Genomic DNA, 72,089 nt, shown 5'->3' on the forward strand with positions numbered 1-72,089 from the left:
AAGGCCACTCCACCCTTTCCTGAGAGACTAACAGTAACCACACAATCTGACCCAGAGGAGAATGAGCTTCTGGGAGAACTCAAACAGTTGTGTGTGAAAATACCACTTCTCCAAGCCATCAAAGATGTATCGATATACAACAAATTGGTCAAGGAAAAGTGTTTCAGGCACCCAGGAAGGCGAAAAAGAGATGCCTCAACCATCAATGTCATCGGACAACTGTCTGATCTTATGTTGGGACAAGTAATCTTTCCAAAGTATTTGGATCCTGGGAGTCCTGTAGTTGATGTCCACATCAATGGCACCATCATACCCCACACTTTGATTGATTTAGGGGCTACCATTAATTTGATGACCAGGGATACCATGCTCAAACTCAACCTTTAGGGTTCCTTGAGAAAGACCTCCATGGTCCTACAATTGGCAGATTGCTCCACCGTGACTCCCGAAGGGATTGTGGAGGATGTCTTGGTCTCTGTTGACTCTTGGGAGTATCTTGCAGACTTCTTGGTTCTTCAACCAAAGGCAAAAGTTACTGGATACCCCTTATTTTGGGAAGGCCTTGGTTAGCCACTGCGGATGCTTACATAAGCTACCGGGCAGGAAACATGACCATCAAAAATGGTCCTATGTCCAAGAAGCTAGTCCTATACCCTCCTGCCCAACCTCTATTACAGCATGACTTACCCCTTTGGTTGGAAGAAGGAGAAGAGGATGAGGTGTACTTTGCACCCTTGTGAACCTTGGACAGCACCAGGGGAGGTCCTCAAATCGAGGATGATTTGATTGAGACCTTGATTCAGAATCCTCCTCCCAGTACATTGTCCTTAGAGAAATTGGTGGAAGATACTCAAGCCAGCACCTTAGTGGACCTTTGGGTGACCGATCCAATCTCCCCCAGAGTCAAAAATGTGGAATTTGGCCCCGAGAGAACATTAAAGATCAGCTCCTCCCTATCGCCTTCCCAGGAAAAGGAGCTGTGTAGTCTGTTGGCCAGCCACCTAGATGCTTTTGCTTAGAGCTATAGGGAAATGAAAGGGGTCCATCCTTCGGTCTGTACCCATCACATCTACATCAAAGAAGATTGTAAACCTATCAGACAACCTCAGAGGAGAATGAATCCAGCCCTTAAGGACATCGTCAAAGAAGAATTGCAAAAACTGTTGGATGCAAGATTCATCTACCCCATCTCGGATAGCGAGTGGGTGTCCCCTCTAGTGTTGGTACCCAAGAAAAATGGAAAGTGGAGAATCTATGTGGACTACTGAGAACTGAACAAAGCCACCAAAAAAGACCACTTTCCTTTGCCTTTCATAGATCAAGTGTTGGATGGACTGGCGGGGAAGAAGTTCTTCTCTTTCCTGGATGGGTTCAGTGGGTATAACCAGATCCAAATCAGCCCGGAAGACCAGGATAAGACCACCTTCACTTGTCCTTGGGGTACCTTTGCTTACCGAGTTCTTCACTTTGGGCTATGCAACGCTCTTGCCACTTTCCAAAGAGCAGTGTTGAGCATGTTTTCTGTGCTGGTCCATGATTCGGTGGAAATCTATATGGACGACTTCACTCCTTATGGGTCCAACTTCCAGGAAGCATTGTCCAATTTGGGAAAAGTTCTAACCAAGTGCATTGAGATGAACCTGTCCCTTAGTCCCGAAAAATGTGAATTCTTGATGACTGAAGGAACCGTGCTAGGACATACCCTTTCTCGCCAAGGATTGCAGGTGGATCCTAATAAAATTGCTCTCATCAAAAAGGTTCCACATCCTCGGAAGGTAAGAGATGTTCAGAGTTTCTTAGGCTTAGCTGGATATTATCGAAGATTTATTAAATACTTCAGTAAGCTAGCCTCGCCACTGTTTGGCCTCTTGGGAAAAGATGTTGAGTTCAATTGGACGGACGACTGTCAAAGGGCTCTGAATGAATTAAAGGACAAGTTGGTGTCCGCCCTGATATTGAGAGGTCCAAACTGGGCCCTACCTTTCCACATCCACACTGATGCCTCGAACAAAGCCATAGGGGCAGCCTTAGGACAGGTTGAACAAAAGCTCCCATATGCCATATACTTTGTCAACAAAAACTTATACAAGGCAGAACTGAATTATATTGTAATAGAAAAGGAGTTCTTGGCCGTGGTCCATGCCCTCAACAAGTTCTGACACTACATCACTGGCTATCAAACATTTGTACATACTGATCATGCTGCAATTAGATATTTAATGAATAAACTAGATGTGAATGCTTGTATTATTAGATGGTTACTTCTGTTGCAACAGTTTGATTTGACTATCATTGACAAACCAGGTAAAGAAAATGTTGTTGCTGACTTCTTGTCTAGACTGGATTTGCCTGCAGGTGAAGATGGAACAATGGACGACCAACTGCCAGATGAACATCTGTTTGCTATCTCAGTACTCTCTCCATGGTTTGCTGACATAGCAAACTATCTGGTCTCAGCACAGTTCCCTCCGCATCTATCTTCAAAAGAGAAAAACAGAATTGTGAGGAAGAGTGCCTCATTCACTGGGATCGGGGGCAACCTGTTCAAACTTGGCCCTGATCAGATCTTAAGGCGTTGTGTAAGGGAGGAGGAAGTCTTTGACATCCTCCTAACCTATCATGATGGGCCTTGTGGAGGACATTTTGCAGCCAAGAGGACTGCCTTCAAAATTCTACAGGCAAGCTATTATTGGCCCACACTTCATCAGGATGTCAAGAGATATATCAGCCAATGTGACTGATGCCAAAGGATGGGGAAGCTGACCCCAAGGGATGAAATGCCTCTCCAACCTCAAGTGACTCTTGAACCATTTGAGAAGTGGGGTATGGATTTTGTGGGTCCTATTAACCCACCTTCAAGGCAAAGGTCTTACATCATTGTGTGCACAGAGTATCTGACAAAGTGGGCGAAAACCAAGGCAATCAAAGCAACGACAGAAGAAAAGGTGGCTGAGTTTTTAAGAGAAAACATCTTCTACAAATTTGGCTACCCAAGAGAGTTAGTCACTGATCAAGGAAGCCAGTTCACCTCCAACTTAATTGAAGACTTGCTTGCTCATCACAAGATCAAGCATAGGACTTCCACCCCCTATCATCCTCAAGCAAATGGGTAGGTGGAAGTCACCAATAGAGCATTAGAAGGGATTCTGACTAAGGTGGTGAGCAGCAACAGAAAGGATTGGGCAGATCGCCTGGTTGAAGCCACTTGGGCTTACAACACCACATGGAAGACCACAACTGGCTTCACACCTTATGAATTGGTCTATGGGAAGAGAGCTTTGCTGTCAATTGAGTTCGAGTACAACACATTGAGGATGGCAGCTCAGCTGGACCTAGATCTCAGTCATGCCCAACAAGAAAGGTTATTGCAGTTGAATGGGCTAGATGAACAACGAATGCAGGCCCTTCTCCACTCAGAAGTGGTTCAACTTCAGAGGAAGATATGGCATGACTAGCACCTCAATGACAAGCAATTCCAGCCGGGAGATTGGGCGCTGTTGTATGATTCTAGACATAAGGATTTTAAAGGGAAGTTGAGGACAAGATGGCTAGGACCATATGCAGTGGAAAAGTGTAATGACAATGGGTTTGTTCTCATTCGGACCATTGATGAGGAAGCCATCCCCATGCTCGTCAATGGGCATCGACTAAAGATCTACAGGAAACCTCTTTCGAGGCAAGAATTCATCAGAACTTTGGAGAAATCAGTGTTGGCCATAGAGAAGGGTTCTGCCTCTGTTTTGGGCATACCTTGATATTAAAAAAAAAAAAAAATAAATAAAATATCCTTGGGTGAAAACCTTTCTGAGGCTCCCAAGGCAGATGGTAGGGGTGAAAACCTCATTGAGGCGCCCCTGCTGTCTCTCTGAAAAATTGAAAAAAGACCCTTGGTGAAAACCTCTCTGAGTCGCCCAAGGCAGATAGTAGGGGTGAAAACCTCATTGAGGTGCCCCTGTTGTCTTCTAAAAAAAAAAAAAAGAGAGAGAGAAAAAAAAAAGAAAAAAAAAGGGAAAAGAAAAAGGAAACCAGAAAAAGAAGGAGGCTGAAACAGAAAAACAGGCTCAATCTTTGGAAATTAATGCAGGTTGCAGGTGTTCCATGCAAAAAGGAGGCCTCTCACCTCAAGGACCAGGGTCCCTACCATGCCACTAGGTGGCCTCACTAGCACTCCCTCTGGAAACACTCACCTCTTCCAAGGTTTGGGCACAATCTGATCATAGTTTAGCCTTCTACAGGAAGCTACAGGAAGTTCTGTATTTCTACAGGAAACATCCTGTAGAATCTTTGGACGGGCCAGGACCAATTATGCTGAATAATTTGAAGCTCGAAGTCCAATAAGGAGGCATGCAACCAATTTTTTTCCTCCATCCCTCACTACTGTCGCCTCCTTTCACCACCATTGTTGCCACATGATTGAAATACCTGCACAAGTCATAACAGAACGTTGGGCTCTCAGAAGAAATATTTTGTAGGAAATAAAGCATGTAAGGGCTCAATGTTCTACCTGTCAAGGAAAGCTGAAGACCCTGCACCTGTGAACGTGACTCCATTATTTTGGAATGCACCCTAGGGGGAGAAACGACTACAAGATGTCCTACAGGAATCCTGTAGCGGTTGATCCGGCTAGAGCACACACCACGAAGGAACCTGCAACTCTTGAAGCCGGCACATGCACCATCCACAGCCAGGAAACCGGTCTCGTAACCAGCAACAGCCAATGAAAAAGAGCTTCCGTGCCTATGCACGAAGCAACAGCAAGCGGATCCAGCACCTCTCGTCCTGAAGCATGAGAAAAAACCACGTTCGCGGCCGCACAGGTAAGTGCCTCACCCTGTTTCATCAAATTACATAGGCAATGCTCTGAAATGTGTGTAATTATGGAAATGAATGGATTGAACGAGTCGGGTAGCCAGTCACCTGGCCACCACGACCAACTCAATGGCGTCGTCGTATCCGAAAGGCTTTGGTTGTGTCAGCAAGACAGGAAATGGACACGTGGGAAGCGTCCAGTCAGAGAGAAGCTATGATCTAACAGGAAGTGGCAGCGGTAGATACGTAGGAAGGATTCGGTGGTCAGGCATACATGCAGCGGAATGATAGCAGGTGACATCGGCCAACGGGCCGAGGGGACAGCTCACCCCTGCGCCACGAATTCTGCAGAAATTCAAATCCGCCAGCTAAATCACGTATGGCACACTGCACTCATTTATTCTCAACCGTTTTGCAGCCGAGTACGCATCCTAAGTTCTCTGAAGATTGTTGCTCCGAGTGCTCGGCCCATTCCAACGTTCTGTTGCTGCACAGAAGGCCCAGGACCACTGAAGCGCTCCCCAGAATCCATGCATGACCTCTACAGGAAGCTGCGTTATGGGAAGCTACGCTACAGGAAGTTGCGCTACAGGAAGCTCAACACTACGAAGGAATTGGGACTGTTCATGTCGAAAGGTGGCAATTTTGGAATGAGGTAAGCCTGAACATAATTCTCCCATGCAATTGATTCGAAAGGTGGTGAATTCGACGTGTTCAAGGGGTAGGAAACCGTGAATTACAGTCTGTGCATGAATTTACAAGCGTTTTCTTGTTGATGCATGAGAATTGTCGCCGTAGTTTGTATGCGGGAGTTTCTCCAAGGTTAAATTTATAATTCAGCCACTGTTAAGGCTCACCCGTAGGAAGTTGGGAACTTTATATATTGTGTGCGTAATAGAGACATAGCTCTGCGCTCTGTCTAAGGAAATCTCCAAAGATCCACTTCTATATACAAGCAGGCAAGCTCAGGCCAGCAAAGCAAGTTTCTACCATGTCGGGAGGGTTCATTAGAAAAGAGCCCATAGACTCAAAGAAGTTACGGGAAACCCTTGAGGTCGTGGACCTATTTTCTCGTGCACGATGGATGTCATTCTGTGGCAAGCTTCAAGGTCATGATGACGAGGTCGCAGAAGAATTCCTGCGACCCCTGAAGCCAAAATCAAAGACATTGGCCATTGTCAATTTCCGAGGACTGACCCTCAAACTCACCCCACTGTTCATTAGCAAAGTAACTGGTCTACCAATGGGGTTACCTTGGGATAAGGAGGAGAGAAAACTGGGTCAGAAAGCTAAGAAGGAATTCTTTTTGCCAGAGGAGAAATTCGTGGAAGACAAGAATGGAGTTCGAAGAACCAGCCTACAGCCATTCTGGAGTGAGGTCAGCCTCCAGATTATGAAGTATATCACGTGCGAAGGGTGGTTCAGCATTGTGTATGGATGCCATCTCCAGTTGCTGACAGAACTCAGGCATAAAATGGACCTACCCTCAGAGAAAAAGTTGAGCATTCCTTACTTCCTCCTGTAGTCCATGACTGAGTGTGCCACCAAATTGAGAGAGGGAATGCCTGACCAGATAGCCCATCATGGGCTCATTAAACTCCACATGGAAGATGCACTCTACACATACACCGTCCCTCTCTCCTGGGAAACTTTTCAAAATCTGACTAAGGATGATGACATCCGAATTTTGTCTAAGGAGCTCTCCTCCTCCAACAGTGAGGAGAAGGAACACACTCTAGCAGAGAAGAAAGAGACAGGCCATTAAACTCTGGCCAAAACACCAAAGGGAGAACAGAAAGGAAAACAGGAGAGAAATCAAGATGCCAAAACAGAGCGTGCCAAAACCACACTAACACCCAGGGAGAAAAGACTACAGAGCAGGGTGGAAAGGACTAAAAAAGTCCACGTCAGTGAAGGCACCCCTAGGGCAGCCTCAGCAAAGTTAAAAGAAAAAGCACCCTCAGCCAAACAGGCTAAAACGGTGCCTTCTGTTTCTACAGGAAAGTTAAAACTGGCTTCTACAGGAAGCCAGAAATCAGCCACTACAGGGCTTTCTACAAGAAGTCCTGAGAAAGGAAAACAAAAGGAGAAAAAGGCTGAAATTCTTTCTAGGGAGGCAACAGCTGTGCTGGCCACCCTAAGTACCTCTCCCCAGCCAAAAGGAAAATGAAAGAGGGAGACTCCCCTATATTTCAAAGCGAGGATAAGTGTAAGAATTAAATCCGGCAGGCCCCGGCCTCCATCCAAAGACCCAATTACCATTAAAGACACCCCTACCTCACCAAAGGAGAAGTCCCCCTCCGAGGTATCAGTCACTTATGAGTGGGGGAGCCCGAAGACAACTACCTGGAGGGAGAGAATGGAATGATTAGCCTAAAAAACCTCTCTACAGGGTGCTGAAGTGGTTCTAAAGGAAACATTGGCCAGGCTCAAGGAAACTCAAAGAATGGACGGGGGGGAGCCACATCACCACAAAGGGAAGAGGAGGTAGAACACATTATGGAACCTAGCTCCCAGCCTAGCTTGAACTCTTATTATAACTTTTTGGAGGCTGGAAAAATCATTCCACAGAAATTCACAGTACCGCTTTTCTTTGCATTAGAGGAAGAAAGAGTGAGAACCCACACATGGATGAGGATAGCTAAATCTAAAGGAGTAGCAGATATAGGCCCCTTGGAGGAGCAACTCAAGGAGGCAAGAAGAGAATTGGCTATGGCAAAACATGTGGGAAACTACCAGCGAGTATTTCTACAGGAAGAGAATGAGAAGCTCAAACTGCAGCTACAAGAACAGAGGAAAGAAAAGGGCACAGAATCAGAGGACACTACAGCAGAACCTCAAGGCAAGGAAGGAATGCAAGCTGGTGTTGAGGAGCTAAACCAGCAACTACAAGAAAGGGAATTTCTAGCAAACACAGAGATACAAGCTCTCAAACAGCAGCTGCAAGAAAAAGAGGCACAACTGGCCTGCATGGCCAGTTGGGCTATAATTGCTTTGCAATGTAGGCAGCCGGCCAAATCCTATGGCCTATACCTCAGGGAACAGTGGCTGTAATTCCAAATTAATACATTGGCACATAGGGTTACCTCCCAAATACAAAATCCTCAACAGTTCACAGATTTATGTAACAATAGTTTAGTAGAGGACAAGGCCAAGAAATCAGAGTTCTACCTTCATAATTTGATACTTCCAAATGAAACCTCATGGGACCCCAACACAGTAGTAGGGGATATGCAACTGATGGCAATGACTTCATGGCTAAACCACGAAGAAAAGAGAGCGGCAGAGGTCAAAAAGGGTCATGAACCGAGAACTCCATGAACCACTGATGATTAGACCAGAGCCACGGGACCCCACAACATTGATATCAGCCCACCATCACCTAACAAAAAACCCTCATGCTTTACTGGAATACATGGATCGGCAGGCTCAAGCAATAGCCCACTTCGAGGATATGGAGCGGTTGTTAGGAGACAATGGTGTTCATGCTTGCACTTGTCGGTGGAACACACTATCCCACAGCCTCAAAATAAGAGAATATCACACTCCAACTAGACTGCGGGAGGCCTTGGCATGGGTGCCTCTCTACAAGAAATCTCTACAAACCCTCTAGGCCAGCTGGATTGGCCTCAAGCTAAGTCCACCTCTACTTTTGGGATTATTAGAAGGAAGAACAGAAGAAGAAGAACATCAGCAGCGGGAAGAGGTGGAAAGGAAGGCCGGATTCCATGACAATGAGGAGGAGACTACTTCAGAAGCATGGGATGTGAGAGTGGCGATTAAAGCAATGAAAGATGAGGAGTTGGACTAGTTGCTCAGGGATGAGCAATCATTTTAGCAGGGGGTGATGATGAGCCCCAAATTTGGTAACATTTTGGGCTCATTTGGCCTAATTATCCTTGTTCAATCCTTCGTTTTTCATAACTTATGCATTATTTTTCAGTATGTTTATGTCATTTGTACGGATAAGGGTAGACACTCGTCCTTGGTGGATAACACATGCTTATTTCAAGTTTTTGGACATATGTTGGAGAAAAACCGTGCAGACATGGGCTAGAAGGCAGCCAAGCTTGGGTTGAGGAATTGTAGGGGGATGTCTATGGCATTAAATAGCCCTCCTTTGGATCTTCACCCCTAACTCCGAGCTCCAAAGGCCACCAAAACCAGATCTAGAAGGCAGCCAAACGGATTTTTGGAAGGAGCTGTTCACTCACAGTTTGGGCAGCTAAGTCCCATAGATTTAGGAAGCCAGCCAAGACCTCGTGGTGTATAAATGTTACAGCCTTAGCCTTTGAAAAAGACTTTTGGAAAATTCTTGCATGTTCTGCACTACAGTGCTGTTAGCTATTTGCTGTTCTGTTGTAGCCATTGTTGGCATAACTCTTGACTTATGAATATTTTTTTGATAATGAGAAGCAGTCAAATTTGGTATCAGCTCTGAGTTTTATATAGGAGCCATAGCTCTCAGGGTTGGGTCCAACTTGAGAGCCTAGGGTCTCCTTCTTTGTATTGTTATCTTTTCTTTAAGCATTGTAATTTTCCTTTTATGCATTTGGAACGAGTTTCTGTTGAGCAAAGATTTAGCTGTGTTGGTTGATAAATAGAATTGCTTCAGATGTGTAGAGTAGGTTGGTAGAATAATAACAGGTAAAGCTCCACGGAAAAAGGGTTGACAACCCTCTCAGTTCCACCTCTCCCTCATTGGATCAGGGGCTGGAATTGCAGAGACAGTGCTGCCCAACAAAAACACTAGTTGCTTGTCCATGCAATCTTTGGTGTAATGTTTTCATTTGTAGGAGTTAATCATGCCTTCAGGTCTTTTGAAATGTTCTTTTCTTAAGTGTTGTACATGGTCCTCTTTATGAATAAAGTTGTTGTTCATTGGTTTCATCGACAGTTAGATTAGATTAGCTCAGATTTCGATTGTGTGCAGGACTTCGTTGATTCAGTTAAGTGAACACCGTGCGGGGCATCTCCATCTCTCTCTCATTCACTCAAGCTTCGTCCAGGCCAGCTGCTCCATCTCCTAATTCAGTTCCTCGTCTCATAACTGCCTTTCTACCCACGTAACCCTACCTTCTTGCTCCTCCATTGTCTCAGCCTTCCTTAAGCCAAGCCAGCTTTCACACCCTCTCACCACCCCAACCATCAGTCCTTAGGTCATCTCAAGCCCCTACCCTACCTCCCTATCCATTCATGCACCTTACCTCACTCACCCATTCTCCAAAATCCACTTTCAAAACATCCTGTAGAAATTCTGAACATCCTGTAGAAATTCCTGAAACATCCTGTAGAACCCTTGCAGACTTCCTGTAGAACCTCACAAACAAGGTTTTTTGGCAACCAAACTTTGTGAGACTCTCTGGAAGAGTGTTAGGGACTCCTTAGGCCCTCTCTGTACCATCCCAACCTTTTCCAAGCATTTCTCCTCCTTGATCCATCCCTGCACAGTGAAAAGCCAGTTAAAAGCACATGCATGATAATTCTAATAACTTAGTCAAAAATACAAAAAGATGTTTTCTTCAGCTAGAGGCAGTGTAGACACGTGTATTTTACCTTCATAGAAGTAATGGCATCTCTTTTCATAGTTTGCAGTCTCTCTTTTGCATCAGTAGGACTAGTTGGTAGAATTAGGGTTTGCTATGGTTTGCGCTTATCCTTCAGTTTTCAATCTCCTTTCGCAAATAGATTAGTTCCTCTGAGTTAACTTCCATCCATCAGCTAAAAATCTTCTTCTAAGAGCTAATAGAAGTTGGCTTAAGCCCCTAGCAGACTTGTGCCAGCTGACCAAGTGACAGCTGCGGCAAAAGCTAGTATTTGTGCATACAGCACCGTCGCTTCCAAGTTTGTTACAAACTTCCGGGTTGATAAGAGTAAAGAAGGGAGTCCCAGGAGTTGCAGCAATATTGCTACAATATTGAAGCCCACCACCATACCTGATAGGTTTTAGCTTCTTACCTTCACCTTGCATCCTGTCCTTGCTAATATACAGCCATACTTGGTCTCCAACTTGAAAACTATGCTCCATCTGATGCTTATCATACCTAGCCTTGTACTTGGTCTGGCTCTTTTCCAACTGTTCCTGTACTGCCTAGTGGATCTCCTGGATCTGTTCAATGAACCTATTTGCTTTGTCCACATCACTGTGTCCATCAACCATGGTATCTTTACCAAAGACGAAATCCAAAGGAGACCTTGGTATGAAACCAAAACATGTCTCAAAAGGATATCTCTAGGTAGAAGAGTGTTTGGCTCTATTGTAAGCATGTTGCGCATAGCACAAGTGCTCATCCCAAAGCTTAGGATGATTGCTGCAATATCCTCTGAATAACTGGATCACTGTCGTGTTAACTACTTCTATCTAGCCATCTGTTTGTGGATGAAAAGTTGTGCTTTTCTTTAATTTGGTGTCCATTAGTTCCCACAGACTTGATCAAAACTTCCCCACAAATCGGGTGTCCCAATCAGATACAATTGAAGTGGGTAATCCAAAATGAACCCATACATGTTCAAAGAATAATTTTGCAGTTTGTTCAGCTGTAATCTGTTTACTACAGGGTATCAAAATACACATTTTGCTGAACCTATCCACAACAACATATAGATAATTATGACCTTTCATAGATTTAGGCAGTCCCCCAACAAAATCCATTGAAATACTTTCCCAAGGGTGAGAAGGAACTGGTAATGGAGTGTATAAGCCTAGTTTTCTATTACTGGGCTTGCTTTTAGCACACATAGTACATCCCTTTACATATCTAGAAACTGTCTCGTTCATTTTCGGCCAATAGCAGAACCTTTGCAGCTGTGCAACTGTTTTACTTACCCAAAAGTGACCTGATATCAGAGAAGTGTGTGCTTCCCTAATTATCTTTACTCTCTCAGTTTGTGGAATGCAGAGTTTCCCACAATGATATAAGAGTCGGTCCTTCACATGATAGTCCAATTCTTCTACTCTTTTGCCTTGACTCAAAGTTACATATACATCTTTAAAGTCCATGTCTTGAGCATACTGTTCTATGTAGCTGTCATGTAGCACAGAATTATGCTTAAGTATGGTAGATGCATTTATAATAGGTCTAGATAACATGTTTGCAACCTTGTTATGTATGCCCTTTTTATATCTGATGACTAAATGAAACTATTGTAGAAAACCCATCCATCTATAATGTCTTGACTATTGCAACTTATTTTGGGAGTGTAGATATTGAAGTGGTTGATGATCAGTATGTATTAATGTTTCTTTGCCATTAAGTAATGTTTCCACTTTTTCACACTCTGAACTAATGCATACAATTCTTTATCATAGGTAGGATAGTTAATTACTGCAGGATTAAAAGTCTCAGAATGATAACATATGGGTTTACCGTGCTGTGTCAACATTGCTCCCATGGCATAGTCACTGGCATCAGTTTGGATCTCAAATGGTCTTTGTAGATCTGGCAGTGCTAGTACAGGCGCTGTATTAATTTTTTCTTTCAAGTTGTCGAAGGCTTTCTGCTATTTGCCTCCCCACTGAAACACCTTGTTCAATCCTGTTAAAGCATGTAAGGGAGCTGCAATTGAGGAAAAATTTGAAATGAACTTCCTCCAATATTGTGCTGGTCCTAAGAAGCTTCTCACTTCTGTAGCAGATTTGGGTTTAGGCCAGTTTACAATGACTGCCACTTTAAAGGGATCTATTTTCAATTCACCTCCTCCTACTATATGACCGAAATAATTTAGAGAGGTTTTTCCAAATTCACATTTGGAGAGTTTAATAGAAATTTTTTCTCTTTTCAAAACATCTAATGTCTGCTTAACATGCTTTAAATGTTCTTCCCAAGTTTTACTAAAAATTAGAATATCATCCAGATACACAATAACAAAATCATCAAGAAAAGGTATGAGTAAATCATTCATTAATCTCATGAAAGTAGTAGGGGCATTGGTCAAGCCAAAAGGCATAACCAGCCATTCATACAATCCCTGCTTTGTTTTGAAAGCAGTCTTCCATGCATCTTGCTCTGCAACTCTGACTTGATGGTATCCACTGTGCAAATCCAGCTTGGTGAAATAAACAACTTCCTTCAATTGATCTAAAAGATCATCTATGAGAGGAAGGGGATAACGATTCTTGATTGTTATCTTATTTAGTGCTTGGTAATCAATGCACATTCTCCACGAGCCATCTTTCTTTCTCACCAAAACGATTGGTGATCCACATGGTGATGTGCTAGGCCTGATGAACCCCTTTTCGAGAAACTCCTGCACCTACTTCTTGATTTCAGCATTCTCTAAAGCAGATAACCTGTACATCCCAATGTTAGGCAAAGGAACATCTTGCTGCAAAATAATATCATGTACTATTCCCTTTTTGGGTGGCAGACCTTGAGGTTCTTGAAACAAGACATCATACTCTGAAACAATCATTTCTATATCAGTCTGCTGATCAGAATTACAGCCCTCAAATACTTTGGTTTTATCAGATTTCTTTTCCTTTACAACCATTAGTAAGAACTGTTTTCATGTATTTATCATTCTTTTCATCTGCCGTGAGTTTATGAGAGTGTAATTATTCTTGAGCTTATGAGCTCTTACAAAATATTCGATTCCATCTTTGACAAGTAGATACTTGTTCTCAGCTCTATAGAAGATAGCCTTTCTATCATACAAGTAAGGACTTCCTAAAACAATTCCACATATATCTAAAGGAATTACATCTAACTCAACCTCATCTACAAATCTTGACCCAAAAGAAAACTTTAGTTTGCACTGTCTAGTCACTTGTAGTTGTGCTTTATCATTCAACCATCCTAATGGGTATGGTTTCTTGTGAGGTGTAGTTGCTATTCCCAATTTCTTTGCAATTGCTTCAGAAATCAAATTTACTTGTGAGCCACTATCAAACAAAGTATCAATCTTTTGATTTTTGGAAACAAATTGAATATGAAAAAGCTCACGTCTTTTTCTCTCATATGCTTCATCAATAACAGATTGAGCAGAATTACTAGTAGATGCTTTATAATTCTTACCTTTCATACCTGTGGTTGCAATGATTGTTTCATCTTCCGAGTCTGACCCAAATCTTTCTGAATAGTTGCAGCAGCTTTCTTCTTCTTCCCTCAGACTTCTTAGGTCTTAGCTCTGGATGCAGAATCCAATAGTGCTCATCATCATGCCCCTCCTTTTTACAGTGAGTGCATGAAGCTTTGCCTTTTTGTGCAGTGTTTGCCTTCCTTTATTTCCACTTCTGCTTTCTTTTCTCCTTGCTCTTGCTTACAGTGGGTTGGGATGATCCCCGAACTTTTGGATTTCCATTCTTTCCTCTAGCTTCTAGATGAGTAGCTTGTACAGATACCTCATCTAGACTAGTGGGATTAAACATGAGGATGGTATGCCTCATGTAGTTGTGTATACCACCAATGTACTTCAAAAGAGTGTCTGGTGAGTCTAATGGAACACCCAACATCAATGCTCTCTTTCTGAACTCTTGAGTATACCCTTATACACTTTGCCCTTTCAACTGCCAAAGAGTTTTCCAACTCATCATGGCTTGTTGCATGTAGGCCAATGGATAGAACTGCTTTTTGATTGCAGTAACAAAGTCACTCCAGACAGAGATGGTCTTACCATGCTTCCTCACATCAGCTTGGGTTCTGCCTTCCCACCAAACCAAGGCAGTGCCTCCTAGGTGTAGGCTTGCCAGCTGAATCTTACTCTTGTCTAAGTCTATATTTTGTACTCTACAATACACATCAATTTGTCTTATCCAGTTGTCCAACTTTTCCACATTCAACTCTCCATCATATATAGGCAAGTCAAATTTAACATCTAACTTAATCAAAGATTCCTTTTTATTATGCACAGGGCTACTAGGAGGTGTAGGGAAGCTTTCTTCTTTTCCCTTCCCTTTGGAGTGGTCATGGGAATGAGATTCATCTTCTTCTTTATTTTGCTTAGAGCCTGATGAATCTTCATCCTTATGCTTTTTAAAGTGCTTATACATTTCTTCTACCATAGACTTCATAGTTAGGAAACTTTCTAGAAATTGAGGGTCTAGCCCTATAGAACCTTCTTCTGACATTGTCTTTCGGGAATAGACTCTCCCATTTTCAGGATTAGTTTCCACCAATTCTCCTTCTCCTAGTTTGAGCTTTGATCTAGTGAGCATTCACAGCTAGACCAACACAAGCTTGTCTAACCTTACAACCTAGAGCTCTGATACCACTTGATCTGATATTCACCCTATGAGTGACATCAATTAAGATTTATTAAACAACAGGTATTACAGACTCATGTGATAGTGTGTGTTCTGTGTTATTTAAGCAATGGATCGATCAGACTGCCAATACACAGACATGTCAAATGGAAAAGGCAGCAGAGAAATGTAGTAATCTCACAAAGATACAAACAATTTTTAATAAGGAGTTCACCCTAATCTCCAGGGCTACATCTCCGGTCCAGCTTCAATGGTGGCCTTATTTTATTGTGTCTTCAAGAAGAAAAATTACATTACAGGGACTCAATATGAGTTCTCCTGAAGCAGGTTTGCTTGGCAGGGTGGTTCTTGGATTCCCCAAGCCACTCAGAGTACACAGACTCTTGTTCTTCCTACCAGCTCTATGACCCTCGGTCTACAGTGGAAAGAGCCGACTGTGATGCTCAATCTGGACAGATTCCTCTATGGGAAGGCTCGATTTCTCAAGCTCTCTGGTGCTCGATGCTACCTGTGGTCAGCTCGGCCCTCTGTCACCTCTGCTTGGCTTTACTGCTATCTACGCTCAGTCCTCCTCTCAGGGTTTACTGTTCACTGTCTCTTTTTTTCTCTATCTCCTCGAATAATCACCTGTTCACTATCTCTGTTCGTGGCTTTAGCCATTTGGCCTCCGTGCCTGTTCGTTTCCTCTCCTCCCTGCGTCGATTCACCTGTCGCCTGGGTGCTTGGAATTCCCTGTTCGGCGTTAGCATAACGCTTAGGAAGTAGCCACGTGTCTCCATCGGAACTGTGCCAGTTCGCTCGTTGATTCGTTGCCTTTCTCCATCGTGGCGGTCAACGGATTCCAAATCCTCTTAAATCATGACATAATCCGCTGTCAATTCCGCTCTATCTATCGGGCGCAATCTCCACCGTCTGATCTGGGCTCCTCCAGATCCAACGTCATTCGCACATCGAGCGCTGGGGACTTGCTCGACCGATAACGCGCGATCGCGGTGATTTCTCTCTCTCCTCCGCTGCCACGCGTCAATCGCTGAGGGTGATCGCTCTATTTTCTCCAAAACTACTTACCGTTCAAGGGCATCCCAGGGAAACCGCCGGTTTTCTAGAGTGCGGGTCCCGCCTTTTGTCCTTTAGCACTTTTATTTTTCCACCCGCAGTCCTTCGGTTCCTCCATGCGACTGGGTGCCTAAGGCTTTCCATCTTGGCCCTGTTTGCCTAGCGATGCACGTTAATAAAAAATCACCTCCTTTTCTCGATCTGGGGCTTCCAGGGGCTATTTTGGCCTCCTGCGCAGTCTCCATGGGCCTCGGTCAGCGTGCTTTGACTGAGGTCCTCGTCGTTCTGTGCCTGCTGCCATGGCCTCTGGTTCAGGGTGTTGTTGATTGCTGTTTTGGATTCTTTATGGATTTGTTCGACCTGTTTTAGTCATGATTCGATGATAGTCGTTTATGGATCCGATTCGGATCACTTCCAAGGCATACTCAAGTCTCAAGCCATAGAATTCCATTGGCCAACCTTGAAGTATGATATGAATTCGATTTTCACCTGCAACCCTGAACCTCAACTTCGAATTCTCTTCTCAGTACACTGTTCACAACTCCAATACCATGTAGAAAATCTGTGATAGGTTAACCCGATAATGCAATATAAATAAAAAAAGTTACTATAACCTACTTCTACTATCAATTTGTGGAAGCCTAAAGATCGAGCCAAAAAATATAACTAGAAGAAGAAGAATCCATGGCACAATACACATGAAAATAGTTTGGGGAAACTCTCAGATAAAACACCACACTATTGTATTATCATACATGGTGGAAATACATAGGAATTATACAATGCCTTAGCTCTCACAGTTAGCCAGCTCTCAGTACAATCCTCACCGATGCTCACAAGCAATCTTGACTTCTCTCCAACCTTTCTCTTTCCTTGCATTGTTCCTTGTGGATGATTTTCCTATTACCAAGTGGAAAAACAAGCCTTCAAAACTGCGCAATCCTCAAGGATGAATCCTTAACTGCATGCATGAGTTTTCTCCATGAGAAAACACATGCAATTGATAATACACTATCCTTGAACATTAATCTCAACTGTGTTTTTCTCAGAATAGACATGCATGAGTTTCTGATGAGGGAATCTTCAGTTAACTGCAGTAGCACTACTTGAGTGCATTAATGCATTAACTGGCTGTTAACTCATTATTAGTTCCTCAAACAGTTTGGAATTAATTTAACTAGACTTAACTCAATAAACTAATTTAACTAATTACAACTCAAATATAACTCAATATTATCTCCTTAATTTAAGGGATAACTCTTGCATGACTTCAGAAAGACTTCTAACTTGAATTTCTCCAACTAGTTAATTTAAAATAAATTAATTAATTATTTCCAAGTAGTTGTTAAGACTAAATTCGATTTAATTCACAAGTTAATTCAAGGACAAATTAAATTGGAATATTCTTGTTGCCATATTTCAACACTCCCTCTCAACAAGAAAGGAATTATTTGCCACCCATATCCTATATCTATGGAACTCGAATTTACACTTTGACAATGCCTTTGTCAAAATGTCAGCATCTTGCTCCTCTGTCGAAATATACTGCAGTAACATGATCCTCCTCGCTACACAGTCTCTGAGATGATGATACTAGATGTCAATGTGCTTGGACCTATCATGAAATATTGGATTCTCAGAGAGTTTGATACAACTCTGATTATCACAATAGATCACAGTTGGATCCATCCTTTGATCAAACAAACCAACTAGGATTTTCCGCATCCAAATGGCCTCACATGTTGCCTGACTTGCAGCCATGTATTCTACCTTTGGCGAGCTGAGTGCAACCAACCTCTATTTCCTGCTGTACCAAGAAACTACCGCTGACCCAAGGTTGAAAATCCCTCCTGATGTGCTCTTCCGATTTGATGGACTCCCTACCCAATCTACATCAGTGAAGCCCTGTAGCTTCACTCCCTCTATCCGTCTGTACCATAATCCATACTGAGATGTGCCTCTGAGGTATCTCAATACATGCTTTGCCACCTTCCAAAACATCTTGGTAGGTTGAACCATCGCTTGACTCAGTTGGTTCACCGCATAACATAAATCTGGTCGTGTGTTCATTAAGTACATTAGTGAACCCATAAGCTGCCTGCACACAGTAGCTTTTACCAGTTCTCTTGAAGTAATAACCTCCTTCCTCCAATTACTTGCTAGAGGAGTCTGCATGGGCCTGCAATTCTCCATGTGGAATCTCCTAAGAAATAGAAACATGGTTTTAGGGAAGTTAGAACAACATCCTAAGAAATAGAAACTAATTCCTATCCTGAGGCTATGTGAACCAACTCTACCTATTCTAGGATATTCTCCATTATCTTCAACACTCCCCCCTAATGGAGAATGGGTTCACATATATGCCTAACATCTCCCTAAACATTTGAAATTTTATTTTTCCAAGGGGCTTAGTGAAAATGTCCGCAACGTTATCACATGTATTACAATATTCCAGATGAATTTCTTTAGATTGAACTTTCTCCCTTACAAAATGGAATTGAGTATCAATATGTTTCGTGTTTTTGTGAAACACTGGATTGTTGGCCAGCGCGATTGAACTTTGATTGTCGCATTTGATTATTGTTGCAACTGTCTGTTCTTCCCCAACATCCTGGAGAAGTCTCCGCAACCAAACCACCTCGTACGTTGCTGTACACATGGCTTGATACTCTGCTTCTCCTGAGGACAAGGAGACTGTGTTCTTCTTCTTGCTGCTCCAAGTGATCAACCCAGATCTAAGGCTGAATGCATAACCTGTTATAGATCTACGATGATATACATTTCCTGCCCAACCTGAATCTACAAATCCTACCAGTCTAACATCAGAAGAGTCAGTGTAAATAATTCCATAATCTACAGTACTTTGTAGATACCTTAAAACATTCTTCGCTGCATTCTAATGGCTTTCAAGTGGCTTAGACATAAATTGGCTTAACATGCTGACTGCATAAGCCAAATTAGGTCTAGTGGTGGTTAGGTAGATCAGACTCCCAACCAGCTGTCTGTAAAGTGTTGCATCCGCCGCTTTTGAGCCATCCTCACACTGCAATTTGATGTTTTGCTGCAATGGTATCGGTGTCGGCTTGCACTGATCCATTCTAAACTTCTCTAACAGGTCTTTGACATACTTTGCTTGAGATAGAAATGTTTGACCTGAATCTCTCCAGATCTCAAGACCTAAACAATATCTGAGTTCACTGAGATGCCTCATCTCAAACATCTGTGACATATACTGCTTGATTTAATCAATTAGATATATAGCATCACCTGTAATTATCAAATCATCTACATATAATGAAATCAGCACTACGCACCCCTGTTCATCTTTCATGGTGTAAAGATTAGGGTCATTCTTACTTCTATTGTAGCCAGCTTGTAGAAAAGATGAATCAATTTTCTCATACCACGACCTGGGAGCTTGTTTTAGTCCATGGAGTGCTTTCTTCAACCTACAGACTAAATGTTCTTTTCCCTTCTGGACAAACCCTTTTGGTTGCTCTAAATAAACCTCTTCTTTCAGTTCTCCATTTAGAAATGTAGACTTTACATCTAGTTGGTGCATCATCGAATGTTTCTTGGTAGTTAAAGCAATTAACATTCTGATGGTATCCAATTTAGCTACAGGGGCGAAGGTTTCTTCATAATCTATCCCTTCTTTTTGTGTGTACCCCTTTGCAACCAACCCAGCTTTCAATTTTTCTATAGTTCCATCTGCATTAATTTTCGGTTTATATAACCATTTGCAACCTATGACCTGTTTTCCTCTAGGGAGTTCTACCAATTCCCAAGTGTTGTTTCTGATTATTGAATCATATTCCTGTTCCATGGCTATTTTCCATTCATTACTTTCATTTTCTTCTTTATAACTAGATGGTTCAACAAAATTCATCATACTAGTTATAAACACATTTTCCCTATATCTTGCAGGCATTTGAGCTTTCCTACTTGATCTCCTGAGTGGTGGGGTGGTGGTTTCAAACCTTATTTCTTCCTGCTACTGCTGCTATTGCTGTTGCTACTGTTGTTGTTGTTGCTGTTGTTGTTGTTCATCCTCTACCTTTGTTTGCTATTGATCCTGATTGTTCTCTGCATCCTCTTCTTCAATGTACAGAATGTCCCATCCATCATAGTGCTCATCAGTTTCTTCACTATCCTGCTCATGGAATTTAACATCTCTACTAACAAAGATCTTGTGAGTAGAGGGATTAAATAATCTGTATGCTTTATATGACGAACAATACCCTATAAAAGTGCATCTGATGGCTTTTGAGTCTAATTTATTTCTATCTTCCTTGGGTATGTGGGAAAATGATTTACATACAACTATTCTTAAGTGTTTTACTGCAGGCTTATATCCATACAAAGCTTCAAAAGGAATTTTAAACTCAAGACTTCTTGTAGGACTCCTATTTTTTAAATAAACCGTAGTACTCACTGCTTCAGCCCAAAAACCATTTGAAAGATTCTTACCTTTCAGTATAATTCTCACACATTCCACCAGAGTTCTGTTCTTCCTTTCTGTTACTCTATTTTGCTGTGGAGTATGCGGTACTGTAAACTGCTGCAAAATTCCATCATCTATACAATATCTGATCAACTCTTCTTTCCTATATTCTCCCCCTTGATCAGAACGACATTTTTTTATCTGTTTCCCTATTTGTCTTTCAATCATATTTTAAAACTGCTTAAAGTATTCGAATGTATGACTCTTCTTACTTAAGAAATACACCCAATAAAACTTCGTACAATCATCAATAAACAGTAGGAAATACACTGCACCTCGTAATGGTTTTGTCTGCATGGGACCACAAAGGTCTGTGTGCACTAATGTTGTGGATCTAACCCAAAATATTATAGCTCTGATACCAATTGTTGTAGATCTGACCCAGAAATATTATAGATCTGATATGAAAATATAAGATAATGCAAATATATCCAGAAATAATATGAAATGCTTCTTTATTATCAAACCCTTATGGTAGGGCAACACCATACATTCACTCCTTAAGGAAGGAGAGCACTCCACAAGCCATATGCCTGTTCATACAATAATTCTTCTCTTCCTATCTCTCCATGTGGAGTCTCTAGCCTCTATATAGGCCTCATACATACAATACCATGCATCATTACCATGGTTCCCTCATACCATCAACTAATACCATGGGCCCATTACATTATTATTAACTACTTGTGGTCCCTTACATGACATGGGTTAACCACCTTGTTTATTACTATGGCCCATCCCATTATTACATTATTACCTTGGGTACCTCCCTTGGTACCCCATATTATCCCCCCTAGGTATATAACATTCCACCCCCCTAAGCATGTTTCGTCCCCGAAACATGGGAAGAACACAAATAATAAGATCTACTCAAAAGAGTAGTCCACTGATACCATGCACGTGCATCTAGCCATCCAAGAGAAAGGTGAACCCTCGATCTCACTGGTGCCTCGCTCGCTTGAGATGGAAGTTGACCGTGGCAGCTCTTCTGTGTTGATGTGTAGTAGGTGGATCGTCTCTCCTTTCTATCCATCATGTGACTACTTGGTTTCCATGATGGTTGTCTTGTGGGGTGATGTGGGTCATGATATGTTGAAGTTTTAACCCACGATGGCTTTTGCTTGACTTCACCTTGCTGTGGTGCCTGTTGTGGTGTCTTCTTTTTCAATATGACTTCAACCACTGAGCCCTCCTTTGATGTATCATCACCTGTAACCTTTTCTTCTGCAGCCTCTATTTGTGTTTGATTGTCGATCATCAAAGGCTCATCATCTGATATGTCAGTCCCTTGAACATCTTCTGCTTCAGTCTCCATGTGCTCTACCTGTTTATGGATGGAAATATTCTGTAATGTAATTTTCTTCTTTTTATACCAGAGCTTTAGGAATTTCTTCTGCACATTAATATTATATGAGTGATAAAATTCCTTCTGGTATAAAAGTGGCTTGTGGATGAAAGTGGCTTGTGGAGTATTCTCATTCCTTAAGGAGTGAATGTATGGTGTTGCCCTACCTTAAGGGTTTGATAATAAAGTGAATCATTTCTATCTACATTTAGATCTTGTTATTTCTTTGGTTTATTTGCATTGTCTTATATTTTCATATCAGATCTATAACAAGTGGTATCAGAGCACTTTCTTGGGCACAAAAGTGGAGATTTTTTTTTTTTCATTTTTTGCAGGGATTTTTGGGTGGCGAAATTGCAGATCAGATCTGTACGTTTTGGTGCTAGATCTGCAGAATCTAATTACAGATCTGTATTCCTTGTGAAAAAATACCCAAATTCAAAAAAAAAATCAGTTGAATCGGAAGGAGAAAATCATTGTTGTAGCTCCGATACCAATTGTTGTAGCTCTGACCCAAAAGATATATGATAATAGAAATAACCCAAGAATAACAAGATCAAATATAGATAAATGCTTCTTTATTATCAAACCCTTAAGGTAGGGCAACACCATACATTCACTCCTTAAGGAATGAGAACACTCCACAAGCCATATGCCTGTTCATATAAGAATACTTTTCTTCATCTTCCTATCTCTCCATGTGGAGTCTCTAGCCTTTATATAGGCCTCATACATACAATACCATGCATCATTACCATGGTTCCCTCATACCATCAACTAATACCATGGGCCCATTATATTATTATTAACTACATGTGGTCCTTTACATAACATGGGTTAACCACCTTATTTATTACTATGGCCCATCCCATTATTACATTATTACCTTGGGTACCTCCCTTGGTACCCCATATTATCCCCCCTAGGTACATAACATTCCACCCCCCTAAACATGTTTCGTCCCCGAAACATGGGAAGAACATAAATAATAAGATCTACTCAAGAGAGTAGTCCACTGATACCATGCACGTGCATCTAGCCATCCAAGAGAAAGGTGAACCCTCGATCTCGATGGTGCCTCGCTCGCTTGAGATGGAAGTTGACTGCGGTAGCTCTTCTGTGTGGAAGTGTAGTAGGTGGATCTTTGTTCCTCTTGATCTGTCCAGCGGGGTTTGTTGTCCATGTGACTAATTGGTTGCCATCTTGATTGTTGTCTTGCTGGGTGATGTGGGTGATGATATGTTGAATTTTTAACCCACGATGGCTTTTTCTTTACTTCACCTTGCTGTGGTGCCTCTTCTGGTGTCTTCTTTTTCAATATGACTTCAACCACTGAATCGTCCTCAGATGTATCAGCACCTGTAACCTTTTCTGCTTCAACCTCTGTTTGTGTTTGATTGTCGACCATCAACTTCTCATCATCTGATATGTCAGTCCCTGTAACATCTTGTGCGTCAACCTCCGTGGACTCTACCTGTTTATGGATGGAAATATCCTGTAATGTAATTTTCTTCTTTTTATACCATAGCTTCAAGAATTTCTTCTGCACATTAATATTGATAGTACCCACAGATTCCATCCAAGGATATCCCAAAACAACATCGATATTATCCATCTCTGAAGCATAAAAATCACCATGAAACACATACTTATCCATAGAAAGCTTCAAATCCTTATAGATTTGAACATCCTTATCATCATCCTGTGTATGTGCAATTTGTTTTGCTGGGACTTGCAATTTTTTTGCCAAATTGACCTTTATGAGATTTTGCTTGCAACTCGGATTTATAGACACAATGATTTTCTCCTTCTGAATCAATCCATGAACCTGCAATAAGGATATACCAATAGGAAATAAACCCACATGTTTCTCCTTATCTTGTTTTCTGGCATGAGACCATCTGTCTAAAAATAATTTTTCAAATTCTTCATCGGACAGGTTGAAACACTTCTTTTGGTTAAGTAATCCCCACCATGTGGCTGCTTCATCTTCAAATTGCGCCACTACCCACCATTTCCAACAGTTTGTCCATAACCACTTCTGTTGTTTTATGTATTCTTCAATAGTAGGACCATTATCTTTTTCTGTAAATAATAGAACCTCGCTAGAAGCCATGAATGGTTTGGAAAAAATTCACTTACTTGGCGAAAATGTGTAATTGTCACAGTTTCGTCAATATTGCTCAGAATCCTTATTATGACCTGTTTTTAGAAATGGAGAAATCATTCTGCATCTGCCCATGTGATAGAAATCTTGATCTAGGCACTAGAATTCCCGATCTGCGCTGCTACTCTCCCGCCGTCGCCCAAAATTTCTGCAAAAAGAGCTGATTTTAAATCAGCGATATCTCCCTCATCCGGACTCTGATTCGACTGATTTTTTTTTGAAGTTGGGTATTTTTTCCCAAAGAATCCAGATCTGTAATTAGATTTTGCAGATCTTGTACCAGGAAATCTAGATCTGCGCCGCAAAGTCGCTGCCCTGAAAATTGTCTACAACCCCACTGATTTTTAGATCAGTGATATCTCCTTCATCCGGAACCCGATTCAACTGATTTTTTTTTTGAAGTTGGGTATTTTTTTCTCAAAGAATCCAGATCTGCAATTTTGTTTTGCAGATCTTGTACCAGGACGTCTAGATCTGCGCCGCAAATTCGCTGCCCTAAAAATTGTCTACAACCCCACTGATTTTTAGATCAATGATATCTCCTTCATCCGGACTCCGATTCGACCGATTTTTTTTTTGAAATCGGGTGTTTTTTCCCGCAAAGTCGCTGCCCTGAAAATTGTCTACAACCCCACTGATTTTTAGATCAGTGATATCTCCTTCATCCGGAATCCGATTCAACTGATTTTTTTTTTGAAGTTGGGTATTTTTTCTCAAAGAATCCAGATCTGCAATTTTGTTTTGCAGATCTTGTACCAGGACGTCTAGATCTGCACCGCAAAGTCGCTGCCCTAAAAATTGTCTACAACCCCACTAATTTTTAGATCAGTGATATCTCCTTCATCCGGACTCCGATTCGACCAATTTTTTTTTTGAAATCGGGTATTTTTTCCCAGAGAATACAGATCTACAATTAGATTTTGCAGATCTAGCACCAAAACATACAGATCTGTTCTGCAAATTCGCCTCCCTAGAAACCCTGCAAAAATAAAAAAATTCTCCACTGTTTGCCCAAGAAAATGCTCTGATACCAATTGTTGTAGATCTAACCCAGAAATATCAGGAAATGATACTTTATTGATCAAAACCCTTAAGGTAGGGCAACACAGGCCTCTTCGAGGGGGCAACCTCCAATAGAGCAGAGCTCGATTACAAAACAAGACACGATCAATAAAGAGAATCATTTCATATTATTTCTGGGTATATTTTCATTATCTTATGTTTTGATATCAGATCTATAATATTTTCGGGTTAGATCTACAACAATTGGTATCAGATCTACAATAATAAAATCATGCGTACCTTGGGTACCTCCCTCGTTTTTATGATTCACTTTATTATAGATCTGATATGAAAATATAAGATAATGCAAATAACCCAGAAATAAGATGAAATGATTCTTTATTGATCAAACCCTTATGGTAGGGCAACACCATACATTCACTCCTTAAGGAAGGAGAACACTCCACAAGCCATATGCTTGTTCATACAATAATACTTCTCTTCATCTTCATATCCCTCCATGTGGAGTCTCTAGCCTCTTCGAGGGGGTAACCTCCAATAGAGCAGAGCTCGATTACAAAACAAGACACGATCAATAAAGAGAATCATTTCCTATTATTTCTGGGTATATTTCCATTATCTTATATTTTGATATCAGATCTATAATATTTCCGGGTTAGATCTACAACAATTGGTATCAGAGCTACAACAATTGGTATCAGATCTACAATAATAAAATCATGCGTACCTTGGGTACCTCCCTTCTTTATTTGATCAATAAAGAGAATCCTTTCACAGGCCTCTTCGAGGGGGCAACCTCCAATAGATCAGAGCTCGATTACAAAATAAGACACGATCAATAAAGAGATGGATAATATCGATCACTGATCTAAAAATCAGTGGGGTTGTAGACAATTTTCAGGGCAGCGACTTTGCGGCGCAGATCTAGATGTCCTGGTACAAGATCTGCAAAATACAATTGCAAATCTAGATTCTTTGGGAAAAAATACCCAACTTCAAAAAAAAAATCAGTTGAATCGGATTCCGGATGAAGGAGATATCACTGATCTAAAAATCAGTGGGGTTGTAGACAATTTTCAGGGCAGCGACTTGGCGGCACATATCTAGATGTCCTGGTACAAGATCTGCAAAATCTAATTGCAGATCTGGATTCTTTGGGAAAAAATACCCAACTTAAAAAAAAAAATCAGTCGAATCGGAGTCCGGATGAGGGAGATATCGTTGATTTAAAATCAGCTCTTTTTGCAGAAATTTTGGGCGACGGCGGGAGAGTAGCAGCGCAGATCGGGAATTCTAGTGCCTGGATCAAGATTTCTATCACATGGGCAGATGCAGAATGATTTCTCCATTTCTAAAAATAGGTCATAATGTTATATACCTAGGGGGGATAATATGGGGTACCAAGGGAGGTACCCAAGGTAATAATGTAATAATGGGATGGGCCATAGTAATAAATAAGGTGGTTAACCCACATCATGTAAGGGACCACAAGTAGTTAGTAATAATGTAATGGGCCCATGGTATTAGTTGATGGTATGAGGGAACCATGGTAATGACCCATGGTATTGTATGTATGAAGCCTATATAGAGGCTAGAGACTTCACATGGAGATAATGAAGAGAAGTATTCTTGTATGAACAGGCATATGGCTTGTGGAGTGTTCTCCTTCCTTAAGGAGTGAATGTACGGTGTTGCCCTACCTTAAGGGTTTGATATCAATAAAGAATCTTTGCATATTATTTATGGGTTTATTTGTATTGATTTACATTTTCATATCAGATCTATAATATTTCTGGGTTAGATCTACAACAATTGGTATCAGAGCTCTTTCTTGGGCAAACCGTGGAGAATTTTTTCATTTTTGCAGGGATTTTTTGGGTGGCGAATTTGCAGATCAGATCTGTACGTTTTGGTGTAAGATCTGTAGAATCTAATTGCAGATCTGTATTCCTTGTGCAAAAATAGCCGATTTAAAAAAAAAAATCGGTTGAATCAGATTCAGGATGAAGGAGATATCACTGATCTAAAAATCAGTGGGGTTGTAGACAATTTTCAGGGGAGCGACTTTGCGGCGCAGATCTAGATGTCCTGGTAAAAGATCTGCAAAATACAATTGCAGATCTGGATTCTTTGGGAAAAAATACCCAACTTCAAAAAAAAAATCAGTTGAATCAACTAATTGTTGTAGATATGTATGAGGCCTATATAAAGGGTGGTTAATCAACTGATTGTTGTAGATCTAACCCAGAAATATTGGGAAATGATACTTTATTGATCAAAACCCTTAAGGTAGGGCAATTTTTGGTATCAGAGAATATAACCTAGGGGGTATAATATAGATTAGTTGTTGTAAATCTGACCCAGAATATTATAGATCTGATATAAAAGTATAAGATAATGCAAATAAACCCAGAAATAATATGAAATGATACTTTATTGATCAAAACCCTTATGGTAGGGCAACACCATACATTCACTCCTTAAGGAAGGAGAACACTCCACAAGCCATATGCCTGTTCATACAAGAATACTTTTCTTCATATCTCTCCATGTGGAGTCTCTAGCCTCTATATAGGCCTCATACATACAATACCATGGGTCATTACCATTGTTCCCTCATACCATCAACTAATACCATGGGCCCATTACATTATTATTAACTACTTGTGGTCCCTTACATGACATGGGTTAACCACCTTATTTATTACTATGGCCCATCCCATTATTACATTATTACCTTGGGTACCTCCCTTGGTACCCCATATTATCCCCCCTAGGTATATAACATTCCACCCCCCTAAGCATGTTTCGTCCCCGAAACATGGGAAGAACACAAATAATAAGATCTACTCAAAAGAGTAGTCCACTGGTACCATGCACGTGCATCTAGCCATCCAAGAGAAAGGTGAACCCTCGATCTCGCTGGTGCCTTGCTCGCTTGAGATGGAAGTTGACCGTGGTAGCTCTTCTGTGTGGATGCATAGTAGGTGGATCTTCACTTCTCTCGATTTGTCATGCGGGGGTTGTTGTCCATGTGGCTAATTGGTTGCCATCTTGATGGTTGTCTTGCGGGGTGATGTGGGTGATGATATGTTGAAGTTTTAACCCGGGATGGCTTTTTCTTTACTTCACCCTGCTGTGGTGCCTGTTGTGGTGTCTTCTTTTTCAATATGACTTCAACCACTGAGCCCTCCTCTGATGTATCATCACCTGTAACCTTTTCTTCTTCAGCCTCTGTTTGTGTTTGATTGTTGATCATCAAAGGCTCATCATCTGATATGTCAGTCCCTGGAACATCTTCTGCTTCAGCCTCCATGTGCTCTACCTGTTTATGGATGGAAATATCCTGTAATGTAATTTTCTTCTTTTTATACCATAGCTTCAGGAATTTCTTCTGCACATTAATATTGATAGTACCCACTAATTCCATCCAAGGGTATCCCAAAAGATGAATGTATGGTGTTGCCCTACCTTAAGGGTTTGATAATAAAGAATCATTTCATATTATTTCTGGGTTTATTTGCATTATCTTATATTTCCGTATCTGATCTATAATATTTCTGGGTTAGATCCACAACAATTGGTATCGGAGCTCTTTCTTGGGCAAACCGTGGAGAATTTTTGGTATCAGAGCTACAACAAGTGGTATCAGAGCACTTTCTTGGGCAAACCGTGGAGATTTTTTTTTCATTTTTGCAGGGTTTCAGGGGCGGCGAATTTGAATCGGAGTCCGAGTGAAGGAGATATCGCTGAAGAGCTCTGATACCTAGGGGGGATAATATGGGGTACCAAGGGAGGTACCCAAGGTAATAATGTAATAATGGGATGGGCCATAGTAATAAATAAAGTGGTTAACCCATGTCATGTAAGGGACCACAAGTAGTTAATAATAATGTGTTCTCCTTAAGGAAGTAGAACACTCCACTCCATGGGCCCATTACATTATTATTAACTACTTGTGGTCCCTTACATGACATGGGTTAACCACCTTATTTATTACTATGGCCCATCCCATTATTACATTATTACCTTGGGTACCTCCCTTGGTACCCCATATTATCCCCCCTAGGTACATAACATTCCACCCCCCTAAACATGTTTCGTCCCCAAAACATGGGAAGAACATAAATAATAAGATCTACTCAAGAGAGTAGTCCACTGATACCATGCACGTGCATCTAGCCATCCAAGAGAAAGGTGAACCCTCGATCTCGCTGGTGCCTCGCTCGCTTGAGATGGAAGTTGACTGCGGTAGCTCTTCTATGTGGAAGTGTAGTAGGTGGATCTTTCTTCCTCTCGATCTGTCCTGCGGGGTCTGTTGTCCATGTGGCTAATTGGTTGCCATCTTGATTGTTGTCTTGTTGGGTGATGTGGGTGATGATATGTTGAAGTTTTAACCCACGATGGCTTTTTCTTTACTTCACCTTGTTGTGGTGCCTCTTCTGGTGTCTTCTTTTTCAATATGACTTCAACCACTGAATCGTCCTCAGATGTATCAGTACATGTAACCTTTTCTGCTTCAACCTCTGTTTGTGTTTGATTGTCGACCATCAACTTCTCATCATCTGATATGTCAGTCCCTATAACATCTTGTGCGTCAACCTCCGTGGACTCTACCTGTTTATGGATGGAAATATCCTGTAATGTAATTTTCTTCTTTTTATACCATAACTTCAAGAATTTCTTCTGCACATTAATATTGATAGTACCCACAGATTCCATCCAAGGATATCCCAAAACAACATCGATATTATCCATCTCTGAAGCATAGAAATCACCATGAAACACATATTTATCCATAGAAAGCTTCAAATCCTTATAGATTTGAACATCCTTATCATCATCCTGTATATGTGCAATTTGTTTTGCTGGGACTTGCAATTTTTTTGCCAAATTGACCTTTATGAGATTTTGCTTGCAACTCGGATTTATAGACACAATGATTTTCTCCTTCTGAATCAATCCATGAACCTGCAATAAGGATATACCAATAGGAAATAAACCCACATGTTTCTCCTTATCTTGTTTTCTGGCATGAGACCATCTGTCTAAAAGTAATTTTTCAAATTCTTCATCGGGCATGTTGAAACACTTATTTTGGTTAAGTAATCCCCACCATGTGGCTGCCTCATCTTCAAATTGCGCCACTACCCACCATTTCCAATGGTTTGTCCATAACCACTTCTATTTTTTTATGTATTCTTCAATAGTAGGACCATTATCTTTTCCTGTAAATAATAGAACCTCGCTAGAAGCCATGAATGGTTTTGAAAAAATTCACTTACTTGGCGAAAATGTGTAATTGTCACAGTTTCATCAATATTGCTCAGAATCCTTATTATGACCTGTTTTTAGAAATTGAGAAATCATTTTGCATCTGCCCATGTGATAGAAATCTTGATCCAGGCACTAGAATTCCCGATTTGCGCTGCTACTCTCCCGCCGTCGCCCAAAATTTCTGCAAAAAGAGCTGATTTTAAATCAGCGATATCTCCCTCATCCGGACTCCGATTCCACTGATTTTTTTTTTGAAGTTGGGTATTTTTTTCCAAAGAATCCAGATATGCAATTAGATTTTGCAGATCTTGTACCAGGAAGTCTAGATCTGCGCCGCAAAGTCACTGCCCTGAAAATTGTCTACAACCCCACTGATTTTTAGATCAGTGATATCTCGTTCATCCGGAATCCGATTCAACTGATTTTTTTTTTTAAGTTGGGTATTTTTTCCCAAAGAATCCAGATCTGCAATTGTATTTTGCAGGTCTTGTACCAGGACGTCTAGATCTGCGCCGCAAAGTCGCTGCCCTGAAAATTGTCTACAACCCCACTGATTTTTAGATCAGTGATATCTCCTTCATCCGGACTCCGATTCGACCGATTTTTTTTTGAAATCGGGTGTTTTTTCCCAGAGAATACAGATCTACAATTAGATTTTGCAGATCTAGCACCAAAACATACAGATCTGTTCTGCAAATTCGTCGCCCTAGAAACCCTGCAAAAATAAAAAAAAAAATTCTCCACTGTTTGCCCAAGAAAGTGCTCTGATACCACTTGTTGTGGCTCTGATACCAATTGTTGTAGATCTAACCCAGAAATATTATAGATCTGATATGAAAGGATAATATAAGGCAAAGAAACCCAGAAATAATAAGAAATGATACTTTATTGATCAAAACCCTTAAGGTAGGGCAACACCATACATTCACTCCTTAAGGAAGGAGAATACTCCACAAGCCATGGGTTAATAATAATAATAATGTAATAGTTGCAACACCAAGTGAATGTATGGTGTTGCCCTACCTTAAGGGTTTGATAATAAAGAATAATTTTATATTATTTCTGGGTTTATTTGCATTATCCTCTATTTTCGTATCTGATCTATAGTATTTCTGGGTTAGATCCACAACAATTGGTATCAGAGCTCTTTCTTGGACAAACCGTGGAGAATTTTTGGTATCAGAGCTACAACAAGTGGTATCAGAGTAATAGTTGTATCAGAGCTACAACAAGTGGTATCAGAGTAATAGTAATGGTATCAGAGCTACAACAAGTGGTACAAGTAGTTAATAATAATAATTTAATAGTTGCAACACCAAGTGAATGTATGGTGTTGCCCTACCTTAAGGGTTTGATAATAAAGAATCATTTCATATTATTTCTGGGTTTATTTGCATTATCTTATATTTTCGCATCTGATCTATAGTATTTCTGGGTTAGATCCACAACAATTGGTATCGGAGCTCTTTCTTGGGCAAACCGTGGAGAATTTTTGGTATCAGAGCTACAACAAGTGGTATCAGAGCACTTTCTTGGGCAAACCGTGGAGAATTTTTTTTCATTTTTGCAGGGTTTCTGGGGCGACAAATTTGAATCGGAGTCCGGGTGAAGGAGATATTGCTGAAGAGCTCTGATACCTAGGGGGGATAATATGGGGTACCAAGGGAGGTACCCAAGGTAATAATGTAATAATGGGATGGACCATAGTAATAAATAAGGTGGTTAACCCATGTCATGTAAGGGACCACAAGTAGTTAATAATAATGTAATGGGCCCATGGTATTAGTTGATGGTATGAGGGAACCATGGTAATGACCCATGGTACTGTATGTATGAGGCCTATATAGAGGCTAGAGACTCCACATGGAGAGATAGGAAGATGAAGAAAATGATTATTGTATGAACAAGCGTATGGCTTGTGGAGTGCTCTCCTTCCTTAAGGAGTGAATGTATGGTGTTGTCCTACCTTAAGGGTTTGATCAATAAAGTGAATCATTTATATCTATATTCATATCTTGTTATTTCTTGGGTTAATTCTATTATCATAATATCTTTGGGTCAGATCTACAACAATTGGTATCAGAGCTACAACAATTGGTATCAGAGCTCTTTCTTGGGCAAACCGTGGAGAATTTTTTTCCTTTTTTTGCAGGGTTTCTGGGGCGGCGAGTTTGCAGATCAGATCTGTATGTTTTGGTGCCAGATCTACAGAATCTAATTGTAGATCTGTATTCTTTGGGAAAAAACACCCGATTTCCAAAAAAAAATCGGTTGAATCGGAGTCCGGATGAAGAAGATATCGCTGATTTAAAAATCAGTGGTGTTGCAGACACTTTTCAGGGCAGCGATTTTGCGGCGCAGATCTAGACATCCTGGTACAAGATCTTCAAAATCTAATTGCAGATTTGTATTCCTTGTAAAAAAATACCCAAATTCAAAAAAAAAATCAGTTGAATCGGAGTCCGGGTGAAGGAGATATCGCTGATTTAAAAATCAGTGGGGTTGCAGACAATTTTCAGGGCAGCGAGTTTGCGGCACAGATCTAGAAGACCTGGTGCAAGATCTGCAAAATCTAATTGTAGATCTGTATTCTTTGGGAAAAAACACCCGAATTCAAAAAAAAAATCGGTCGAATCGGAGTCCGGATGAGGGAGATATCGCTGATTTAAAATCAGCTCTTTTTGCAGAAATTTTGGGTGACGGCGGGAGAGTAGCAGCACAGATCTGAAATTCCAGTGTCTGAATCTAGATTTCTATCACATGGGCAGATGCAGAATGATTGTTCCATCTTTAAAAACAGGTTATAATAGAGATTCTGAGCAATATTGACGAAATTGTGACAATTTCAAATTTTCGCCAAGTAATCGAAATTTTTTCTCAATCCCTCTTCATGGCTTCTAGCGAGGTTCTATTATTTACAGGAAGAGATAATGGTCCTACTATTGAAGAATACATAAAACAACAGAAGTGGTTATGGACAAACCGTTGGAAATGGTGGGTAGTGGCGCAATTTGAAGATGAGGCAGCCACATGGTGGGGATTACTTAACCAAAAGAAGTGTTTCAACCTGCCCGATGAAGAATTTGAAAAATTACTTTTAGACAGATGGTCTCATGCCAGAAAACAAGATAAGGAGAAACATGTAGGTTTATTTCCTACTGGTATATCTTTATTGCAGATTCATGGATTGATTCAGAAAGAGAAGATCATTGTTTCTATCAATCCTAGTTGTAAATATAATTTTATCAGTGTTAATTTGGCAAAAAGATTGCAAGTTCCAGCAAAACACATTGAAACTTTACAAGTTGATAATGAGAATGTTCAAGTGTACAAGGATTTGAAGATTTCTATGGATAAATATGTGTTGCATGGTGATTTTTATGCTTCAGAGATGGATAATATGGATGTTGTTTTGGGATATCTTTGGATGGATTCCGTGGGTACTATCAATATTAATGTGCAGAAGAAATTCCTGAAGCTATGGTATAAAAAGAAGAAAATTACATTACAGGATATTTCCATCCATAAACAGGTAGAGCACATGGAGGCTGAAGTAGAAGATGTTCAAGGGACTGACATATCAGATGATGAGCCTTTAATGATCGACAATCAAACACAAACAGAGGTTGCAGAAGAAAAGGTTACAGATGATGATACATCAGACGAGGGCTCAGTGGTTGAAGTCATACTGAAAAAGAAGACACCACAACAGGCACCACAGCAGGGTGAAGTAAAGAAACAACCATCGTGGGTTAAAACTTCAACATATCATCACCCACATCACCCCGCAAGACAACCATCAAGATGGAAACCAAGTAGTCACATGACGGATAGCAAGGAGAGAAGATCCACCCACTACACATCAACACAGAAGAGCTGCCACGGTCAACTTCCATCTCAAGCGAGCGAGGCAACAGCGAGATCGACGATTCACCTTTCTCTTGGATGGCTAGATGCACGTGCATGGTATCAGTGGACTACTCTTTTGAGTAGATCTTATTATTTGTGTTCTTCCCATGTTTCGGGGACGAAACATGCTTAGGGGGGTGGAATGTTATATACCTAGGGGGGATAATATGGGGTACCAAGGGAGGTACCCAAGGTAATAATGTAATAATGGGATGGGCCATAGTAATAAACAAGGTGGTTAACCCATGTCATGTAAGGGACCACAAGTAGTTAATAATAATGTAAGGGGCCCATGGTATTAGTTGATGGTATGAGGAAACCATGGTAATGATACATGGTATTGTATGTATGAGGCCTATATAAAGGCTAGAGACTCCATAGGAAGATGAAGAGAAGTATTCTTGTATGAACAGGCATATGGCTTGTGGAGTGTTTTCCTTCCTTAAGGAGTGAATGTATGGTGTTGCCCTACCTTAAGGGTTTGATAATAAAGAATCATTTCATATTATTTCTGGGTTTATTTGCATTATCTTATATTTTCGTATCTGATCTATAGTATTTCTGGGTTAGATCCACAACAATTGGTATCAAAGCTCTTTCTTGGGCAAACCGTGGAGAATTTTTGGTATCAGAGCTACAACAAGTGGTACCAGAGCACTTTCTTGGGCAAACCGTGGAGAATTTTTTTTCATTTTTGCAGGGTTTCTGGGGCGGCGAATTTGCAAATCAGATCTGTACGTTTTGGTGCCAGATCTACAGAATCTAATTGCAGATCTGTATTCTTTGTGAAAAAATACCCAAATTCAAAAAAAAAATCAATTGAATCGGAGTCCGGATGAAGGAGATATCACTGATTTAAAAATTAGTGCGGTTGCAGACAATTTTCAGGGCAGCATATAGCCATCCAAGAGAAAGGTGAACCCTCGATCTCGATGGTGCCTCGCTCGCTTGAGATGGAAGTTGACTGCAGTAGCTCTTCTGTGTGGAAGTGTAGTAGGTGGATCTTTGTTCCTCTCGATCTGTCCAGCGAGGTTTGTTGTCCATGTGGCTAATTGGTTGCCATCTGGCTATATTAGGAATTTCTCTGATACCAATTGTTGTGGATCTAACCCAAAATATTATAGCTCTGATACCAATTGTTGTAGATCTGACCCAGAAATATTATAGATCTGATATGAAAATATAAGATAATGCAAATATACCCAGAAATAATATGAAATGCTTCTTTATTATCAAACCCTTATGGTAGGGCAACACCATACATTCACTCCTTAAGGAAGGAGAGCACTCCACAAGCCATATGTCTGTTCATACAATAATTCTTCTCTTCCTATCTCTCCATGTGGAGTCTCTAGCCTCTATATAGGCCTCATACATACAATACCATGCATCATTACCATGGTTCCCTCATACCATCAACTAATACCATGGGCCCATTACATTATTATTAACTACTTATGGTCCCTTACATGACATGGGTTAACCACCTTATTTATTACTATGGCTCATCCCATTATTACATTATTACCTTGGGTACCTCCCTTGGTACCCCATATTATCCCCCCTAGGTATATAACAACTAACTTGGGTATATCCCTCTGTTTCTTTTCTACTCTAATAGGGAATTCTTCTCTATGCATTTTTCCTAAAGTACAAGCCTCACAATCATTATTTACTTGCTTTTTCATATAAAGATCTCTTACCATTTCTTTCCTCTGTAGTAACAGCAAATCATTGTAATTGATGTGGCCAAATCTCTGGTGCCAAAGCTCTTTTGTAGTCAGGCTCACTGCTGTCAATGCTTGAACCAGTGCAGGTCTCACATCCAACTTGTACAGTCCTCCTGTTCGGATTCCTGTAGCAATTGTCTTCATTCCATCTAGCAAATCTCTAATGTAACAGCTAGATTTTAAAAATTCAACTTTCAAATCTTGATCTGTAATCGTAGATACATAAATCAAGTTCTTTGTTATGCCAGGCACATACATCACATTATAAATTTGTTTGATATTACCATCAAGTAGAATGACAGAAACTTTTCCACATCCTTTGATTTGATGAATTCTGTCATATCCTAGGTAAATCTGTGTGCCTTCATTGATCTCTTTAAAATCCTCCAACTAGTGCTTGTTCCCTGTCATGTGTGTTGACGCTCCTGAATCTACATACCAAATGTCTGCATCAACATTTTCATCACGATCTGCCATGAACAATCTCAAATTCTGCATCTGATCACTATTCGCGAGATGACCTGCATGTCTCTTTGGCTTCTGCTGTTCTTCATGATAGTTCTTTTTTCCTACATTCCCTGGCAATATGACCCAATTTTCTGTAATAAAAACATTTAGTTTCAAAGTAGTTTTTATTCATATGCATACCTTGGGTTAGATTTGGCCATTTATGTGAATTTGCTCTGTTTTGCTGTTGTGGACCTCCTTTCCCTTTGTGGAAGCTTTTCCTCGCCATCAATGCAAGATCGTCACTTTGGGGCTTCAGAGTCGATCTCCTCTCTTCTTTCTGCATCAGTATACCTGTCAGCTCTTCAAAATGCGGGATATTTTCTCTGGCATTTATCCCTGTGATGAACATCTGATAATCATCAGTGACAACATTCATTGTAATGGTCACAAGATCTGTATCGTCCATTGTATGACCAATATCTGATAATTTGGTTTTTAGATCCTTGACCCCTGCTACGAATGAAACAATTGTTTCATTCTCCTCCATCTTCATGGACATAATCTTACTCTTGAGAAACAGAAGACGATTTGAATTTCTGATCTCGTATAGTTCCTTCAGAATTCCCCAGATCTCGTTAGCTGACTTACCTTCTCTAATGTGTGGTATAATGTAGTCTTTCACTGACATATTTAACATTGTCCTTACTTTTCTTTCTCGTTTCTCCCAATCTAGGACTGATGTTGATCTAGCTGCGGGCCTCGACTCATCCCCATTCACAATCGTCTAAGCACTCTGCGCTTCTAGCAGAGTCTGCATCTTAAACTTCCAATTTCCATAATTAGAACCATCGAGCTTGTTATTCTCATTCATGCATGCTTCAAAAATATTGTTTATCATCTTGGTGATTTAGAAAAAAAAATTCAACAGGTAAAAGATGTTAAATTTACCCTAGATCTATGACAGAGACAGATCATTGTTGTTTGATCTTGCAACACACGTGCAGATCTTCGTGGCTTTCTTCTCAGCCTCCGAACAACCTCCTGTTGTCAGCTACAACCTTGTTCTTAGCTTCCCCACTCAACTTCTCTAACAACTACAGCCTTGTTCTTGGCTCCCTTTGTAATTTCTTTAATTTACACAATCGTTGCAAATATACACCAATTTTCTGAGACTAGTCACAACCGTAGCAGAAATACACCAATTTTCTGAGACTAGTCATAGATAAACACCCAATATCCGAGACCGTCGTAGAAAAACACCAATTTTCTGAGACGAGTTGCAACCATTGCAGGTGTACACTAGAAAACTGCGACGATCGAAAAATAAAAAATTTGAGAAGTGAAGAATCCATATTTCTCCACCTAAACCATGAGGAATTTTTCCATCTCCACCCTCTAGGATTTACTATGTATCCCACCATTACCAGCCAAGGGATTCCTAGGCCTACGAGGATATTCAAAACCAAGCTTTACCATGTATCTCGCCATTACCGGTTAAGGGATTCCTAGGATTTTTGACCAACCCACTCAGTTTCGAAACCATCCAACAATCTAGCTCAACTAAGTAAAAGAACCCCATCTCACCATGTCTATTATGAAATGGCAAGGCAAGGTTGAAAATCACCGTCACACCTAGAAAAACTCATGCCAATGACAAGAATGGAACCAGGTACACATATGCATGCCAAAAATAACAAGGAAATCATACATGCAACTCGATACCTGCAAGTAATCCCATTGTAGCCGCTTGATCAAACTCTTCCTTGCTTGATCATTGCTTCCCTTTGCCTTCTTTTTCCTTCCTTTTCTTTCCTTGACCCAATGCTTGAGTGCTCCAAGAAAACTCTAAGTGTTCAAGAGTATGATAGAGAGAAATAAAGAGAGCTCCAAACTAAAGCTGACAAAGGTTATGAATTGATCCTCAAAAGATTTTTTATCAATGAGGCCTCTATTTTCTTTATTTTCCATTATTTTCCTTCATTTTCCTTCTCACATGCAACCTTTCTCCTAATTTCCATTATTTTCATAAATAAAATGCCAATTAATGCCTCTTTCCTTTTCAAAGCCTTTTCCATTGCCTTTGCCAATTTCCCTTAGCCATAATAAACCAAATGAACACCCACACTAGGATGTTTTTCCCAACATTCAACTTGGAATACGTGTCCTATGACCATGGTATTATTTTTCCTTTGTCAACTTTATTGCATGGATTTTTAACCCGGGGTTATTACAGACCCCTCCCCCTTGGAATACCATCCTCGGTGTTAAATGACACCTATAATCAACAAGACCACTGAAAAACAAAACATACTTCCCATGGAGATTTATAAGACAATGCGTTGTAGCATTTATAATGACATCTTGCTGAAAAGATGACAATCATACCATTTGCTAGAGATTTATAACACAATTCATTACAGTATCTAGAATGACAACCACATATACTTATACACATTTGCTTCAATCGACAAATAATGATACTTTTTATTGAGCTTTATAAATCCAACTCGATACAGTATTTATAATAATATACAAATATACACATATGTACATTTTCTCAACTAACAAATAAAATGATACAGTTCCTACATCCGCAACAATGGAATCCAGAGGCTCACGCCTCCACCCTCAAAAGTAGTACTAGGATTCACCTCCTTCCTAGGAAGTCTAGAATCCACTTCCAAAGTCAAACCTACATCCAATGCTCAATGCTACAATCCTATGCCACTTATCTTCTTAGTGAATAGGTACCAGCTTATTGTTCCAAGGCACACTCCCAATGTACATCTGATTCCATCTAGAAATGATAATGACCAAAAAGGCGAGTATCATCCGATCATGTCATGTTAAATTTGAAAGGTGAAAGGTACACGATGAAAGAGTGTTTTCCACTGCCGAAGAGGTATGTTGTTATTTTGTAATCATTAAAGGGTTAAATCTTTGTTTTACCTGTCAATCAATTATCTAACACATGCCTGAAAACCATTGTTTTCCCATATGGTAATTATCCCTTTTCAATTGTTATTTTTGTTAACTTTAATAACTAGAAACCCATTAGGTTGAAGTTACTTGGTGGATATTCAGGATCGAATCCAAATCCTTTCTTTTGCATGATCACCAAACTGTAAAGATAATGGAGAAAAGCAGGAGGTTAAACAAAAATGAACCAAAGGTGCACAATCTTCTTGATATTTACCCTAACATTCAGCAGCAGTTTCAACAGGCTGGATGGGAGGAATTTTTCAAATGATACACCAGCTTCCATGATGAGGTTGCATGACCATTTCCCAAGGTTTCCATGGCCAACGTGTGGAAGTTGGAGGGATTTCATTCCAGGTAATAGAGGACTTGATTTCAGAGGTCACAACTTTGCCTGCAGATGGAGAAAGAGATTTTAGGAGCCATGCGTTAGCTGGGATAAATGTGGCTTTCTTCCTAAAGGCCAAATTCAAAGAAAGAAATTGGAAGACAAGGGTTCAAAGATCTTGGCTGGAAGACAAATGGAATTGGCTACTACGAATTACCTAATCGTATTTCACATGTGAAGGTCGCTATAACCGGTTAAACCTGTACCATTTTCATTTCTTAGATCATCTGTGAAGGCAATTGAGAATGAATGCATGTTATTTTTTATTAGAAAGTATGAAACATATGGTTTCTCGAGTTTGGGCTAGGGTCGACCCATCTCCACACTTCATTTATCACAAGGCTCTGATTAAATTATTAATTGACCATCAAGTAGCAAAGGTTGGAAGAACATGGGGTCATTTTCTTTTCTGGGGAGGGTTTTAACCCCAACCTCCTAAGGCTAAACAATAAATGAAAAGTGGAACACAACAAACCAAGAACCCTCAGGCGGGAACCTCCTCTTAGGGCACTCCCACTATGCAAACCAGAAACTAAAAGAAGGAATATAAGCCCTGACCTTACGTTCCTAAAATACCCAAAGTGTATTCTAGAAGAGGTGACAGAGTTAGAAGAGCACATCCTGCTATAAACCCTCCTCCTACTACAAATATTTCTCCTAATGTGAATTCTCATATCGAAAATCCTCATGGTGAAGGTCCACCTGCTAAAAATCCCCCTACAGAAATCCAACTATCAGAGCAAACCAAAAGAAAGAGAGTTGAACCCCATGTTGAAGGGGTTCCAGTTGAAAAAGAGCCCACATTGTTTGATATGTTTGAATGAGGTAAAAACCCTCACACTGGGCCCTTACACAAATTGAGACTGAATATAAAGTTGAAACAAAACCCTCACCTCGCTAAAGAGGTCATAGACATGGATAATGTTCCACTAAAATACCAAATCATAAACAAGGGTAAAGCTACAAGTTCAAAAGGGTCAAAGAAAACGAAGGAAACCAAGAAGAAAATTCCCATGGAGACTAGCCAGAGAAAAATACAAAGGATGGCTAAGGTGGACGTTCTGCTGGAAGCAACCAGTACCCTTAGCTGAGACCTAGTTGCCATCTTTTTGAACTTTTGATCTTTCACTATCAAAGTGAAATTTTGATTTGTCACTAATCAAGCGCTTGCCAGCGTTTTAATGCAAAAGAGCGCAGAGGAGCGCTGACAATCTCATTGTCAGTTTATTTTGGAAAATAGTCTGAAAGAAAGTGTTGACATTTGGCCCATCAGTGAAACCATCATTTCTGACAACTAAAGAATTGATGGTTGCATTATCAACAAATTGCAAGAGGATACTCGAGAAGGAAGGAGCGATAACAAAAGACTAATTTTGAAGGGATGACAATGAAGGAGGCATAACAATGATACATTTTCTCAGCCTCCTTTTTAGAACAATTTTCAGCAAGTTCTTTTAATTGAAAATTAGATATGTTTAGAAGATATTTTTACATGCATGTATCTAAGAGATATGTATTGTTATTTTTGGATTACTGTAATTAATTTTAGCTACAAACCTATTTAGTTATTATTATCTATATAATAAGTGACTGTAGAAGGAAAAAGGGTTGGAACCTTTTGGAAAAAATAACATCTTTTGTGTATTATTGATAAGATTTTAATGAAAGGTGTCTTCACGAGAAGTTTGCATAAATTCTTGTGTTATGATTCCCTGCCTGTCTTCTTAGTGTAATATTTTCCTCATGTCTAAAATACCGAGTGTTTGAAATTGGGACTCATATGTTTATGCTCTTATTTCATTATTTTCAGAAATTCAAAAAAATGACTTTTCACTTAACCATTATACTGATTTCCTTCATTTTTTTCCAAATTCCTTAAAGTGTCAAAGGAATTATTACTACATTTCTTTTATATTTTTCTCACTGAAATTTGTTATTATATAAGCATGATTGGGTCAGAATCCATGCCCAATAGTGGATTTTTTCGTACTCCAACCAAGCTCATTCATTCTTGAATAAATCTGGTTATAGGACTTAATTGTAAACCTTCTACTATTATGACCTTGAGTAGTTGATTTTAGGGAGAGATCCCTCTCCAGGTTGAATGTCCATCTATCAACCTCAAAGCAGTTAGAAGTTACCTTATATTTTTTCCCTTACATCCAGGGTTTTCTCTAAGAGATAACACAATGGACACTATTGGGTACCAATGTCCCACAATGGCCTTGCTCCTGAAGCGCTTTACCAACATACTGTTGCCTCTTCCAATTCCTTTTCACTGTTGTTGCTAACATTATGCATTCAGTTCCGACCACCCAACTAGGCATTTTCCATGCTCTCCTATACCAAGTACATAAATTCCATTAGATTCAAAATAAATTAAAATAAATTCACATCATACCTCATCGGTGGCCCGTCAATAGTGTACACTTGCAATTTGTTCACTTCCTATCACAACAAGTCAAACTAGTTGTTTGATCAAATCATCATGTATGAACATATCTCATTTGGTTAGCTCAAAACACAACCATCATAATCAAAATCATAGATCACATGTAACAATCATAAACTAGAATCATAGATCACATGTAATTATCATAAACCAAAATTATCATAGATCACATGTAATTATCATAAACCAAAATTATCATAGATCACATGCATAGTTAAAATTGAAATAAAATATTGATACTTATCCTTTAATCGATCCATAACTTCTACCTATATCCTTTGTCCTTTCTTTACACACATCGGATCGGTTGCCACACTGAGAAAAAAACCTAATACCTTCTCTTCAACAATGTACACATACACATAGTGTGCGTCACACATGATATACAACACCATACAATACATGCAACTACACCTCACATACAACACAAACACCTACACCTGCCATACAACACAACACAATACATACTGATGTACAACACAACACAATACATACAAAGAATACAACACACTAAATACACATGTCATAATACCACAACTACACAATGCACATACATAGTACCACACATACTAAAAACAAGACGTACACACTAGTAAATAGTACAATAGTACCACATGTACAACATGTACACACTACCGCCTGTACATAGAACCACTTGTACAACATGTACACAACACCACATGTACAAAGCACTACCTACACAACGTGTACATAGCACCACATGCACGACATGTACACAACACCACATGTAGACACCACCACATGCATGACATGAACATAGAGCCACCACACACAACACCCCATGTACAATATATACACAACACTACATGCACACAACACCACATGTACAATCATACACACAACACCACATGTACATAGAATCATATGTACAACATGCACACCAAACCATATGTACACAACACCACATATGCAACATGCACAAAACACTATATGTACACAACAACACATATCCAACATGCGCACAATGCGATATGTACACAACACCACATATACAACATGGGAAGAGCACCATATGTACATAGCACCGAATATCCAACATGCACACAACACCATATGTCCACAGAACCACATATCCAACATGCACACATCACCATCTATACATAACATTGCATAAACAACATGCACACAACACCATCTATACATAACATTGCACAAACAACATGTATACAACACCATATGTACATAACACTTCATAAACAATATGTACACAACACCATATATACACAACACCACATGAACACAACATCACAGGTGCAACATGTACAACATGTACAACATATATAAAATAATAGTACTACACATCCATAGACCACACACTGACTCTACCAAGCAAACTTTCCACTATTCATGCATGTTTCATCATATCACCAATCACACTACTTCCAGTCCGTTGATGTATCCCTCAACATTACCTGTCTATAACATAATCATAGGCATAGTACAAACATATAATATCAATTCATATCCACATGATACTGACCTTGTATATTTGTCATGGTTACTCTTCCCACTTGATTCCTCATAAACCAAGAAGCTCTTCGTGTCATTCACCTGCATAAGCAATCATTCCTCCACAAAAATGATTCATGATGACCTTGTAAAAAATGACATACATACATACATATTTACATATAAAAATCATCATAAAAAAATCATGATACCTAACGATCCTGTCATATAACAACATACGTACATACATATATACATATATAGACATCATCATAATCATAATCACAACATAATTACTAGATATCATAATGTTAAGGTTAAGAGAACTCCCTTTATTCGTGCACAAATGCATAACATTGATAACAATGATTCCCAACTTAGCCAAGGCATCTTTTACCTTAAGCCTGTTTACTTTACCTTTCATGTTACCTTTCTCATGACTATTCTGCCACCCTCCATTTATCCCAATGGACCTAACCAACTCAACCGATTGTCATACTCTTTCCTTTCGCTACCCTTTACTCATGCACTGAGCTTCATTACGGGTCTTATATTACCTTTGGGTTTCATCTAGCTCTTCCCAAACTCCATTAAATTTCATCTTTCCCAACCAATTCCCAAGACCCTCAAAACATAAGAGGAAAGAACAAAATAAAACAATAAGAAAACCATGAAAACCAATAAAAATATGACATCTCAAACAAAGAGGCATGATCACGCACTAGACATAAACAAAGGCGCAATCAATCACAACAACTCACAAAAGACCAAAAGCACAAGAGTAACAACAAACACCATGACTCCATCCCCATGGTTCCCAAGGAAAGCTCAACTAGAACCTTCTTCAAGGTTTCATGGCAGTCTCTTTTTCCATGCAATCCCCTGCATCATACTGCCACAAACACATAAATGTCAATGCATAAGTAAATATAAAAATATACTAGTTATCTTACCTTGCTGCATCGAGTGCATTGCCCTGTAAATGAACGCATACATATATCATCTCTCAAGGGATTCCAATTCTTAATGAATCCAACAAAAACTAAAAACCAACTGTTGTACCTGTCAAATACATGTTCATGAATATATCACATATCCACGTAAAGTCAGAAAAAATTAAGGTTAAGAAGACTTTATTTATTCATGCAAATCACTCATTCATTTGGAATTGTGGTTTCAAAACATAGCCAAAGGAATTCTCACCCAATTCATTTATTTTACCTTTCACCTTGCAGTAATTGAGTCTTATTATGTACTGTCACATCACCCAACTGTTAGTTATATAAACAATTCAACTGCTACCTTGTCATGTTAATGCCAAGCATGTTGCTCTATAACTGCTCACACATGTCAGTCACACATTCCAAATATCAAGACATCATGTCTATTAATTTGAAATCAACCTTTTCCAAGACTCATAGCCATGTCATAACCAACAATCAACTCACAGTCATTAATCATATTAATATAACAAGCACCCACTTACACTCAAATGCATATAAATTATCTAAACGCATAATGCATTAGTACAACGATCTTAAAACAAAATAATTCCTTCATGCAACCTTATAGAAACATACTAAAATCATGCAATTAATCAAACATTCAAACAACTTGTAAACATGAAATGTTAGATAAACCCAATAGACAACATAATAAAACTCATACCTCAATGTATTTCAAGGGAGGCTATCACATCTACACAAAACAGTCCAGATTAGTACCACACAATATCACAAATATATTGATTCTTACTTTAATAGCATAGCCATAACCATCTGCACATTCTAATCCAGATTAGCATGATACATATAACATCAATATCTTAGTTTCAATGACCATAATCATCATGTGTATGACCACAATACATATAACAACAAGTTACTATCACGAATGACTATCTTACACATGTACATATGACCACACTAAACAACTAGCATATATCATGCATGCAATTACAACAGTAATAGAATGGCAGACATGTACATAACCGTACTGCTTATAATAACCATTAACCAACATACCTGCATGCCTAACATAGAAAATTGAATGAGAATGTGCTCTTACCCCGAGGTCCAGTATTGCAACCCCACCTTGATAATTTTCTTCTCTTGCTCTATCTCATCCAACACATAAGCATCATAACATACCAACAACATCATTATGACACAAACTACATAATGACCACCACGATGCATGCCTGACCTACCATGCATGCATAACCACAATGATGAAAATGCATGCATAACAACATATAGACACTGACATGCATAACAAATGCATATACAACCAACATGCATTCATGACAAACACATCCCAACATCAACGTTATCAACTTCTACATGAAAATACAACTGTAACAATGAACATCACCATCCATACATAACAAGCACATATACGACCTACATGCATTCATGACAACCACATTCCTCCCATTGAGTCCAAGGGCTGAGCCATTCTCTAATACCACTCTATAACACTCTCTCCCACATCTACACAAGCTAACTGGTCCACTGGGGTAAACACGTGATGAACAATTACTATGATATGATTCAACTCCCCAAGTACAGTTAAGAAAGTGGAATCGACAAACCAAAACCAAATTGACCTTCCTCAGAGGCTACAAGACCCCTAGGGCCTAACCAACCACTCCAAGTGCCAAACCCTTGAGTTAACCTACTTTCTTATTGAACTAAACCATCTGTTGCACCCATGACAAGCCCTCCATGCGGTTGAAACTCTCGAGTCGCATGCATAACAAGGGAATCCATGCGATTCCAAACTTTTTCAGGTAGTTTTGTGCCAGTGACCCCAGGTTCTGAGCCAATTTTTTAGGTCCAAGGCTTGGGCCATTGCCCATAACTTGATGAAACTCTCAAAAGTGATAAATAACAAGATGTCAAGTCCTCTAATGTAAAAATTGAACAAGGACTTGACCTGACAAGGCTTAGCCATGACAAACATTCTGTCAAACACATCATGAACATATAATATATAAGTCATATAAACACATCTGAGCATAGGGACTTCATACTTATATGAGAATCATCAAGAAGGTCAGATGCCATCTCATAATAGCTACAATATCCTCTATTAAGTCATGCATTCATTAACATTTCATTTACAAAACAAAACAAGATGAGATCCATAACTCAAGTTTGTCATAAACCATGCTTATAAACAGTAGATCAATAATGATAGAAAAACCGTTATAACCACATAATAACAAACACATTTACACATAATACATAAGAGGAAAAGAACTATTATTAACATATGCAAAATGAAACCAAGTCAAACACTTTCACGTACCACCCGACCATAGATTAGGTTGAGTCAAATATTTCTTTCATCCAATCACCCCATGCATATTCCAAGCATGAATGTGGGACTCACAACAAAACCAACCAGGGCTTCCTCAAGCTTTACCAATAATTTCCTTTAGCCATAATAAACCAAATGAACACCCACACTAGGATTTTTTTCCCAACATTCAGCTTGGTATACATGTCACATGACCTTGGTCTTAATTTGTCTTTATTAACTTTATTACATGGATTTTTAACCCGGGATTGTTACAAGTCCCTCGGGGAAGTTTTCTTGGTATGGGTTCGATAAAGAAGATATCTCAATGAAGCAATGGAGAGAGAGTTATGTGATTACATTCTTATACTAATTGGAGTGTGAGGATTTATCTTTGATAGTGAAGAAGCAATGTCTTCTTCTAATATTTAAACAAAATGAAAAACATGAGGATGATGTAGGAAGTGAACACATATCTTGGACCTTGATTAGGGTGTTGAAGGTCTTAGGTGGTATTTATTAGTACGAGTTTAGCCTTGAGAAACTATATTTTAATCAAGATGCAAAATGAGGGAAATCAATGAGTGCATAATACAAAATTTATACATCAATTCTCTGTAGCTATCACATCAACTAATTAGGAATTTGATAAAAGTTTGGAAAATATGAAGTTTCTTAAGAATGAATGCATAATTTATCTTGTTTTTAAAGACTTGTTAAAATGTGTCATAAAACCAAGTGAGGCAAAATTCAAAAAATATGAAATACTAAAATAGATAAACAATTATGTGATGAAATGATATCATTTATGTGTAAAACAAAGGACCTCCTTTATATAACAATTTTACTATTTAGATTACAAAGATGTACTTCAAAAAATTTAGGAGATAATATTCACAAGTTGGCTAATTTAGAAAAAATAGGTTCACCCATTTTTCAAAAAATGATTCACTTAATTATTATATTATAAAACTATTTTGACTTAAAAATCGCCAAAATTTTATACAAGCTAATATAAAATCGTTAAAAATCTAAATAATTTTACAAAAAAATCACCAAACATTTGACAAATTTTATATTAAAGACTAGTAAGATTCCCCAAGGTTCTAAACTTAGATAAACTTCCATCTTTAAAATTTTCAAAAAGGTGTTCATGATCTACCTCTCTAAATTTGAATCTATACCTTACAAAAAAAACTCAAATTGTACATATTTCCCACTCAAATTGTACATATTTCAATTTTAAAAAATATTCACTATTAGAATACAAGAGCCATGTGGTAACATGCCACTGCTCATTTGAACACATGAACTGTATGCATATAGTTTTTAGTTTATTTTGTTAAAATAATATATGTGAAGATGAAATTATTTGAAATAAAAAACCTTTATTGAAATTTAATTATATTTTTATATTAAAATGAATTAATAAATTCAAATAAGTTTTTAGATATAATTGAGTTAGAAATATTTTTATTTGAAAATAATTTTAAATGATTACCTAATTAAACTTCTATAATTTAACTACTTAAATATAAAATCAAATATATTCTTAACTACATATTTATGTTTAAATTTAAATTATATTTTTTTAAATAAAAAAATGTATACTAAAATATTGATATATTTACCATTTAAATTACATTTTATTTTTATTTGATTTGATTAATGACTTTTATAAATATTTATTTTATTTTAAATATATTAGAAAATAAATATTAATATTAATTTGATTGATATTTAAAAAAATTTATTTTATTTAAAAATGTTAAAAGAACTAATTTTAATTAAATTTAATATAAAAGAGTATGGTTAAGTTTGAAAGAAACCAAAATGCCATATGGAACATTAAGGGATCTGATGGCTCAATTGTATTCAAGGACGAGGATATTGTCAGGAGGTTGTGCTTTATTTCTAGGATATTTTCAAAGCCAGTGAGGAGACCCAGATGGAAGACCTCTTATGGGGTGTGGAGAATTACCCCACAATGTTCGAAACAGAGCAAACGAGTTGATATACCGCCCCGTCACTCTATAAGAAATACATGTTATGTTAATTTCCTTCTGCAAGGATATATTCCCGGGACCGAACGACTGGATGGTTGACCTCTTCACACATTTCTTTGATCTTATGAAAATTAAGCTAGTGGCGATGGTGGAGAAATATCGCACTCGGTGACACATACTGGGCTCTATCAAATGCACGTTTATTGCACTTATCCCAATGGTAACTTATCCATCCACATTTTCTGAATTTCGGTCGATATTCCTTTGCAACATGACTTACAAAATTATCTATAAAGTGATAGCATAGCGGATCAAGGTATATTTATCTTGTCATAATTATCTATAAAGTGATAGCAGAGCGGATCAAGGTATATTTATCTTGTCATATCTCTGCCAAGCAATTTGGTTTTCTACCTAACTCGTCCATCCATGTTGCGATTGCTATCGCTCAAGAATGTATCCACTCGCTATCGCTCAAGAATGTATCCACTCAATTCAGACAAAAAAAACTTGAAAAAACTTGAAGCTTTGGTGATGAAGATTGATTTACAACTGGCTTATGACTGCATGTCTTGGACTACAAAATATTGGGCTATCAATCCAGATTAGGATGAAAAAAACTTGAAGCTTTGGTGATGAAGATGGATTTACAACCGGCTTATGACTGCATGTCTTGGACATTTATTCGTCTTGGATTACAAAATATTGGGCTATCAATCTAGATTAGGATGATGGCGTGTGTATCAAATACTGGGTTGGCGGTGCTCATTAATGGTTTTCTTATCGAGTTCTTTAGGGAAGGTCGGGGATTACGTCAATGTTGTTCTCTATGATCGGTATTGTTCATTCTTATTATGGATTGGATTAGTTATTGTTCATTCTTATCATGGATTGGATTACTTAGAAGATTTAATTGGCTAAATCAGGTAGCACCTGAGGGCATTCGAATATGTCGTTACAAAGTCAAAGTTAAAACAATAGAGAAGCTTCAACTATCAACTAGATGGCTTCTTCTGAGTGTAATATACTACCCATGTTAATGCCAAATGTCCAGGTGAGAAAAAGATTATTATTAGAATTAAAAATATTTTCGAATAAAGACATGTTGTTGAAGTCTAGTTTTGGGATTACTTTTGGACTCCACAAGATTTTCGAGCTCCAACAACCCAGTTACCTCGCAGGCGGGAAACTTCTCTCTTTGACAGCTCTTCAACTCTATAACCTTATAGACTGTGGCTTCTGTGCCACGCAAATCTTAATGCCCTAGGCTTTAGCGACAAACAACTAAACGACCTCTTACACGCTGGAAACGCTATCAGTAATACTTATGAACATATTTCTAAAAGTGGGTTCAAATCAGGGCGATGTAAAAAAGTAAAAAATAAAAAATTCATTTTCCTACCGGTGATAACCAACGAGAAGAGCAACCGGCCAAATCTGCGGATATTTCGAAAAAAAAATTGTTCACCACACCATTTTTACATCAAATTGCATCGCTGGACATTTAGATCTCGAGTCGACCTTGTTGTATGACATAGCTATGGCTCCTTTTCTACGTGAATAGAGCACTCTTTTGCTCGGCTCATCCAGTCACATCGTGCAGTCTGACCAACACCAGGTTTGACTTCACAATTCGAACACGTCGCCACAGCTCCACGTCGCTTCCCCTTAACTCTGAGCGCGTAGCACGGTGAATAGGTTGTGCAGATCCCCAATTCCAATTAACAGAAAAACACAGAATTTTTTAATTAAAGCTCTTCACCAGCGATCAGGCACACGCAGCCTTCAAAGAAAAAAAAAACAGTCCTCTCACGCTGCAATCGAAGTTTTCCACGCGGCTTTCTGATACACGCAGCCCTTTAAAAGAAAACAGCCTCCCCTTCATGGGAGATAATGTTGATTACAAAGTCAAACCCTTGGCGCTCACTATGCAGTGGCCACACCACGCTTCCAATGCACCAGATCTGATGCATGTGAGCAGCAGCAGATTTTTAACAAACACTGGCGTATAATAAACAGATTTGTTTCCCTCAACGAGATTGACCAGCAAAAAAATGGCAGATCTGACCGCCTCGTAGATCCAGCTCCCACGCACTGGTCAACGAAGCCGCGCAACTTTCTCAGCCACGCCCTGGGCTTTCGGGCTTTCACACAGGATTGATCGGTTCACCGGCTCTTTCGTTCCTTTATATCCACGCTTCTCCCTCAGGCAACAGGGAGCCACGACGCAGCCAGGAAAAAAATGCAGCGACTGTTTTCCCGCAGCTTCCAGGCAATCGTCACAGCTTTGTTTCTCTTATCCGCGACTAGTCGCAGATGTACACGGGATTACTGCGACGAAGATATCGTCGCAATTAGTCTTCAGCTTCTCGGCGACTCATCGCAATTACTCTTTACCGCGGATGTACACGGGATTACTGCGACGAAGATATCGTCGCAATTAGTCTTCAGCTTCTCGGCGACTCATCGCAATTACTCTTTAGCTTCCCAGCCAGGATGTATCATCCCTCAACTCAGCGTTCAGGGCTTTTCTTCCTGTAGCTTGCTTTTCTTCCTGTAGCTTTGATACTATGATAAAAATTTATGTTCTATTAGTTAAATGGTTCTCTATGGGAGATACCTGGAGGGTGTACACACTCATGCAATACACCCTATATCTCTATGTGGAGAACAACCTAGTACACATAGGCTTTCACACAATGAAGTGGTTTATACTACTCCCTGAATATGAGATCTAAAATTAGTCTCAATCCTATCATTACTATAACAGATTTCTAGGTTTAGCTTTCTCCATTATCTCCAACAATACAAAAAGCTCCAGCAAAGGTTCTAGATATTTATCTAGATAGCATAATCCACCATATATTTCAATCTTTTGAAATTCATCAACTAGGTAAGGCAAATCCCAATCTTTCATATCCATTTTCTTTGAATGTTTTTTCCAAATTAAAAAAAATCATTTCTTTTGAAAGATTGATTCACTTGTTTTTCTTATTTTATTTTCAATATTCAACTATGATGTTAATATTTATTGTTTTCACCATCAACGTCTGGTATAAATTTACATGTCAAGAGTTTCAAGGACATAGTTCTTCCACGCCTATGGTTTTATAAGGTTTTTGAGCCATACTTAGGGGTTTCTAAAGTGACCCAAAACATTGAAAATTTCAAAACCGATTTATAGTTATGTTCTTTTTTCAAAAAATTTTACTCCACCAAATTTTGGTCACAATGAAATTCTTTATACTATTTTAGATAATCCATATGATATGCTACTTTTTTCCTCTCATAAAGATTATCCAAAACTACCCATCTACCAATTTTGCAATCAAATTTCATGCTATAATTTAGATACTTGGTATACGTTGACATGTAAGAAATCTAAAGACATAGTTACTTTATGCCCCAAGGGTTTTCCAGGACTTTGAAACCCTTTATAACTTTGAAAAATATTGAACCTGCCTATATTTGTACTTTTGTGAATTTTTTATTTCATCAGACCTTGGTGACAATGATATTTTCTTAAATGTTTTGGATGACCCATATAATTTATATGCCACCTTTGTGTGGAATAAAAATTACCAAAAACTATGTACGCAAAAATTGAGATCCCAGTTGTAAGTTTATGGTTCAAGGTTTAAAGAGCATAATTCTTCCACACCCTAATTGATTTTCAATGATTTGGAAGCCTTTGAAGTGATCCAAAACCTTCAAAAATGTTGAAATGAGCAAGATTTATACAACCTTCTTAAAAAAACTTAGAACATCAAAATCCAACCACAATGAAATTTTCTAAGTTGTTATGGACCACCAATATAAGATACCCTCCACCTCTTGGTGTCCTAGTTTTTAACTCAGAGAATATGTTGGATCTTATTTTTTAAGTCGTGGTCTTAGTTTTAATTTCAATCCACCTTGAATAAAACCTTTGACCACAATTCTATTATGTGAAAAAACCATGGGCGTATTGTTAATTTTTGTTATTGGATGAAATTAAATGTATTTCCAGTTTAGGATGGAATAAAATTCGTTTCCTTGATTAACTTTTAAGTTTTTTTATAACATTGTAAGATTATTAACATGAAATATAAGTTCTTCCTCTTTTTACAACTTTTTGCTGAAAGCTATCATTCCACATCACTGATATGTTGTTAATTTGTGCTATCATAAGAAATTGAATATATTTTCATTTTTTTTTAAGAAAAAGTAATCACAACAAATGGTACAATATTGGCCTTTAAGCTCATCTAAGGTTATTGAAATTAAAAGAGTTCTTAGAGGAGGAACAAATTTGGTTTCTGCATCAAAATTTCTTAATAAAATTAAACGTAATTAAGTTTTAAACTCCCTGATAACATTATATATAGCTTGGCCGAAAGATATCTTTCCATATTAGTGTGTTAATTTACAAAGACAATCAATTAGAGTCTTGAAAGGAAATAGGTCATGCACACTAAGTTAGGGTTTCTTGTTGTTCCAAACATTTTGCCAAAGATTTCAAACTGTCGTAGCCCATGGAAATGAGTGGCTTGATCTTTGGGAAGAAATGGATGGATGAGTGGAATATCTTCAACATACTATTTGATGAGAGAACGATGGAAAATAAAATTAGGGAAGCCATATTATTGATAGTGGAAGCTTCTCTATTGTTTTAACTTTTTTTCTCCAAATTAACTCTTCTAAATTTACCATTGAGTAGAAAACGCTAATTGGATTCTTACTTGTAAATAAAAATGTATTTTATTAATATGTATAATTTAGAAGAGAACATAAATACTAAATTAAAACAATTTGTAGAGATTGTTTAAAATTATAATGCCAACATGATAAACATGGCAGAAGATTATGATAACAATTTTTAAAACATAAAATTTTGATGTTATTCTTGTTTTCCATACTTCTAAACTATTTAAACAAATTTATAGTATGTTTTTTCTCTTAATGATGTTTAATGTTTAAAGTAGAACCATGTTTCCCCTCATCACTTCATCTTTACAAAATCATAATGACACTTCTGTGATTTGTTTTAGGATTCACTATTATGAAGTTTTCCATTTATAGAAATAAACATATTAAAATAACATATAAATATAAAGTTATTAAAATAAAATAAAAATTAATTAATTCAAATTTTAATTAAAAGTAAATTAATTAATATCACACTAGATATTGCGTTCATTTTTCATTTGTAAATTTTAATATCACATTAGATATTGCATTCATTTTATGTAGTTTTAATCAAATAAATTTAAAGTATTAGTAATCATTATATTCTTCTTCATTACTCATAATTAAAAATTTATAAAAATAACATATAAATAGAGAGTTGTTAAAATAAAATAAAAATAAATTAATTGAATATTTAATTAAAAATAAATTAATTAAATATTTAATATCACATGAGATATTGTGTTCATTTTCGGTGGTTTTTTGCTTAGGGTTTTTTTCATTCTATAGATTTGTTGGTCGACTCTCCTCCTCTCTTTTGACATCTCTCTAATATTTATTCCCTCCTTCCCTTCTCTTTTTTGCATATTAGTCCTGAAGACGAGTCTTATTATAGACTCGAAAAGTAGATTGGAAAATGGAGGTTGTGGACAATCCAAATAAAAAATCTCAAAATTGTCAGCACAGAAATCTACAAACTCTCATAACAAATATTTACTATTAACATTGAATAATAATAACAATAATTCTGAACTTTCTCCACATAAAAATATAAAACTTTAACACCAAGTAAGTCCAATTTAATGCTTTAACACACGTATCAATTTAATGCTTTAATTCATAAGATGCCCATTATTACAAGACTCTAAACTTTCCCACTAGACAATGAAAATTTTCAAATATGAATAACTCCATGGTCAACAAATGTCATGAATCCTTCAGTGGCGAGGAACGAGATGATAGGCACAAAGGACCACAAACAACACAAGACAAGAGATAGCAGATCACAAACAAGAATGAAAAACATAAAACAGAAGCTTTTCATTACTGGAAGGCCTTTCATTGGCTTGGATTCTAAGGCTCGGGAAAATATAAATTGATAGATGAGACCAAAGCTAATAACAATTAGATACATGTGAAATTCACATGTGTTAGATTCGGTTGTAGACGACGTCAGTTGTGGACGATGATAACTTTCGGTGTGGGTAGTAATCGGCGTCAGATAATGTTGTCGGTAGTCCACGCCAACATCTTCATTGTGGCTTCACGTTTAACATTCTCCCCCTTGAAGCCAAATGAAGAATCATGAATCAAGTCACGTTGAGTCCTACCAAACCTCTACATAACTCATGTTTGTTTCTTGGTAGAATCTTAGTGAGCATATTAGTAGGGTTCCTATATGTATGGATCTTTTCCAAGGATAATTGTCCTTCCTTCAACACATGTCGGATCCAATGATACCTTAATTCAATGTGCTTGGTTTTTGAGTGAAATGTTAGGTTTCTCGCCAAGTGAATGACACTTTGACTATCACAATATAGCACATACTTGTCCTGCTTTATTTCTTTCTCTCATAGGAATCACTACATCCACAACATTTCTTTACAAGCCCCTGTACTCTGCCTCTATTGTAGAGAGAGCTACTATTCTTTGTAGCCTAGAGACCCAAGATACTGCTGCACCTACAAATGTATACAAATAACCTGTAGTGGAATTTTTGGTGTTCATATCTCCAGCCATATCTGCATTTGTAAATCCTTCAAGCATAGTCTCGTTATGACCAAAACATAAACAATAATGACTAGTACTCTTGAGATAGCTCAAAATCCATTTTACTGCTTGCCAATATTGTTTGCTTAGATTGGCAAGAAACTTGTTCACTACTCCCATTGAATATGCAATGTCTGGTCATGTACATACCATTGCGTACATGAATCTTCCAACTTCTGAAGCATAAGGAATCCTATTCATCTCTTCCTTCTCCTTGTCATTACTAAGACATAACTCAGTACTCAGCTTGAAGTGAGCTACAAGGGGTGTACCAACTGGCTTGAAATCCTTCATATTAAACTTTTCAAGCATCTTCTTGATATATTTTTCTTGTGTCAACCACAAACTTTTGTTTTTCCTATCACACATGATCCTCATGCCTAATATTTGTTGTGCTGGACCCAAATCCTTCATTGCAAACTTTCTTTCCAAATCCTTCTTCAACCTATTGATCATATTCTTATCATGTTCAACAATCAACATGTCATCCACATATAACAATAATGTGATATACTTTCCTTGATCATACCTCTTGATATAGACACAATGGTCAACTTCCAACCTATGAAACCTATGTTCCAACATCAATGAATCAAATTTCTTGTACCATTGTCAAGGTGCCCGTTTCAATCCATAAAGACTTTTCTTCAACCTACAAACAAGGTATTCTTTTCTTTTTTCAATGAAGCCTTCTCGCTACTCCATATACATTTCTTCCTCGAATTCACCATGAAGGAAATACATTTTTACATCTAATTATTCACATTCTAAGTCTAAAGTAGTGACAAGACCAAGATTGACTGTAATGGATGTCATCTTAACAACAGGTGAGAAAATTTCAATGAAGCAAATACCTTCCTTTTGGGAAAATCCTTTCACCACCAGCCTTTCTTTATACCTCTCATTCTTTTTGTCAGCTTCATGCTTAATCCTGTAAACCCATTTGTTTTGTAGATATTTTCTACCCTTTGGGAGCTTTATCAACTCCCAAGTTTCATTTTCTAGAAAATAGTTCATTTCTTCTTCCATTCTTTATTATGCTCAACTTTACAAGCTTCTTGAAAACAATCAGGCTCACCTTCATCATTCAATAGTATATAGTTTGAAGGAGGATACCTTTGTGAAAGCGTATGGGGCCTAAAAGATCTATGAACCAACTATAGTGGTGTATTATCAGGTTGAATCTCCTGTAAAGGTTCCTTCAAGATTCGTTCATCTTGGTGTCCATGATTTTCCACTTGTTGTCCTTCCTACTCCTGAATTTATTATTCATTTTCTTGCATTGGTGGGATGTATTACTACTTCTCTTCAAACTTGTTAATAAATTTCTTGAACTCCGACTCACCTACATTCCTATTAAACATTTTTGACTCATTAAATATAACATCCCCGCTTCTAATAATTTTATGTTTGACTGGATCCCATAAACAAAAACCAAATTCTTCATCTACATATCCCATGAAAATGTATTTCATAGATTTATCATCTAGCTTAGTTATAATTCCTTTGGGAATATGTATACATGTTTTACATCCAAATATTTTCAAGTGAGAATAATTCAACTTCTTATTAGTCCAAACTTCTTCAGGGATGCAACCATCCAAGACTATACTTGGATATCAATTTACAAGATATCAAGTTCTCCTTATAACTTTTGCCCAAAAATGCTTCTCCAAACCAAAATTGGACAACATACTTCTCACATTTTTCATAATGGTGTGATTCATCCTTTCTATGACACCATTCTATTGAGGAGTACCATGCACGATCTTCTAATGCTTTATGCCAAACCAGTTACAATGTTCCTTGAATGCATTTGAGAAATATTCTCCACTATTATCTGTTCTCAAACACTTGAGAAATTTGTTAATATCTCTTTCAACAATAACATGGAATTTTTGAAATATTTCAAATACTTCACTTTTACTTTTCATAGGGTAGACCCAAACCTTCCTGGATGCATTATCTATAAATGTTACAAAATATGATGCTTCTCCTTATGACTTGATGTTAATATGCCTAAACACATCTGAGTGTATCAGTTCTAACACATTTTTCCTTTTGTCATGGCCACCTCTAAGGAATGAAATCCTTCTTTTTATACCATATATACAATTCTCACAAAGATCCAGATTATAGGATTTCAAACCTCGTAATAAATTTTTACCAACAATGGTTTTTAAGCCTTTCTCGCTCACATGACTCAAGCGCTTATGCCACAAATCTGCGAAATTTTCTTCTTTTGTGACAACAGCCAAATCTGATTTCCCTAACATTGCATTCAATGTATATAATGTTCTTGTCTTGGGTCCTCTGGCCACGACCAATGCTCCTTTGCTAATTTTTCAGCCTCCTTTTCCAAATCTTTTGGAATAGACTTCATCTTCCAGCTATCCCATAGAGATTAAGCTCATGCACATTTATGGTACATGCCTAACCTGTTTCAACAATATATCCTAGTCATCCTTCACCTTGATCTAGACATCTCCCACTCCAACAATACTGCAGAAGTGATAATTCCCCAAATGCACTCTACCATAATCACCAGGATTATATGCAACAAAATTATCTTTGCATGGGGTTACATGATGAGATGACCCAAAGTCAATGATCTAATAAAAGCTACTGCTAGATGTATATAAACATGCATCTTCTACTGAAACAATAAATAAAACATCACCATCTGTGACTACAACAGTAGTCTCACATTCATTTGTGCTGGATGACTTGTGAATTTTATTGGCTGGTCTCTGATCCTTTTGTCCTTTCTTCCAGATTCAACATTCTTTCTTCATGTGCTCGGGTTTTCCACAATGAAAGAAAATGAGTTTGCCCCTCCTTGATTTTTCTCGACCTCTTGATCTTGATCGCCCTTGTCGGCCCCAATCAATTCCCCTATCATGATCAACTAGAGCTATTGCTTCTCCTCCATGGTTTTCCATAAATGACTTGCGTCGCAGCTCCTCATTCATTAAATTGTTGCTCACATCATCAAACTTCAAGGTCCCTATAAGTGTTGAAGTACTCATATCTATAATTAAATTTTCCAAGTTGTCTAGCATATAACACATGAACAAAATGGCTCTAATTTCATCATCTAGTATGATTTTAATAGAGGCAAGCTAACTAGTAATAATATTGAATTCATTCAAGTGCTCTGCAATTGAAGTACCCTCCTTCATCTTGAGATTGTAAAGCTTCTTTATTAAGAACACTTTGTTTGATTTCATGTTCTTCTCATATAGATCATGGAGCTTCTTCCATAATCCTTTTGGTGTCTTTTCTCTGGACACATTAAAATACACATTCTTTGCTAGATATTGGTGGATTATTTCAATTTCCTTTCCATCTAGCTTATTCCATTACTCATCTGTAATTGATGAGGGTTTCTTTGTTACACCCTCAATCAGAAAATACTAATATTTCAAAATCAGTATATCCTCTATCTGTGATTTCTATAGGGAAAAATTAGCCTCTCTCACGTTCTCCATGTCAGTTATTGTTGTCTCCATTCTCAATAAAATTCACACCCACAAAAATCAAGTTACCCCTTACAAAATAAAACTTTTGATCTCCTTTAAAAATTGTTATTTTTAACATATAATACATAAACCAATATTATCCTTCCTTTTTTTGTTTTTTTTTTTATATAATTAAAAAAAGGAAGGATATTATTGGTTTATGTATTATATATGTAAAATAATAATTTTGCAAGGAGATCAAAAGTTTTATTTTGTAAGCCGTAACTTGATTTTTGTGGGTGTGAATTTTATTGAGAATGGATACAGCAATAACTGACATGGAGAAGCTTTTTTTTGTTTTTTTTTTTTTTTATAATTAAAAAAAGGAAGGATATTATTGGTTTATGTATTATATATGTAAAAGAAATAATTTTGCAAGGAGATCAAAAGTAATATTTTGTAAGCCGTAACTTGATTTTTGTGGGTGTGAATTTTATTGAGAATGGATAACTGACATGGAGAAGTTGAGCAGGGCTAATTTTGCCCTATGGAAATCACAGATGGAGGATATATTAATTTTGAAGGATCAATGTTTGTCCATTGAGGGTGTTTCAAAGAAACCTACATTGATGAAAAATGAGGAATGAAATAAGCTAGATAGAAGGACGATTGCAACAATCTGCCAATATCTAGTAAAGAATGTGTATTTTAATGTGTTCGAAAATAAGCCAAGAAGAACATAGACAACACAAGACAAGAGATTACAGATCATAAACAAAAATGAAAAACATAAAACAAAAGCTTTTCATCACTGTAAGGCCTTGCCTTGGCTTGAATTCTAAAGCTCACGCAAATACAAATTTATAAATGAGCGCAGAGCTTATAAAAATTCGCTACATGCTAAATTCATGTGTGTTAGGTTCGGCTGCAGACGACATCATTGGTCGTGGACGGCGGCAGTCAGTGCTAGATGGTGTTGTTAGTAGTCCGCGCCGACGTCTTCATTGTGGCTTCATGTTTAACATGATAATTACAACTCTATGATTGTTGGAACGAGGAAATGGGTTATATGAGTGAAATAATTAAAGGCCTCACTATTAATATTTTCATCTGCTCTTAAAAAGACTCGAATAATTAAAATTACCAAATGAATAAGACTAGCATTTGCACCTTATGTTGCAAAGGCAACGCCATAAGGCATAGAGTGGGGAAGAATAGCGACATGTGAATGGACATTGTTGAAAGCAAGGGTTGATGATAATGAGTTACAATTGCAATAGTTAGTTATGTGTATTCTAAAAATGGATATTTTGTAAATAATAATAGTTTGTGGAAGAATAATGACATGTGAATGGACATTGTTGAAAGAAAGGGTGGATGATAATGAGTTACAGTTGAAAGTATTAGTTATGTGTATTTTGAATATGGATATTTTGTAAATAATAGTAGTGTGTGGAAGAATAGCAACATGTGAATGGACATTGTTGAAAGCTAGGGTGGATGATAATGAGTTATACTTGAAATTATTAGTTATGTGTATTCTGAATATGGCTATTTTGTAAATAATAGTAATGTCATGTAGAGGTTATCCATTATCCATGTAGTTGTTTTTGTTTATGTGAACATGTTTTTGTACATTATTTTAAAGTTTTTTTTTTTGTCTTCCGAGATGTAATTTTTCCATATGCTACCTATTTATGGTGTTATTAAAAAATACTAGTAGATTGTAATGGAAGAGGTGAAAAAAATGATATGACATTGTGAACAACATCATGGTTGTCGTTCCATATTTGAAAATGCATGAAAAATTGTTGGAGCCATCGAAGCTTGGAGTAAAACACTTATCCTTCACACTGTCTACTCTGAAGCAGACCTCAAGTAAGTCTTCTAGTTTTTAAGGCATCATGCTTTTAATGAGTTTAACCTTCTAAAGGTTGCCTACTCCTAGACATCATAGGTTTCTTAATCAATTATAGGCAGGAAATCTATTATAATGAGCTGAGAGTTGTTCATAAAAAGTGTTTAGATCCATATTTTGGTTGTGTTGCTTTTCTAAGCCCTGCCAACTTACCAGTCTGTTACAATGAGCTGAGAGTTGTTCATAAAAAGTGTTCAGATCCATATTTTGGTTGTGTTGCTTTTCTAAGCCCTGCCAACTTACCAGTTGATGACAGTTGCAGCTCCAACACCCGATAAGTATGAAAATCAGAATTACTCCAGGAAACCAAATTGAAGTTTGTCTATTCTTCCAAGTTCAATTAAAACCTACCATTGGTGGTGCCATTCTCATAAAGTTTTTGGCTATGTTATGTAAATATCCCTTGACAAAACATATGTAAATTTCTAGTTGAAATTTTCCATACCTTGTGAAATTTATCAATACTGGACATTTTCACTAGCAAATTGAATGCTAGGTCGGTCATTTGAGTATTCTGTTGACATTCTCAGACTTCTAATTGTCTAAGGAATATGGTTTTATTTATCAGATACATTTGGATTTTTTGAAGAAGGTGGGCGATCAATTTCTTCCAGTATATATAATTCATCATTTTACATTTTTTGTTGATGGGCTTTGAGTACGTCTTAGTAATTTTTTATTTATGATATTTCGATATGTATGTAGAGCTGTAGCTCAAATACAATTTTTCCAAAATTTAAATTTAAGTAGGCTATTTCTTCCACCTTATGGCATTGTTGGTGTTCTATGTTAATTTTTCTACAGTTTAGCTTGGAACGTGAGCCCCTGTAGAATGATAGTCTTAAACATAATCATATTCTTCCAATATATATAATTCATCATTTTACATTTTTTGTTGATGGCCTTTGAGTATGTCTCAATAATTTTTTATTTATGATATTTCTGTATGTAAGTATACCTGTAATTCAAATATAGTTTTTCCAAATTTTAAATTTAAATAGGCTAATGCTTCAAGCTTATGGAAGTGGTGGTATTTTATGTTAATTTTCTAAGCCCTGCCAACTTACCAGTCTGTTACAATGAGCTGAGAGTTGTTCATAAAAAGTGTTCAGATCCATATTTTGGTTGTGTTGCTTTTCTAAGCCCTTCCAACTTACCAGTTGATGACAGTTGCAGCTCCAACACCCGATAAGTATGAAAATCAGAATTACTCCAGGAAACCAAATTGAAGTTTGTCTATTCTTCCAAGTTGAATTAAAACCTACCACTGGTGGTGCTATTCTCATAAAGTTTTTGGTTATGTTATGTAAATATCCCTTGACAAAACATATGTAAATTTCTAGTTGAAATTTTCCATACCTTGTGAAATTCATCAATACTCGACATTTTCACTAGCAGATTGAATGCTAGGTCGGTCATTTGAGTATTCTGTTGACATTCTCAGACTTCTAATTGTCTAAGGAATATGGTTTTATTTATCAGATACATTTGGATTTTTTGAAGAAGGTAGGCGATCAATTTCTTCCAGTATATATAATTCATCATTTTACATTTTTTGTTGATGGGCTTTGAGTACGTCTTAGTAATTTTTTATTTATGATATTTCCATATGTAAGTAGACCTATAGTTCAAATACAATTTTGCCAAAATTTAAATTTAAGTAGGCTACTGCTTCAACCTTATGGCATTGCTGGTGTTCTATGTTAATTTTTCTACAGTTTAGCTTGGAACATGAGCCCCTGTAGAATGATAGTCTTGAACATAATCATATTCTTCCAATATATATAATTCATCATTTTACATTTTTTGTTGATGGCCTTTGAGTACGTCTCAATAATTTTTTATTTATGATATTTCCGTATGTAAGTATACCTGTAGTTCAAATATAATTTTTCCAAATTTTAAATTTAAATAGGCTACTGCTTCAAGCTTATGGCAGTGCTGGTATTTTATGTTAATTTTTCTGCAATTTAGCTTGGAACATGAGCCCCTGTAGAATGATAGTCTTGAACATAACCATATTCTTCCAATATATATAATTCATCATTTTACATCTTTTGTTGATGGGCTTTGAGTACGTCTCAATAATTTTTTGTTTATGATATTTCCATATGTAAATAGACCTGTATTCAAATATAATTTTGCCAAAATTTAAATTTAAATATGCTACTGCTTCAACCTTGTGTCATTGCTGGTATTCTATGTTAATTTTCATGCAGTTTAGCTTGGAACATGAGACCCTGTAGAATGATAGTCTTGAACATCAGATCGGGCATAGGGCATCCAATGCTCTGTATCTGTGGTTGATAGATTATAGTTGATAGATTGTCTATTGATTCACTTTCTTCCAGTTGCCATATAATTTCTATATTAGCATATTGGAACTAATCTACATTTTTGCAGTATATCTGGGTGTGTGATTTAGAGTGTTTATGATAATTTAGTAGGAGATAAGAATGGATCGGTACGAGTGATCACCAATATATTGAAACAAAAAACATGTAGTCAACATGCCCTTGTGGATCACATGTCAAGAGTAGTAAAATGTTTTCCAGAACTTTAGTATTACATCATTAAGTTTTTGGTAACTTTTACAATAATAAAATAGTTGTGCATTGATTGTTGTTGCATGACAACTTCGTAGACTTGTGCTACTATAATAGGATCTAGGAATGGATGGGTGAATGAGTTGTATTGTAGAATAGTTAACTAAAGCTCGATGAGTTATGCCACAACATAATTGAATGAATAAATTTTAATGACGTTCACATCATTAAGATTTCAGTAAATTTTACAATAATAAAATAGTTGTGCATTGATTGTTGTTGCATGACAACTTTGTAGACTTGTGCTACTTTAATAGGATCTAGGAATGAATGGGTGAATGAGTTGTATTGCAGCATAGTTAACTAAAGCTGGATGAGTTATGCCACAAAATACTTGAATGAATGAATGAATGTTAATGATGTTCACAAGACCTCATGGTCTAAGAGACCAACAAATAATGATTTTAATGATTGGTCACAAAGTTATTGTTGCATGCATTGAATAGTGACTTGAAAATGACCTCATTTCAATAAGGCCGTGTGAATCATGTGTCAAGAGTGAGTTATATGTTGGCAATAACTTTTACAGTAATAAAATAGACTTGTGCTAGTTTAATAGGGTCTAGGAATGGATGGGTGAATGAGTTGGATTGCAGCATAGTTAGCTAAAACCCGATGAGTTATGCCACAAAATACTTGAATGAATGAATGAATTTTAATGAAGTTCACAAGACCTCACGGTCTAAGGGACCAACAAATAATGATTTTAATGATTTGTCACAAAGTGATTGTTGCATGAATTGAATAGTGACTTGAAAATAACATCATTTCAACCGGGCCGTGTGAATCATGTGTCAAGAGTGGTAAATTATATGTCGGTAGTAACTTTTACATTTATAAAATACTCATGGATTGATTGTTGTTGCATGAAAGAAAATTATGACTTAGACCAATCACATTGAAAGAATAGTTTACAAAAGCCAAAATGTAATCAAGACTGGGTCCCTTACATTTATAAAATACTCATGGATTGATTGTTGTTGCATGAAAGACAATTATGACTTAGACCAATCACATTGAAAGAATACTTTACAAAAGCCAAAATGTAATCAAGAATTGGTCCCTTAGTGTATTCCAGTGATGTGTTTGGAGGGTATGTGATATTTTAATGGGATCAAATTGTGTTATTTTAGTGGGTGAATGAGATGGATTGCAACATAGTTAACTAAAGCCCGGTGAGTTGTGTATGCCACAAAATACTTATGGAAATCGGTCACGAAGTGATTGTTGCATGAATTGTGAACCATGTGTCAAGAGTAGTAAGTTATATTGGTAGTAACTTTTACAGTTATAAAATACTTAAAGATTGATTTCTGTTACATGAAAACAAATTATGACCGATCACATTGAAAGAATACCTCACAAAAGCCAAAATGTAATAGTGCTAGTATTCCAGTGATGTGTTTGGAGGGTTTGTGCTATTTTAAAATAGTGTACTATAAAATTTGGACGAATAATTTCAGAAAAAAAAAAAGGAAATTGGCGAACCCTTTTTTTGGAAAAAGCATGGAAAATTAGCCCAAAAGAATACCTCACAAAAGCCACATTGAAAGAATACTCACAAAAGCCAAAATGTAATAGTGCTAGTATTCCAGTGATGTGTTTGGAGGATTTGTGCTATTTTATAGTGGTGTACTATAAAATTTGGGCGAATAATTTAAAAAAAAATGGAAATTAGCAAACTTTTTTTGGAAAAAGCATAGAAAATTAGCCCACTACGAATATTAGCCCCTAAATACCCACATTTTATTACTACACAATTAAAAAAATAAATAAATCAGGTACATTACTTACAACATACGTACTTTGCACTCCAACGCATTTAAAAACAAACACAATACTTTCATTTGAGAACGTATTAGATGTCCAATTCATATTCCCAAAACATACTTCAAAAGGTATCCATCATGTAATACTGCTGAAACACTCAATGTCATGGCAGCTTTATTTCCCAACAACTCATGCACGAATATGAATTCCTATGATACATAAATCCAACATTGAAATGTCCAAAACCTAGGACAAGACCCATCTAAATATTATTTATTTAGGCATTTCTCTCATTGTTCTCTTATTAGTCAATCTGATTCTTTCTAATAGTGGCATTTTCGCTGCATCTATTAGACTTATGTTGGTAACGTTCTCTATTTGAGACAATCAAACATTCATAAATAACCTAACAACAAAGGGTCGATACACAATATGATATGACTCCATGGAAATAAAAAGTACAGGGATTCAATAACCTATTAAATCGTTTAAGCTTTCACTTTATTGTTGTCCAGATTAGCCCTCTGGCCCGACCCAGGTAGTTTCGGCAGCCTGATAATAGTTCTGGTTCCAAATTGTCTCTCAAAATGTTTGATCACTATTAGCATAAACTATAAAGCAACCGGCTCAGAATTTTTGCTAGTGTTCGAATGACTTATAATTTTTTTTATAAAGGAAGAAACCATAAAAAAGAAACATATAAAGAAAAAGTTAAAAAAATGCATAACATGTACTTAGACTAGCCTCTCGGTGAATTTAAAATATATATATATATATATATATATATATATATAAATATATAAAGAAATACAAAGAAAACATAGTTTAAAAAATATATATAAAGAAATACAAAGAAAACATTCATTCACTTGGTTGAGACGCAAAAGAGGAATGAAATGATTCCTTTAGGAATAAAATAATCCTTTTAATCAGATTATATGTGGTGAAGGTTTGCACACAAATTAAATGAAAATAGGGTTTTGACTCGTAGATAATTTGTCCCATTATTATACACTGGCCGTGAAATGCAAGGTAATAAAACAAATTACACTGTAAAAGAAAAATGAAGATAGTTAACCGGGATCACAATCCAACCGTGGAACCCGATCATGTACTTAATAACCATAATCTAAACAAACACCCTGATGTTTTCATTACAGATAAAAAAGGGTAATTAAAAACTACTAAGAAAACATCACTAGTTTAAAACCCTGATAAGGGTTAGATGCCATTCATAATCAGTATCGCAACAAGATTAAGTTAACATGGAAACCTGAACCCTCAAGGAAGATCATCGAAAAAAATAATCTCACCAGGTAGAGTCCACCCACATCAAACCTGTAATTACAAAAGAAACTGTGATTAGTCAAATAATCATTTAAAATAACGAAGGGAAGACCTTAGTAAAGAAAAGCGTATCTGCAAATAGTTGTAAGTTTATGGTTCAAGGTTTAAAGAGCATAATTCTTCCACACCCTAATTGATTTTCAATGATTTGGAAGCCTTTGAAGTGACCCCAAACCTTCAAAAATGTTGAAATGAGCAAGATTTATACAACCTTCTTAAAAAAACTTAAAACATCAAAATCCGACCACAATGAAATTTTCTAAGTTGTTATGGACCACCAATATAAGATACCCTCCACCTCTTGGTGTCCTAGTTTTTAACTCAGAGAATATGTTTGGATCTTATTTTTTAAGTCGTGGTCTTCTTTTTAATTTCAATCCACCTTGAATAAAACCTTTGACCACAATTCTATTATGTGAAAAAACCATGGGCGTATTGTTAATTTTTGTTATTGGATGAAATTAAATGTATTTCTAGTTTAGGATGGAATAAAATTCGTTTCCTTGATTAACTTTTAAGTTTTTTTATAACATTGTAAAATTATTAACATGAAATATAAGTTCTTCCTCTTTTTACAACTTTTTGCTGAAAGCTATCATTCCACATCACTGATATGTTATTAATTTGTGCTATCATAAGAAATTGAATATATTTTCATTTTTTTTAGAAAAAGTAATCACGACAAATGGTACAATATTGGCCTTTAAGCTCATCTACGGTTATTGAAATTAAAAGAGTTCTTAGAGGAGGGAACAAATTTGGTTTCTGCATCAAAATTTCTTAATAAAATTAAACGTAATTAAGTTTTAAATTCCCTGATAACATTATATATAGCTTGGCCAAAAGATATCTTTCCATATTAGTGTGTTAATTTACAAAGACAATCAATTAGAGTCGTGAAAGGAAATAGGTCATGCACACTAAGTTAGGGCTTCTTGTTGTTCCAAACATTTTGCCAAGATTTCAAACTGTCGTAGCCCATGGAAATGAGTGGCTTGATCTTTGGGAAGAAATGGATGGATGAGTGGAATATCTTCAACATACTACTTGATGAGAGAACGATGGAAAATAAAAGTAGGGAAGCCATATTATTGATAGTGGAAGCTTCTCTATTGTTTTAACTTTTTTCCCGAAATTAACTCTTCTAAATTTACCATTGAGTACAAAACACTAATTGGATTCTTATTTGTAAATAAAAATGTATTTTATTAATATGTATAATTTAGAAGAGAACATAAATACTAAATTAAAACAATTTGTAGAAATTGTTTAAAATTATAATGCCAACATGATAAACATGGCGGAAGATTATGATAACAATTTTTAAAACATAAAATTTTGATGTTATTCTTGTTTTCCATACTTCTAAACTATTTAAACAAATTTATAGTATGTTTTTTCTAATATGTTTTTTCTCTTAATGATGTTTAATGTTTAACGTAGAACCATGTTTCCACTCATCACTTCATCTTTACAAAATCATAATGACACTTCTGTGATTTGTTTTAGGATTCACAATTATGAAGTTTTCCATTTATAGAAATAAACATATTAAAATAACATATAAATATAAAGTTATTAAAATAAAATAAAAATTAATTAATTAAAATTTTAATTAAAAGTAAATTAATTAATATCACACTAGATATTGCATTCATTTTTCATTTGTAAATTTTAATATCACATTAGATATTGCATTCATTTTATGTAGTTTTAATCAAATAAATTTAAAGTATTAGTAATCATTATATTCCTCTTCATTACTCATAATTAAAAATTTATAAAAATAACATATAAATAGAGAGTTGTTTTTTTTCCGAAGAAAAAATCTGTAACCTTTTATTTAAAAAATGAAAAGTTACAATTGCAGATGCATGATGCATTTCCATAGCTGCCCGGTGGGCTCGGGTGCCATGGCACCCTCCGCAACGTTACAGGACTAACGTGCAAAAATGATGAGAAAAGGAGAGAGAGAGAAAGAGAGAAAAGAGGGAGAGAGAGAGGAAAAGAAGTGAGAGCAAGAAAAAACTGAATTGCATTTGTGAGTAAGACTCACGCTTCAGGTTTTTCTTCCTTTTTTCTTTTCGACCTTGTGCCATACTCCTTGAGTGGGCTCGATCGAGGCAATAACTAACTGTGTTTCTGCTTCCTGCGAGCCTAATTCCTTGTCTGAGTCTGATGTGTCTGATTTGTGGTGCCGCTTTATCCCTCCCATGTTCTGTTCATCATTTGTCTTCTCTGCCTGATTTGGGTGAAGCTGTGCAACCTTGGTATCTGTTGTGGTTTCCTTCTGGTTCCCCGTTTCCTGGGGAGCCTCGGCTTTCTCTGTGGAAGTGTCTTCCTCTTCAGCTTCTGATTCTTCATCATCTGAGACCGGAGGGGAAAAGAGCCAACCTTTCTTCTGCTTCCCTTTCTGCTTTCTTTTGTTGTTCACTTTTTTGGCTTCTGGACATGTGCTTTGCAGGTGTCCTGTTTGTCTGCAGAGCCTACATCTAAAGGCAGTATTTTCATAGTCTAGTGATTGCAACCAAATTTGTTGTTTGTATATCAGCCTTATATTGTCAGGCAGCCCTTTACTTAAGTCCACTTCCACACAGATTCGTGCGAAAGTGAAGATCCTTTCATCAATCCTTTCCATATCTGTTTTGATGTATTTCCCGATGCTGTTCCCAATTCCTTCCAAGACTCGTTCGCTCCAGAAATGCAGGGGGAGGTTGTGAAGACGAACCCATACCGGCACTTTGGTGACTGTCATTTTGTTTGGATCGAAGTCTGTAAACCATGGGGTTATAAACAGCCCCGCCGTTCCCCAGAACCAAGGCCCGGCATTGATGATTGTATCTCTGACTTCCATGGATGCAAATCTGACTATGAAGAAACCTTTGGAGCACAGGTGTATATCGCATTCCATGGTCCAATTTTTGAAGATCCAGTGGAATAGATTCGTTGGTGTTGGCCAGAAACTGTTGAATCGGCATATTAGGGCCTGCGATTCATATGACTTAACATAGTCATCCATCCCTGTGGAATCAACATTAAGGGCTGGAGTTTGCCCTAGCTGTTCTACTATGTATGGCCGAGGTGTATATCCACCTTGATCTGGGGGGGTCCTGACTCTCTGTTGCCTTGAAGAATGTTTTTATATGATGGAGCTCCCTTAGGTTTATGCTGGGGTACTGTTTTCCCCTTTTCCCCTCCTGAACTGCTTGGCTGTCCCTGAAATGGTGCCCCTCCTCTCAGCCTGAGATTCACGGCAATGGTTTCTCCTGGGCTGATCTCGTAGCTCCCCAGGGTTCTGTGGTCCTGGAGAGACCATCTTCCACTGACTAGGTGCTGGATCTGGCCAGGATAGCCCGTCAAAGCACAAATTTGCTGCTTTAACAGCGAAACAGAGCTATTTCCACTTACCCATACTAAGAGAGATTTCTTCTCAGGGGTTTTAATAAAAATCTGGAAACTATTTTTGGTTACCTGTTTTCTGCGGTCTGGCTGAGCTCTGCCTGAACCAGTGTTTATGCTGGTTGCCAGATGGTCAAGCTGTGTGCCTTCTTCTAGATCTTGCCTCTTATTGAGTCGATCTACCTTCTGTGTGATGAGAAAAGCGAGCCCTCTGGTCATTCGATACTTATTCCCTCCGATCTGTTGGCTGGATTCCGTATTGTCTTGAATCTTGCTCCAATCTATTAGATCCGGCCTGGATCTGTGGAATTTGTGCCATGCATTTTTGAACTGGGTTGGATCTGCAACATGCAGTCCCCCCTCTTTGCATGCAAAGGACAGCAGTGGATCGATTGGCCTGGTGAACAGCCAACGGTCTATACCTGCATAAATCGGCCCTAACCCCTGTGATTTTCCGTCCCTGAAATGGAATCGGAGCCAAATGACATCGCCCACAAGAATCTTGACTGAAACGGAACGCGGAAGGGGCTGGCAGAACACAATTTGATGTTCCTGGAGACTGTTAGCTTTGACGTATTCCCAGATCTTTTTCACTGCTTCTACGCGTGGGACCTCAAAAACGCCGAGGAACTGCTTCATTTCTGGAGAAACCGGCACAGGAATATAAAGCCCTAACACCTTCGTGACCTTTGGTGAGCTCCAGTATTGTAGCAATAATGCTACAACTCCTCGGGCTTCCTGTCTCTAATTTTATCAACCCGGTAGTTCGTACAAACTTGGAAGCGACGGTGCTGTATGCACAAGTACTAGCTCTTGTCGCAACTGTCACTTGGTCAGCTTTCACAAGTCCGCTAGGGCTCAAGCCAACTTCTATATGCTCTCAAAAGAAGCTTGCTAAATGATGGACGAAAGCTATCTCAAAGAAAGCTAATCTACTTCGCAAAAATGAATTGAAAGCCAACCAAAGCATGGAAACCCTAGTAAACCCTAATCTGACTAGTCTAACCTCTATGATGCAATGGTGAGAGTGCAAATGTCTAAAGATGATGCCATTACTTCTAGTGATGTGAAATGCATTAAATTAAACTACTTCTATTGAAAAGAACATTGTTTTTATGTTTTTGCTTAAATGGTTGGAGTGATTGTGATTTTGTTCTTATTAGGGTTTGGTTGTGCAGAGGTGGTGCAAAGGGAAGAAAAGCTTGGGAAAGGTCAGGGAGGCTAGGAGAGGTCCCAGGGGATCTCTAACATCATCCTACAGAAGTTCCTCATGTTTAGATGCTCAGCAACCGAGTGAGTGGGCTCCTACAGGATGTCTGCAGGGGATCCTACAGGAAACTCAGGAATCCTACAGGAAGTCTATTAATTTCTACAGGATGTCCTACCGTGGGTGTTTTGGATGATGGTGAAGTGATGGAGCGGTATGGGGACACAGGTAAGATGGAGATGGAGCTGGTGATGGCTCAGGAGTAGAGAAATAGGATGGAGAATGAGTGCATGAAGTTGGTTGGTGGATGGAAGGCTAGAACAACGAAAGGTCAAGAAAATGAAGCTACGTGGGGAATGGAAGAGTTGGAAGATAACCGAGCTGAGCAGAGGTCGAGGATGTGGCTTTAGGCGTGGTCAAGACGACGAAGAAGGAAATGGAATGATGTGGAGCAGTGTAAATAAAACAAATTGCTTATGACTGTCACAAGAAAACGAGAATTCATTAACCTATGCTACCTGTGCTATGAACTCAATGAACAGCAATGTAAACCGTGAAGAGAAGTTGTGCATGGAGTTGTGATGAAGGAGTATGG

This window comes from Pinus tabuliformis, chromosome 1_2, assembly GCF_031772625.1.
Source record: "Pinus tabuliformis cultivar Carrire ecotype Pingquan chromosome 1_2, CPIR1, whole genome shotgun sequence".
Taxonomy (NCBI): Eukaryota; Viridiplantae; Streptophyta; class Pinopsida; order Pinales; family Pinaceae; genus Pinus; species Pinus tabuliformis.